Source organism: Syzygium oleosum, unplaced genomic scaffold (genome assembly GCF_021117445.2).
Source record: "Syzygium oleosum isolate NSW1041296 unplaced genomic scaffold, Sole_v2.1 Sole_v2.02, whole genome shotgun sequence".
Lineage (NCBI taxonomy): Eukaryota > Viridiplantae > Streptophyta > Magnoliopsida > Myrtales > Myrtaceae > Syzygium > Syzygium oleosum.
Genome location: NW_026607486.1, coordinates 13309502 through 13380312, shown reverse-complemented (window position 1 = coordinate 13380312; position 70811 = coordinate 13309502). Strand labels below are relative to the sequence as shown.

The 70811-nt window shown below is 40.1% G+C and overlaps 6 protein-coding genes and 1 long non-coding RNA gene across 17 annotated transcripts in view; 1 reads left to right on the top strand and 6 right to left on the bottom strand.

The window, feature by feature from the left end:
• Positions 1 to 441: 441 nt before the first annotated feature.
• Positions 442 to 3303, bottom strand: LOC115681796 (receptor-like protein EIX2). The gene has a single exon (XM_056308095.1). It carries the CDS (start codon positions 3301 to 3303, stop codon positions 442 to 444), a length of 2862 nt encoding a protein of 953 aa, XP_056164070.1.
• A 10945-nt stretch (positions 3304 to 14248) lies between these two features.
• On the bottom strand, positions 14249 to 17865 carry LOC115681914 (ethylene-responsive transcription factor ERF113-like). Its single transcript, XM_030606021.2, has 2 exons — positions 17277 to 17865; positions 14249 to 15011 (listed from the first exon to the last, which is right to left on the bottom strand). Exons 1-2 carry the CDS (start codon positions 17407 to 17409, stop codon positions 14473 to 14475), a joined length of 672 nt encoding a protein of 223 aa, XP_030461881.1. The 5' UTR covers positions 17410 to 17865; the 3' UTR covers positions 14249 to 14472.
• Positions 17866 to 26310: 8445 nt separating this feature from the next.
• Positions 26311 to 32969, bottom strand: LOC115681777 (uncharacterized). 2 transcript variants are annotated; one of them, XM_030605848.2, is made up of 6 exons: positions 32820 to 32969; positions 30339 to 30843; positions 28656 to 28772; positions 28170 to 28576; positions 26949 to 27149; positions 26311 to 26659 (listed from the first exon to the last, which is right to left on the bottom strand). In XM_030605848.2, coding segments are annotated over exons 2-6 (1215 nt in total). In that variant the 5' UTR covers positions 30828 to 30843; positions 32820 to 32969; the 3' UTR covers positions 26311 to 26658. The 2 variants fall into 2 exon arrangements, with proteins under 2 accessions (XP_030461708.2, XP_056160224.1); XM_056304249.1 differs by lacking the exon at positions 26311 to 26659 and having other exon boundaries at positions 27011 to 27587.
• Positions 32970 to 34657: 1688 nt separating this feature from the next.
• Positions 34658 to 39591, bottom strand: LOC130137446 (uncharacterized). Its single transcript, XM_056308752.1, has 6 exons — positions 39344 to 39591; positions 39098 to 39189; positions 38918 to 39010; positions 36952 to 37064; positions 36408 to 36533; positions 34658 to 35369 (listed from the first exon to the last, which is right to left on the bottom strand). Exons 1-6 carry the CDS (start codon positions 39589 to 39591, stop codon positions 35367 to 35369), a joined length of 675 nt encoding a protein of 224 aa, XP_056164727.1. The 3' UTR covers positions 34658 to 35366.
• A 2370-nt stretch (positions 39592 to 41961) lies between these two features.
• Positions 41962 to 53797, bottom strand: LOC115681850 (protein MEI2-like 4). 9 transcript variants are annotated; one of them, XM_056308133.1, is made up of 15 exons: positions 53778 to 53797; positions 50671 to 50829; positions 50469 to 50514; positions 47512 to 47847; positions 46892 to 47310; positions 46587 to 46745; positions 46325 to 46441; positions 46090 to 46238; positions 45665 to 45759; positions 45184 to 45591; positions 44028 to 44679; positions 43359 to 43443; positions 43133 to 43201; positions 42860 to 43039; positions 41962 to 42676 (listed from the first exon to the last, which is right to left on the bottom strand). In XM_056308133.1, the coding sequence occupies exons 2-15, from the start codon at positions 50746 to 50748 to the stop codon at positions 42515 to 42517; spliced, it is 2955 nt and encodes a 984-aa protein (XP_056164108.1). In that variant the 5' UTR covers positions 50749 to 50829; positions 53778 to 53797; the 3' UTR covers positions 41962 to 42514. The 9 variants fall into 9 exon arrangements, with proteins under 9 accessions (XP_056164108.1, XP_030461801.1, XP_056164109.1 ...); XM_030605941.2 differs by lacking the exon at positions 53778 to 53797 and adding an exon at positions 51656 to 51815; XM_056308134.1 differs by lacking the exon at positions 53778 to 53797 and adding an exon at positions 51656 to 51815 and having other exon boundaries at positions 45184 to 45588.
• Positions 48347 to 50462, bottom strand: LOC130137337 (uncharacterized). Its single transcript, XR_008815800.1, has 2 exons — positions 48914 to 50462; positions 48347 to 48879 (listed from the first exon to the last, which is right to left on the bottom strand). It is a non-coding gene; the product is annotated as an uncharacterized LOC130137337 (long non-coding RNA).
• Positions 53798 to 68953: 15156 nt separating the features above from the next.
• Positions 68954 to 70811, top strand: part of LOC115681782 (ADP-ribosylation factor GTPase-activating protein AGD3-like) — a 14121-nt gene continuing 12263 nt past the window's right edge. For both annotated transcript variants that reach the window (XM_030605856.2, XM_056309044.1), the window contains exon 1: positions 68954 to 69678. In XM_030605856.2, the coding sequence (XP_030461716.1) occupies positions 69634 to 69678 (45 nt within the window). In that variant the 5' untranslated portion in view covers positions 68954 to 69633. The remainder of the gene's footprint in view (positions 69679 to 70811) is intronic.

Sequence of the window (70811 nt, the reverse complement as noted above, 5' to 3'; positions counted from 1 at the left end):
AGTTGCATCGTTAAAAGATTCGCAAGTCACTCGACGATATTATCAATGATACTTATTGCTCTGTTTCCTAAATCAAAGTGTCATTAAATGTGACAGCGCATAATGTGTTACACTTAATACACTCGCAAACCTTAAACCATGTGGATTTCAAATGGAGTTCATCAAATAAAAGGAGAATGTATCTTCCATAGTAGTCCTCAACATAATCATCCTTCCACGTACTAAACAAAAACGAGAGGAAAAAGATAAGCTGAATACTAAAACCACATTTTGTTTATCCATCCGATAACACAAAGCACTTCTTGAAAGTTGGGCAAGTTTCTCCGGCTCTCGATTTTTCGGTCACAGATGCCAAATATAATCAATAATGGCTTCAATCCAGATAAGATGCAAGAAATTGGTTAGCAGGAAAGGGGCCAGTTTTACCTGCTGAACAAGCTCCTACTCGCGTCGTACAAATGTTCTCTTGAACCAAAGCATGGCGATCATCATTGTCATTAAGAATTTCTCGATGGCCCTGTCCATCGCTCGAAAGTAAGAGACCCTCCAAGATCGCTTGAAGTGCAAGGTGCCACATAATCCCAAAAATCCCATCGTAAACCCAGGTCCCAATCCTGCATAGAACCAATTGTGGTTGTCCAAATCGCATTCGCTCGGCTTACCTTCACTGGAATTAGCACCGTCACGCCCATCACTACCGGATGGCTCATCTCCGGGACAAATCTTCGGAAGAGGAGCTCCACAAAGTCCGTCGTTGCCGCGATAAACAGATTCATCGTCCACAGTGTGTAGATGGTTGCCGGACGGAATAGGGCCGGAGAGTCTATTGAAGGACAGATTTAGATGACTAAGGAAATCCATGTTGGATATGCCCGGAGGGATGGTACCTGACAGTTTATTTCTGGAAAGATCAAGAGATTCCAAATTTTTTAAGTCACCGACATTTGAGGGGATCTGTCCACTCATATTATTTTGAGAGAGGTTCAGATTTTTAAGTTCGACGAGCCTAGTGAACTCTTCTGGTATCTGCCCATCCAACATGTTCGCCGAAAGATCGATTGAGCAGAAGTATACAAGCGTATCACTATACATTTGGCGAGTTCCCTTTGTGTCAACCATGACATTGACGACAATAGGCATCGGCCAACCCCCAAAATGACGGGCATAATCAACCATAGACAAGAACCCGTCGATACAATTGGGAATGGGTCCAGAAATATTATTCTGTGCTAGGCTCAAGAATTGGAGATTGTGAAGTTGGCAAAATTGTGGAGGAATGCCTCCAACAAGGTGATTTTTCTCCAAATTGATCACTGTGAGTGATTGAGAATGTTTCCCAAATGGAGGTAACCTACCTGTGAATTCATTGTCGCTGAGATCTAGGAACACTATAGGTAGATTTGACAAGCAGCTTGGGATTACTCCACTAAAGCCATTCCTCTGTAGGCTAAGCAGCGATAATTGCTGGATATGGCACAAAGATTTCGGAATCTGACCATTTAACTTGTTATCTCCAAACATATATGCCACTGTCGGCGATGCTCCCCAACATCGAGGAAGTCTCCCAGACAGTTGGTTCATTGAGAGATTAATTACAGACAACTTATTCAACTTACACAAAGAATTTGGAATGCCACCAGTGATATTATTACCTCGAAGTATCAATACTGTTAACCGTGGCATCTTGTCTCCAATATCTTGGGGAAGTTGGCCTCCAAGCATGTTACTTGCAATATTCACAAATTCAATGTTAGAGGAGAAGTCGAAGAGCCAATCAGGAATGCTATCTGAGATGCTCACGTTTGACATCGTCATCCAGGTAATGTTCCTCTGTGTTTGAAGCCATTTTGGAAATTCGGGTCCCACTTTACAATCTGACAAATCTATCCCGCGAACTTGGAATGGTGGAACCCATGTAGAGCTCACATTTAATACGAGCTCGTTGGACGAAATGTCTAAGCCAGTCAAGCTTTTGAGATATTCAAAGTGAAGTTCGCTTATAACTCCATGCAAAAAATTGTGCTCAAGATAGAGCAGCTTTAGATTCGATAGTCGCCCAATACTCTCTGGAATGGTCCCGCTTACTTTGTTATAGCTCAGATCCAACTCTCTTAGAGATGCAAGCTCCACCAAATTGGCAGGAATAGAACCAGAAATCAAGTTTGATGAAAGATCAAGGCGCTCTAGTTCCTTGAATTCTCCGAATTGATTTGGTAGGTCACCACTAAAATCATTGAAGGAAACATCAAAGATCTTCCACTTACTTTGTACGCAACCGAGGGGACCACCTAAAATGCCGGAGATATTCCCACTGAAGTAGTTCATGCTTAATCGTACCACTTGCAATTTGCAAAGACTGCTAAAGTTTTTTGGAAATCCACCTTGTAGTGAATCTTGAGACATATCAAAGAAGGCAAGCCTTTGATTATTCTCAATGATTGCCAAGGGAAAAGGGCTTTCAGAAAGAAGGGTGGAAGACAAATCAATATGTTCTAGCTTGCTCAAGTTATAGATCCATGGCGGGATAGAAGAATTTATATAATTATAACTTATATCAAGGAATCTAAGGGAGGTGAAATTGGCCTGCAAAGAGCTAGAAATATCATGCAAATGACAATTGCTCAATCCTAAAGATTGCAAAGATGAAAGCATGTTAATGGAACCGAACCAATCTTTGGCGTTCGAAAGGCCAACACCGGACATGTGCAAGTATTTCAAGGAAGATAATTTCGACACCCAATCAAGGTCGTTCGAGGTTAAATAATCCAAAAGGGAGTCAGTACTAAGATCCAAGTACTGTAACTTGGAAAGGTTATTGAGCTGCTTAGGAATATCTCCATCGAAGCCTGCATTTGAGAGGTTAAGATACTCCAGTTTCTGAAGAGTAGCAAAGAACATTGGGATTTTTTGGGTTGAAAAGTTGTTGAGACTGAGGTCTAGATACTTCAGATACTTCAGTTCAGTTAAAGAAGGAACTATGTTACCTCCCAGCCTGCACATATCCGAAGGTATGAAGATGTCAATATAGATATCTTTAGTACATGGATTATGAAGATCGAGCTTCAAGACATGACCGGTCTTCTTGTTGCATTCGACTCCTGCCCACTCGCAACATTCCTCTCCTGTCCACGACGATAAGAGTCTCGAAGGATCGGTGAGACCATGCTTGAACTTCAGAAGAGCTTCCCTCTCTACACCAATACAACTTACATTGGTCGAAATTTTGGAATGACCGAATTCCATTACTTGAATGACAAAGATTGCCCACAAAACTGTAGAGACAAAGCCATCATGAGACGCCATAGGTTCTTTAGGAGCAGAGAACAAGTATTGCTTTAATCATGTAGATAATGGTCTTTGATTCGCCAAGAAAAGAGTCACTATAAAATATTGTTCGAGGTCATTTTCTGACCACTGTCCATCATAACTTCCTATGGACGAGGGATGCTGACACTAATCTAGAATCGCAAGACAAAACGCGCATGTCTTTATGGTTTTGACTATTCAAGCACGCAAGCTTTGAATCCCTAGGGAGACTATATCGACAAGGAAGTGCATGGAGGAAGAGGTTACACATTGCCTTCTCGTGTAAAAAGCAAATGCAATATCTTCTGCGGTCTACCTATATAACTATATAACTGATGAGGAAATTTCTAAACTAAATCTTCCTTTTAAACTACAAAACATTAATTTCTTTCTCCAAAATAATCACGTCAGTGGTAGTTTGCGAATAAAAGGTTGAAATCAATTTATTTATGATTTGATTCCTATTAATTTTTTGAGAGAATATAACTTTTGAGATTATATAAATCAACTCGCAAGGGTTCAATTTGACTGGTCTAGCACTTGGTTTAGATGCAATAAATCTCGTGCTCAAGACATGACCGGTCTTCTCGCAACATTCGACTCCTTCCCACTCGCAACATTCCTCTCCCGTCCACGACAATAAGCGTCTCGAAGGATCAGTGAATGACAAAGATTGCCCACAAGACTGTCGAGACATAGCCATCGTGAGATGCCATAGGTTCTTTAGGACCGAGAACAAGTATTGCTTCAATCATGTAGATAATGGTCTTTGATTCGCCAAGAAAAGAGTCACTATAAAATATTGTTCGAGGTCATTTTCTGATCACTGTCCATCATAACTTCCTATGGACGAGGGATGCTGACACTAATCTAGAATCGCAAGACAAAACGCGCATGTCTTTATGGTTTTGACTATTCAAGCACGCAAGCTTTGAATCCCTAGGGAGACTATATCGACAAGGAAGTGCATGGAGGAAGAGGTTACACATTGCCTTCTCATGTAAAAAGCAAATGCAATATCTTCCGCGGTCTACCTATATAACTATATAACCGATGAGGAAATTTCTAAACTAAATCTTCCTTTTAAACTACAAAACATTAATTTCTTTCTCCAAAATAGTCACGTTATGTCACGTCACCTGTAATTTGTGGTAGTTTGCAAATAAAAGGTTGAAATCAATTTATTTATGATTTGATTCCTATTAATTTTTTGAGAGAATATAGCTTTTGAGATTATATAAATCAACTTGCAAGGGTTCAATTTGACTGGACTAGCACTTGGTTTAGATGCAATAAATCTCGTGCTCAAATTACAACATCTCCTGCTCAGAGTAACCATGGAAGCCATGTCTACTTCTCTAGAAGTAAAGTTACAACCAATGCAGGTGAACAGAGAAAGGAAATTATTTGAGCCACGGTCTTTCCTATTGCAATCTATAGAAATTTGTTATCACAAAATGACTAGCATTATGAAAACTAAAGGGGTTAGTAATCTTCCATTTTTTTCCTTCAAATAAATAAAAGTAACCCTCCTTTTATTTAAGCAATTTCTAGATTACTAATCTATACTACTATAAATGCAAAGGAGAAACCGGTGACAACCTTTAGGTAGTTAGGTCTCTGCGTTTGTTGTTCGAAGGTTTTTCATTTTTAAGAAGAAAATTTCTCCATTTGAATGACCAGCACACTCGTGTTAAAAAAAGCAAAAGTTTTTTTACACGAAGAGGAAGGAAAATCTTTGCAAAATTCAACACTTTGAGGAAATTGATTCAAATGGTTATTGCATTAAGTGACAGTTTGAAATTTACGTTTTTGTTCGCTATTGTTTGTGTAAAAACTGTCGCAGATGCCAAATATGAACGACTTTATTGTTCCAGAATGTATCCTAATTTTTTTCGCCAGATTACATGGGAAGAACCTCTAGATATTTCATCTACTGGATCTCTTATATGCCTTTTGCAACTACATAGCTAATCTCATATCTACGTTCAATTTTTCCGCAATTGAAATGGCAATGAGAGGCTTTTTGGTATTGGTAAGTGTCAAAAAATTATTGGTGAAAAAAATGATCTGTGACTTTTTTTTCCAATTAACGTGGTGGTAATTTGCATAACTTGCTAAAAGTCTCGAATTTGCTAACTCTTATATGAAATTTACAACCTAAATTAGAGTAATTTACCAACTTTTGTTAAATTAAATTACCAAGTTGTTTTGTTACGAACTTTCATCTGAGTTACCAACAATTAACTGTCCGTTTCTTATTTACTAAATTTTCTATTGAGTTACTAAATTTTATTTGGGAAAAATGACACTAAAAGTACCATAACTTTTCTACGGAACTCACTTCAGTAGAAAAACTTTTTGAGTGATCACTTGAGTGTCATTTTTGTATTAAAAAAAAACGATCACTACAATGCCATCGCTCATTTGCGTGGCCTGAAAATTTGACGTGGCATTATTTTATTCTATATCCATCTACATGGCTCGCTGGAGAAACCCAATCGGTAAAAACCACAAAGAAAAGACGTTTTGTTTTACATGAAACGCTAAATCCAAAATATTGCTAAACCCAAATCAAATGAAGAAGAATCAAAGCCAATGTAGACAAGCAATAATCAAACACCAATCCAGAGAAAAATAAAACGATTTCTCGGCCACTTATTACGGTTCGATTGTCCCTCGTTGTTCTTTGCGATAGAAAAACCCCCTTTCATCGTAGATCTCATTCCATGAGCACAAACCGAGGGTTTAGAGATGGATGAATGAAATAGCGATCAAACCCATTCATGAGTAAAAACAAAGCAACAAAAGGTGAAACAAAAATCACCAACACTTCCGGTGAATCTAAAAACAAATGCGAAAGACACAAATGGGGCAAAATCGCTTATCTTCTTCAAAAAAACCCTAACCCTAATTGCTCAAATTGGAGCCAAATTGCCATCTAAAATTCGCAGTGGAGAGTAGGAATAGAAGAATTGGCTCATAACCATGTGAGGCGAAACAAATCAAACAGGCTATGTCGTTGATTTTTTTTTAAAATGACAATGCGATTCCTCTTGATTTGTTCCATGAACTCGCCTCCAACTTCTCTCCACAACACATCGTTGAGGAGGTTGCTGAGCAATTTGCAGTAATCGTCAGAGTCCTAGAACGCGCTCCTCGGCCATGTCATCAGCAGTGCACCAGCAAGAGTAGTAGAGAGAAGCACCAAGAACAAAAATAAATGCGCGTATTGCGATCGCACAAAAAGCGAAAGAGGAAGGAAGGAGAGAAAGATGAAAGGTCGTCGTTTTATACCATTTGCCACGTCGTTTCTTTTATTTTTCACTTTGGACTTGAATTTGTTTAAAATAGCCACGTCAGACTCAAAAAATTATTTAAAAAGTCACGTAGGATGAATTACCGGAATTTGTCGCCGAAGGCACTAAAGTGATCTTTTTTTCTCCAATTTGGCTTTTAAGTAATCCGGCAAAAAGTTTTGGTACCAAAGTGAGCGTTATACGAAAGTAATGGCATTTTATATTGTCTTTTTCCCCTTTTATTTGCCTTAGTTAGCTATTCCTTAAATTTACTAACTCTTTTAAGAGATTATCAACCTAGGTTAGCATGACTCAACAACAATTTTAGTTTGTTGTCGTCAATCCTCATTTCAACTAGTTTAGAGATTACACTAAGTCATTAAATTACCATCTTTGAAGTACGACGATTATTTTTTGTTTTTTTTTTAAATTTTCAACTTTTTATGTTATTTATAAACATTTATTTGTCTTTCATAGCAATGCCTTAAATTTACCAATTCAATTATATTTTCGTGATAAGTTTTAGAACTTCTGATGCACTTATATATATAACTCCTTTCACAATACCTTTCTCAAATCATTCACAAATACTAAAAGATAGTAATTTCCCCATCCAGATTTTATATAATAAACATGCTTTAATAACTCATACGATACTCAAATATTTATCACTTTCAAGACATGAGGTTACAAATTCATAAAATAGATAGCACCACTCACTTGGGAATGTCCTAAATCCAAACAATGAAGCTGAATTGACGTCAAATCGAAGTAAAATACAGTGACAACTATGAATCAGTTAAATTATGCTTAAACGCTAACAAAACAACTCATAGGCGGCAATAAATTGCTTACTCGAAGCGATTATTCCAGCCTAAATGCAACACGAAACTCGCACAGGAAACCCTAAAATTTCGCTCTGACAAACTATAGCTCCAAATCGACTCCAGTCAAGACCAACAGCTCTACTACGCCATATTCCATTATATCCATGAAATCTCATAGTTCAACAATCCTTAAATCGGACTTCACTGCTCAAATTTCACGAAATTCCAAAATTGTGCCCTAAATCCAAAAACTTCACCGATTGGACGAACAAAGAGCACGAACTCATGAAGTATATCTATGGAGAGTAAAGATTTTCTTTCAGAGAATATCGTTAGAGATATTATCAGATATTAGGGATACTATTTAATATTCAGCTATTCTGTAAGATAGCTAATTTCCTTTCATATGTATATTGTTCGAGTATAAATACCCTCCTCTAATAACTTGCAAAGTAAAGTCAATTGAGTAAAAATGTAGTCTTTACTAATTCTCTCTCCCTCTCTTTTGAAAATCCTAAAATATTTACATGGTATATGAGCCACCAAGAGAGAATGCTATCTTTAGTCGTCTTATCTTCAGTAACTTCCCGATTTTGTCAATATTCAACAATTTAACTGCAAGCAACATCGACGAGCGAAGTCACCGTCAAATATCTAGGTAGCTGTGAGCATAGGAGTCAAGCACACCTTCATTGAGCAGCCAAAGATGAGAATAGTGGGTGATGTCATCAAGTATTTAGGTAGTTGTGAGCGCTGAAGTCGAGCACACCTTCATCAAGTAGCCAAAGATAAGCATTGTGGGGTGATTAGGTTTAGTTTGCCACAATTCAAGTTGGGTTCTACTCTGACCCCAAAAAAAAAAAGTTGGATTCCACACTATTTTATCAAGGTTGCATGATAAAGATATGTCAACTTTTTAAGCATACATTGCTTTAGCGCTTGTCAAATCCGATTTGTTTAGTGTAAGGTCCAGCTTACATGGCGTTTGATCACAGACTTTCGAAGAAAGTTGCACCAGTCATAGGCAAGCTGAATGCTCCAGCTTGAGTGGGAGTGATGAAGTATATATATAGAGAGTAGAGATTTTCTTTTAGAGAATATCATTAGAAATATTATTAGATATTAGGCATATTATTTAATAATTCATGATTCTCTAAAATAGCTAATTTTATAAATACCATCCTCTAATAACTTGAAAAGTAAAGTCAATTGAGTAAAGATGTGGCCTTTACTAATTCTTTCGCTCTCTCTCTTGAAGATCCTAAAATATTTACACAAGCACTTACCTAGCGTTGCGATATGTGATTGATATGACTTGGCGAGGCATTTGTGACAAGTACGCGCCGAAACCCCTCCTCTTTTCCCTTTTCTTTTTTCTTCCTTTCTTTCTCTTTTCTTTCATTTCTTCTTTCTCGGTCGCGCATCCCTCTCGGTCAGTCCTTTTCCCTTAGTCCTTTGCCCTTTTTAAAGAGCTGAACGTCCGTTTTGTTTTTGTTTTTGTTTTTGTTTTCTTTGTTGTTTATTGTAGGCCCCACCTTGACTAAGTCGAAGTATTGCAGGAGAAGTTTCCATCTCAGCACCAATGCAGCTTACATTTTGTCAAGGCTTTGGAATGACTGAGCTCCAAGGCTTGAATGACGAAGAGCGCAAACAAAAGTCTACGCATAAAGCCACTGTAGATGTAGGACGCCATCGTAGTTAAAATGAACGCCATTTCCTCTGTTCGCTGCTATTTAGAAAATTGCAAAAAAAAAGAAAAGATTATGTTTGCCGCAAGTGTGTTTGTCCTTTAAATATGTGGCAATCACAGTGCAATGTTGGACTTTTCCTGAAGAGTAATCAAGAACATAGGTGCAATTATCTTCTAGACTAAACAAGAACGAATTGGCATCGGTTCTCTGTTTCTGTTTCCACCGCAATCAGAAGCCACTAACTGTTGTCGTTCTTCGTTGATTGCTCGAGTGATCAATCAATAAAGAATAGATTTAAATGGTTGAGAGATGGAATATTCAAAGATGTGAATTGATTTAGGAAATAAAATTTAAATGGTTGTCAGATGAGGGAAAGTTGAATTCAATTTTCGAAGGTAAAATGTTTATGGGATAAGTTGGTCGTCGATTGTCTATATTACGGTTTTATCGATTTCGTTATGACATGTTATCATGAAACATGTTAACGACAATCATGGACCTTGCAAGGAATTTCATGGAAGTTTTTTTGAGCAGAACATGCTATAGGATCGATTCATCATCATTCTCGAAGTATTATCTCTTTACATTTTTGTTAATGGACAATCTTTCTTACGTGATAGATTAATTATTTCATATTTATGGTTAATATTTAGACTAGACTGTATTATGAGGGTAGTTTGTCTCTTGAAATCTATTAATAAATGTCGAAAAGCGGTAAAAACACCTCAAAGCCAAATAACGATTTCGTCCATGTCTATTGTTCTTATAATCACCTTTCAAATTCCTTAGTTTCTTGAAAAATTAAAGGAGATATGTAATACTTCTTTTCAGTATTCATTTGAATCCATTTTCGATTATGAGGTTACATTTTTCGATCAAGTATACTCGAAAAACATGCTTCATGCGATATTTGACATCTCACGACGACGGAACTTCCATGAATTCCCCTCTATCGACACTGTGTTTTACGAAACTCAATCCCCGACCCCCTTGATTATAGAACTCGGCAAGGATCGTTGTCAATCGGGAAATTGAGGTTGCAACATCCCAAGTAGTACATGAATTAGGAGAGGTTGTAGAGAGCAATACAAAAATGTCAACAGCTGAGGGCTTTTCCTAGGGGCTTGGCCCAAAATGGAATCGAGCGTGATCACTACAAAATAATGTCAAGTAGCTGCACCGGTTGAAAGTATTCTGGGTCTCGTGGGTTAGAGAGATATCGACAAGAAGGTCAGTGCATGACCGGAGAGATTGGGACATTGTGAGCCTAGGATGGATTGAGAAAGTGATTGATTGTCAAGTGAAACATAATTGTAACGCGCCCCCCATATGATCGTCCACTTGACTACACATTTTCAAGACTTGGCCGATATAGATGGGAAAATTGTCCAAAAAGTCCTAAACTTATTGCATTTTTGCCAATTTAATCGTAAACATTTTAATTGTACCAATTGAGTCATAAATCTTTTCACGTTTTGCTAATCGAGTTTATTCAGTCAATTTTGATCGGAAATCGCTAACATGGACGTCGGCCATCTTACGTGGCACGGTCGCTACTCCTGCAGATAATTTTTAATAATATTTTTTTCGAACTTTTTTTAAAATAATTTATTTTATTTTTTATTTTTCCTTTTTTCTTTTCTTTTTCTTCTTCACTTTTTTTTTAAAGAGAAGAAAATAAAATAAATAAATAAATAATTCGAAAAATATTTAAAAATTAAAGAAATATCTACGTCAGCGCCGACCGTACCACATAGGACGATCAGCGTCCACGTCAGCGATTTACTGTCAAAATTGGCCAGATGAACTCAATTGGCAAAACGTGAAAAGTTTAGGATTCAATTGACAAAATTTAAATGTTTACGACTGAATTGGCAAAAGTACAATAAATTTAGAACTTTTTAAATAATTTTTTCCTATCTATAGATAGAGTTGGAATGCTTGAAGAGGTGAAAGTACTCATTTTGCTAGCTTGCAAATATAGATCTATCAATACGGTATCGATAGCAATGATATCATCGATCCAACCAAATATTTTAGCTTCTTGGGGTTTTCCAAATATATGCCGACAAAGATGATGATTGGATATATTTTGACTTCACTTGAGAATTTGGGTGTGACAGCCCTTGGACAATGGTCAATAGATCTCTTCTCCGTTGTTGTTGCAACTCGTGATAACCATTGGAGAACCTTCTCGCATTGCACCCTCTCATTGCAGTTTCTCTACGGATGGTCATGTGACCAACAGATTATGCTCACAATTACGACTCTCTCAACTACTCTTATACGTGACCATCAACAGTAAAAATCCATGGTTTACTCTATTTTTGCTGATGGGTCTTTTTGGTGGGTATTTCTGAAGTACTTATAAACCATATTTCAAAGGGAAATGTTTCAGTTTTGAATACCAATTACGCGCGTCTTCATTGGAATGCATGTATACCTAATTTACAAGATAATGAACGAGCAAATAGATGATCTGTGTGGATAAAATACCGGGAAAAGTACCAAAAAAGTCATAAACCTTTTGCATTGATACAAATTTAGTCCTAAACTTTTCAATTAGACCAATTAATTTAGTCCTAAACCTTTTCGCATTGATACCAATTCAGTCCATCCGGCCAATTTAGGCCTGAAATCGCTGACATAGACACCGGTGGTCCTACGTGGCATCGTCGGTATTAACGTGGACAATTTTTATAATTTTTTAATTTTTTTAATATTTTTTTTCTTTTTTTCTCTTTTCTTTTCTTGCCCTCACCCAAACCAGCCGAGAGCGTCGCGGCCCTCGCTCGTGGCGGGCGAGGGCGTTGCGGCCCTCGCTCGTGGCCGGCGAGGGCGTCGCCGCCCCTCGCTCGTGGCCGGCGAGGGCGCGGGGGCCCTCGCTCAGACCAGGCAAGGGTCACCGACCCTCCTGTGGCCGGCGACCTCGCCGACCACCAGTTTCTAAATAAATAAAAAAAGAAAGAAAATAAAAGAGAAAAAAAGAAAAAAAAAATCTGCAAAAATTATTTAAAATTACAAAAATTGTCCACGTCAGCGCCTATGGTACCACATAGGACCGCCGACGTCTATGTCAGCGATTTTCGACCTAAATTGGTCAGATGGACTGAATTGGTATAAATGCGAAAAAGTTCAGGAATAAATTGATCCAATTGAAAAATTTATGACTGAATTGGTACCAATGGAATAAGCTTCGGACTTTTCTGGTACTTTTCCTATAAAAAATCAATATAGACCTTGTGGAGTTGGTTAAGTGGTTACCAAGCAGATTTTTTTTTTGTCAGAGTTACGAAGCAAATTCAAATGTGGATTATGCGTTCAACACAAATTCGATCTTCCACGTCACCAATTACAATAATTCAATGTTTGATCTATCTACCCAGGTTATAACTCACATCTTATTTGGCCTATAAGGTTAATGGAGAATTTTATAGGTCCGGGATATATCTATCTAAAGTGGGCTTTTAGAAAAATAGATGATGTTGTAACACAAATCTGCACACCACATATTGCAAGCATCATACTATAGTTTAGCTTAAGATCGGGATACGCTGGAAGAATGAAGCTGCATATCTCTCTCTCTCTCTCTCTCATACTATAGTTTAGCTTAAGATCGGGATACGCTGGAAGAATGAAGCTGCATATCTCTCTCTCTCTCTCTCTCTCTCTCTCTCTCTCTCTCTCTCTCTCTCTCTCTCGGAAAGTGAGCCTACTCATGATAGCTGCATGCAAAAAGATTTTGAGTTTCAGTGGGCTTGGAACGACCTTACGTGGCCCACTTGAACTTACTTTCTGGTGCAAGTGGGGGGTGAGGCCCACGACACTTTGGGTGCATGCGTACATGCAAAAGACAGAGTGATGATTGTAGCTTCCGACAACAGAGCATTTTCGAAGCAAGTGACATGCTATATCCTCAACGTTAGAGATGTCGACTTTATTCACTTAGCCCGATAGACTTTATTCAAACGTGTTATACAAAGGAGTTTTCCACAAATCACTTATTGCATTCCCCGGTGCAAACTATATCGAAAGTATAGCATCGAGCATGGTGTCATACGTCACAAGTCTAATAAAACTTGACCATGAGAAATTTGTTTTATGCGATATATTTCTCCATCCTCTCCCTCCATCGGTCGTTTAGTGTCTTGTCAATATGAAGTTTTAGTTCATATAATTACCACTAATTGTCAAATTTATTATTAATGTATACAACTATTGGAAGCACCTTAATAAAATAGAGATTCCTCTTCCGTTTCTCATGTTATGCACTACTGGAGGCTGTAAAATCTTAGCTTGGGCGTGGTTGATTTGGTATGTGTCCGACATTAATCTTATCAGAAAGATGAATTCGAAGTCAAAATATGATCAAATATGTAGTGGGGGTAGCCACGCTGATTGTCCCTCTCCACCATTTTATTGATAAAAAAAAAAAAAGGCTGCAGACATAACATGCGCCTATCATTCCGATAGAAATTTGTTTTCATTCATCATGCAACTCTATATGTTAGTTTAGGCCTAAATCTAACTTTGTAAAGGGCCCAAGCGCCCAAGCACTGACAAGGGTGGTCAACCCTCGATATCGAATGCAAGGTGGTGGCGTCGCCCCTTCCAGCCCCAGTCACCCCACACGGTCAACCAGAGCTCTCTCTCTCTCTCTCTCTCTCTCTCTCTCTCTCTCTCTCTCTTTCAATGGTCTTTTCTTCTCTTGGATTTTTTGTTTTTTTCTTTTCTTTAATTTTTGGGCTTTTTTCTGATAAGGTAATCACTTGCCACCTCGTCTCCCAAAAAATATTTAGGTTAACACTTTCTGCCACTCAAATTGGACGAAGCTAACGAAAGTTTATAATAACTCTAAGTATATAATACTTTAGAACTCAATTTCATTAATTAAAAGTTTTAGGACTTTGATAGTATTTTCGCGACAAGTATATCTAAGGTCTCCCAACGGGGGAGGGACTCCAAAAGCAGCTATTGGTAGAGAGAGCGCTGCGGCTGAGCGAGGCTAAAATGACAGATGGAGGAGGGGGGAGAGGTTTATTAATGAGTTTATATTTGTGATCGTCACAGTGTTCCCCCAAAATTTTAAAAAGAGCCAGCAATCGGAGGCCGCGCCCGATTAGGATGGAGAAAAACGCAACACTGCATGCTAATTTTGATCCTTGCGAAAACATTACTCCAATGGCTGGCAATCTTTCCCGCTCCTTCCTCGCAAGAAAACACAAACAATTAACGCCCCAAATGAAGCGTAGCACAACACGCTTGGATCTGTGCGTCATTCCAACAATACCAGACCAAAATATTTCCAAAGAGAATGTTCGAAAGACACACACAAAAGCAATTTCCTCTTCATTTGCTTCGGTAACCACGCTTGTATTCGTCAACTCCCTGAAAATCAGAACTAGATGATCTAGCCATCTCGTCTTGTCGAGACGACGGCGTCGAAGACTGGGAACCAAAGTGTTCTCCACCGAACAGGCTCGAAGTAATGATGGGGAAGTCCGCGTCGCTACTGGAGAGAAGCTGCGCGTACTGGATCAGGTCCGGGTATGCCACATGCGACGATGCCGTCGTAGTCGCTGGAGGATTAAACGGCATGACGTTGGTGTTTTGTTCAGACAATGACGATAGATTGCTCGGAGGGGCCACGTTCCCAACGATGCTAGTACTAGTGTTGCCTTGAACTCGTTCAGGGAAGTTGAGCTTAGCCTTGGTGCCTTTGAATCTGAGGGCCGCGTTGTCGTAGGCGAGGGCCGCCGCTTCAGCCGTGTCGAACGTGCCGAGCCACACCCGAGCTGCTTTGTTCGGGTCCCGTATCTCAGCAGCCCATTTGCCCCACGGCCTTTGCCTCACTCCTCTATAGTGTCTTCTCATCATCCTGCTATTCTCTTCACAAACATAAGGGAAATCAAACAATGGAGGCCTGTTAATAAGGTTAAGAGCAAGACGTGAGAAAGTTTGATGGAAAAACATACAAAAGGAGCATTTGGAGGCTCAGTTTCGGGCCCCTACTTATATTGCATTGTCCTCTCTCGAGGAATCACTATTTATCATGAGTCATACTTCTCCTATCTATCTTTGACGAGTTTTCATAACATTTTTGGATGTACATAATTGTTCGATTATAAATAAAAGCTTTACTAAAAAGAAAATTGCTACGACAAGGGATTGGTTTGATGCTTTTTAATTTATGAATTTTTTTGTTTAGAGTTAAGTTTACATGGAGGTTATGTGAGCCACTGACCAAAAGAGGGAAAATAAAAGTTTTCTTTAAAATTGGGCGAGAAAAACATGAGTCATTTGTCATCTTCTTACACTAATTGACAAAGACATCTGCATCGAAAGCAAATGGATCAAATAAATTTGACGATTCTTGTAATTTTTCTATGGAACATGGGGTAGAGAATGATGACAAGTGTACATTTGAAAGTACTGGAAGATTGTTAATTTAAAAAATCCTTATACGGAACGGAAATGGAAAACGATTGATTTTTAAGATTTGTGGGGTGGAGAATGATGACAAGTGTACATTGAAAGAACTGAAAACTGTTATTTTAAAATCCTTATAAAAATACTTTCGAGAATTGTGGGGGCATAGATCATAGAATGTCGAAGAAGCATGGTCCTTCTTCCAATACCCTACAAGCTCATAATCCGATCGATGTAAACATTATCTTTCTATTTGCTAGCTCATAGAAAAGAATTGAGAAACAGTATTCAAACACATAGACATAAGAGCATGGTAACAGAATTGGAGACCCAAGTTCGAATTTAAGGGAGAGTGAAAAAATATTACAAATTAACATGAGGCCATCTAAACCAAGAGGACACAGACCCACAATTTCTTTTGAAATTCCAAACAACACTGGTCATTAATTATTGTAGACATGTAATTTTTTAAAATACTAGAGAGATAGATGGAAATTTAAATTCAACTTTTTATCCTTTACCATTTGAGATTTAACTAACGAATTGTCGAATACCTCGTGTCCTTTGAAAGCCATACATATGGACATTACGAGTCATTTAGAAACTTGTCAAATATTTTCATAATTTGTGAAGCTAGAAAATTTTCTTTTTTCTGATTTGGCAGGGAGATCAACAAGTGCTTTTCATGCTTAGAGAAAAAGTCCAGGTAAATTATCGTACATGATGTGATAACACAAGACATATAAAGTACATTGGATTTTTTTTTATCTTTTATATAACCTTAATAACCAAAATGTCTGTGATTGATTTGATCCACTAGGATGTATTTTACCCTAGAGTAATGCAATACTATGGTCATGCATTGGAAGGAAGATAAATTGCGCTGTCGATAGCACATTCAAACTTCAACGACAATTCAGGGTTAAACCAGCAAGTGCGTCACCCAATCAAGTGCAGCCACAAGTTGGGTGAATGAGTTTAGGTCAAAGACGGAACATTAAAGAAGCTCCTTCACAGAAGAAAACGACTTGCAGAAGCAACTGAAGTCTCATCTGTCAGGTAAAAGATATTGGTTCACAATACTGAAACCACGTAGCAAACATGAAAAGGCAGCCAAAATTGTCCTACCAGAAATTTTTTTTGTGTAGATCAAGAATGAGAAGATGTGAACGAAAGAAAAGAGTGGAAAGCGAGCAAGTTCTTTACGGAAAGTAACGAGATGCCTTGCACTTGGACAACACGGATCTTATCTTGTATGTAGTCCCAATCACATGTGCAGACGGATATTTTAATTCATTCACCAAAATCCACACTTATCCTCCTTTGTTTTCATTTTCTTTTAAATCCCTCTTGCGAGTTCAAATTACACATCAAAAAACCATGATGTAAAGGGCTATGTTTGACTAAAATCTTGCATCACATATTGATTAAGAGATCTCAACAAGAATAGGAACAAAAAGAAAAGACAAGACAAGAGATAGAGTCGCTTTAACTCTTGCTTGGTGCACTTGCAGATGCTAAAAGAAGCATATCTAGAAGTCTCTCTTCCGATTTTGGGGAAAGTAAAAACACAGCTTTGCCTAGTATCAAACCCCAAGATCCACAATAAAAGATCCCCAAACGAAAAGTCTTTAAAAAATCATGGAAGTAGAAGTATAAATACTTAAGAAACACGAGGGTTTTTTCAGGATCGTGCAAAAGCAAGAACACAGTAGTACACTTACCCTGATTTTGAGCTGGTTGAGGTGAGTCGAAGACGAGAGTTGTGGTGGTGGATTCAACAGATGAATTATCTGAGCCGGGACGATTTGTGGTGGTGGCGGTGGTGTCCATGACTTGAGTGAGAGCAGTGACCATGGCCGAGACGTCGGTCTCGGACCAGGATGAGGAGTAACTGCACAGCTCTTCGTCTTCTTCTTCTTCTTCTTCTTCTTTGGCCTTCTCTTGCACCGGTGCTTCAGGAGGAAGTGACCTCTTTCCATGCCTCCGATGATGATCCACCTTTCAAACAGTTGTGTTCTTCAGATTAGCAAATGGCTTCTTGAGATGCTTTCTTCTTTGTGTGTGTGTGTGTGTGAGAGAGAGAGAGAGAGAGAGAGAGAGAGAGAGAGATTGTGAAGAGAGACTGCTAAATGACTAATATTTTGTCTCTCACTTTCTGGCTAGGGTTTTGAGGAGGATGAACAAAAAAGGAGTTAAGAGACATGGCGTAAACGAGATGATACATCTCGATCTGAATTCTGAAACTTCACTTTTTTTTTTCTGCTTCTTTTTTTTTTTTGTACGTTCAACGGTTAAAAGAATTATTCGGAGAGCAAGCGGTGGGAAAGTTAGGTCCTAGAAAGTGAGAAATAGGGTTTGAATTGAAACTTCATTTTTTTTTTTGTTTTAATGCTAAAAGAACGTTTGAGAGTATAATTTTGCAAAGAACTTTGGCACATCATGATTTAAGCTAAGAATTTTTAAGTTCCGTATCCTGTCCCCACAATTCTCTCTCTATTCCACTGATGTCGATGGATGACTTAATAATTATACAATAGTTATCAGAGAATCGGATTCTCTCAATTTAAACGGTAAATCTGATCGAATTTGAAAAGAATAATTAATCCATTTGAGTGATTTTATTTATTTAATGTCGAACACGTTACAATCTTTATTCTTTTGTTGCTAGTAATTAATACCTTCAGACTTTAAAAATGTAAGAATATAAACCCGTATAGTCATGTTAAAAATTTCTGCTGTTATAAGTTATTCTTAAGTTGATACACAAAGAGTGCATCCTCAATACTTCGTTGTTGATTTCCTCCAATATCTTGTACAATAAATGCTGATTTCGCTAGAGTGTTTGGGCGGACTTGCATTTTCATGCGGACATAAATGCAGACATTAGTCCACCTTTTCGAGCGACGATTTTAAGTGTGCACTCCCCTACATTTAATTTGGCTTGGAGCATTAAAAATTTTACTCATAAAACGACATATATTAGTGTTTTAATAGGATCGAACTATGAAGCCCTTGTCGACTAGTGGAATCTCCCTCGTATCACAAGATCAAGGGCAAGGATTTGATTGAACCTTGAATTTGGAAGCGGGACGGGTAAAAAATCTTCCACAGAAAATCAGGTCGTTATAACACTCTTCAAAAAATAAAATGGAGTCAGACAAATAGCCAATTCATGGGTACAAAATAAGATGATAATAAAATAGAGAGTTGTTTCTCAAAAGGACAAGACTTTTAACAATTCATGGCATTTAAAAATGCAAAATATTAAAATTTCGAATATCATGGTCAAAAATCAATTTTCCATGACCCAATTGGTAAGGTTCATTTCGTTTCCCACCATTCAACTCCAAGTGCATTCTTCACACAATTTATCTTCGGTTCGCACGTGAGGGAGAATCTCGATTTCACCTGCCTCACAAACCTTGGTTATGGTATCATGACTTTATATACGGTGTAGTCTCCCTTACCTGTTAGTTTAAGTTTCGAGGCGCTACAAGACAAATTAGCCGAATGCATGACTAGTATTGATCAGCACTAATCGAAACTGACAAAGCTGACTAACCGATTTATTTACATCATTCAAAGTTTTATGAGCTTGATAACATAAAATATGGTAGACCCCATGAAACGAGCCATCGGAAGTCAAAGTGATTCATTCAATACGACCAATTAAAGGCATCACATTTCAACTGGGAAATATATAATTACTCCAAAGGCACCGTTTGTCATCGAGGGCATAAGTCAGGCAGCTACAACTTAATATATATCAGATTACTGGATCAAAATGCTCGTGATGTAGATAACCTCACAAGAGGTCGATGAATTGATCGTATTTTTCATGACCTTAGACTTTATATAACAACAGTATGATAACGCCAAGTAGGATTTGCAAGATGAATATCTCTTTTGTTTTCATATGGAAGGATGCAATAAACGGGAGAATATCTATTTAATAATCAAAAGATCTCGAGTAACCCATCTTGATAGGCCTATTCATAAGTGACTAAGAGATATCATCTTATTAATTTCGTGGAGACGTTTTAATTGACCCAAAGATGCTTTAAAACGAAAATCAAGCCATGTAAAGACAAATATACACCTACTCCGAGAACACTTGTTTATTATATTTATATATATGTTATATTCATGTTCATTGTACGAAGGTCACATATAATTTAATATATGAACTTATTCCATGCAGAGATCCCGATCAGTCATCGAGTCTACATGAAGAAAGCATCTCCTCAAGCAAAGATTCGCGATTTGTTTGTCAGAAATTGAGCACACTTCACATGAATTCTAGACGTTCCCCGTCACGATATACATCTCGATGAGATGTCCATTCCCTATTGCTAATATATGGTAAGTAATATCTTTTTAACATTCTATTTTGAGCATCGGGATATGACCATCACTTTAGTCTTTAGTTAGTTTTGAGGGATGATTGCAATGAAGAAAAAAAAACTGAGTTTTGCACCCACATATCAAACATTGTTATCAGATATTAAAATTTATAATTTGCACCTCATTCAACTTAACACATTTGGAAAAATTATCCAATCAATTCTAAATATACGGATGCCAACTCAATTTAAACTTTCTAATTTTATCAATTTTATCCTAAATCTTTTGCACAAAATGCCAATATGGTCCTTCTAGCCAATTTTCACAGAAAATCACTGAATTGGCATCCGTACAATAGATTTGAAACTAATTGAACAATTTCTCTTAACACATTTACCTCCATACAACACCAGACCCTCCACCTCTATCATAGGAAATAGAAGGGCAAGTTACAATTGATAAGTTGGCTTGGGACGAAGGTAGTTTGGGAAGAAAAAATGGGGAGTTCAAATAAGTGGGAATGGGAGGGTACAACTTGTAATGCAAATTGAAATAGCAAAACTCATGGTGTAAATTGTAAGTTTTCAAAAGTCACGACGGTGTTTGATAAATGAGTGCAAAACTCATATTGCTTTATGCAATTATCCCTTATTGTAATTAGAAGGGTCGGGATGCATGCTCCTTCAATCAAGCATGGAAAAAAGAACGCCAAGAAAAGAAAATCATTACGTGCGAGATCAAATTGTGATGCAAAGTTATTTCCATACCTCCTACTAGGTTTCTAATCAAATTAGTTGGTTGGGGCATAAGTGATCTCCAATCAATCATTTTTATCTTCTTTTACCTTTTCTAGAGTTTGACCATATAGGATTTGTCCAATCCAAAAGTTCTTCAATATTCTACTTCGTGATACGGTCAACTTGTATTCAGTTATATCTTACAAGAACACCAAATTTGATACAATTATTATGTCTCAAATTATATTTGGTCTACAAAACTTAGCCTCGAAGTGCCTCATAACCTTGTGATTGTGCTAAGCGTGATGTATTGTTATACTTGCTGACCAAGAACAGTTTGCACACGGTTAGTGAGATTTAAATAGATAAACTCCAATTCCTGAGCAAAAAATTTCTTTGCACTCCAACAAACTGTGCCAACTCTAGGACTGTGAATCCTCTATTGATTGTGACATAAAGAAATATGGGAACATAAGTAGGTTACGCGAAACCATTGCTTTCAAGAAAGTATGGAGGAGAGTGAAAATATAAGCAATAAAATCATCGTTGAAGAATTGAAAGGGGCGTTCTTCACTTGTGGGAGGGATGTCCATTTTTCAATTGGACATTTAAAGAATGATAATTCCCTTCCTATACGAAGCCAAAAAAAAGGACATGGAACATAGGGAATGAATGTTTGAGCCGGATTTTCTCCTTAATGGCTAAATTATTTCCTCCAATTGAGCAAGCCATCCACCCGTAAAGTTTATAAAAAAAAAAAAGCCGAAATTTTTTTTCTTATTTTATGACAAGGAAGCCCACTTTAAATTAGCAATAAGTTTCAATTCATAAAGTGTGTCACTAACCTCATGAATCAATATATTAAACGAGAACTGAAACTAGAGTGAATGGCTCGAGATATGAAGTTGTTTGCACTTAGACTCTGTTTGTTTCACAGAAAATCAATAATTTGAAAAATATTTACCTAAAATTGATTGTTCTTATTGCTTACAAAAATAAATGAATGAAAAAGAATTTTATCGTTCACGAAAATGTTCAGGCTAAGTTGTTATCGATAATGAAAACATTTTTCATTGATTAATTATTTCAACCGGCGCAAGCGACAATTTTTTAGATAATATTTTTTTAAATCATTCATTTTCCACGAAACAATCGAAATCTTAATTTTATGGGAAATTGAATTTGTGTCATGCACCCAATCAAACACAAAATCCATTCCTTTATTCATCTGTGTATCCTACCCTGGATCGTAAATCAGTAGTAGACATGGTCATTTTCACTGCAAACGTATTCATTTCATCTTTGATAAAACGCTCCTAAATCCTAACTTATAGGAAGTTGTGTGGCTAACGAAAAAGAAAAGTCTGATTCGACTTTTTTTCTGTTAGTTATCATGATGTCACTGTACAATCATTATCAAAAGTAAACATGGCCATGACTTCCTTTATAAATTATAAGCATGGTCATATTTCTCGAAAACGTATTTAGTCCGTCATAATTCACAAAATCGTCTGTTATTTTACAATAGAACGATCACTCTCGCCACAGTGACGTACCTAAGAGGAAAAAAACACGATATTTTGGACTTCCTTCTGAGCGTTATAACAAGGGTCGCCTACCTTCTACGGAGAATTCGGTTCGGTCATCACTCCCCCGCACCACTAGTGATCAGAAAATTCGAGGTCACCGAGCCCGTTATCGTGCAGTCAGGAAAGCATGTGTTCGAACGGAATCGGATGAGTGAATTTTGTCCGGTTGGCTGAACCTGGCTGAATACCTTCCGAAATGAAGAAAGAGGGAGAACATCTTCTAACACTTCCCAACTTCATCGCGACTTGACGATTTGCCGATGCGGTCGGAACAAAATTCTAAAAATGTCGGCAAAAGTTGACATTCATGCACTGAGTTTGCACCGAATTCTCTCTCTCTCTCTCTCTCTATCTAGCGTGGGTTTTTGTCCAAATCCCCGAAATTATGCGGGATTCGGATCGGTTTGACTACGACCGTGGCCCCGCCTTAATTCTGCGATTCGGTCTGCGAACGGCTGGACATGCGCTTCAATCTCTGATTCCTTCCACGTGATCGTATTTGACCGATCTTGTCTTCGTCCCCACCAGACAAGAAAAATTCGAGTTCATTAACGGTTGGGAAAATTTCAAATTAGTACGTAAAGTGAGGTCGTTTTCTAAAAAAGGAGTTCAAAGTGGACATAATATCAAATAAAAGTATGAAGTACCCAATCAATCTCAAATAGGGGCCCGAAGTGCTCAATTAGTCTTAAGTAAGTGCCTAAGTTCGCCGGCCGATTAAATGCTCACGGGCCGGCAAGCACGTCACTGTTCCGGCGATCGGAACAACGGAAATTTCGTCTTTTACTTTTTTTATTTTTTTTTTGCTTCTTTTTTCCTTTTTCTTTTCATTTTCCTTTTCTTCTTCTTTTTTTTTACTCTTTTCCCTCCGCCGGCCATAGCCGGGGCCGGCGGAGGTTGCCGGCCTCTGGCAGAGGCTACCCTCACCGGCGTTGGGCAAGGGCCGCCCTCGCCTGGGCTGGGCGGGCGAGGGCGACCCTCGCCCGACCCTAGGTTGCCCTCGTCGGCATCGAACAAGGGTCGCCCTCGCCTGGGCTGGGCGGGCGAGAGCGACCCTCGCCCGACGCCGGCGAGGGCAACCTCCACCCTAGGCCGACAACCTCCGCCATCCCCGGCTATGGCCGGCTGAGGGAAAAGAAGAAAAAAAAAAAGAAGAAGAAAAGGAAAAGGAAAAGAAAAAAAGAAATAAAAAAAATTTAAAAAAGTAAAAGACGAAATTGCCCTTATTCCAATCGCCGGAACAGTGACGTGCTTGTCAGCCCTCAAGCATTTGACCGGCCGACGAACCTAGGCCCTTACTTGAAACTAATTAGGCACTTCAGGCCCCTATTTAAGACTGATTGGGCACTTCAGGCCCTTATTTGGCACTATATCCACTTTGGATCCCTTTTTGAGAAAATGACCCCACTTTGGGTACTGATTTGAAATTTTCCCTTAACAATTCAATCAAGCGAAAAAAACTTGATAAAATATTGGAGTTCACATGGTTGATCTATTTGCTTCAGTGCGTTTTGTTCAGTTTTTTGGAAAAACACCCTTTGAGAAATGCAAAGGACTTTAGGTAAAATGGTTTTTTCAAAGGCAAATAATGTGTGGTAGAGTGTAATTTAAAAACATATTGGGAAGCAACTTTGACTTAAATGTCTTTTGGAAAAAACTATACTTGTAAAGTACTTTTGCTAGTCGACCAAAAAAAAAAGCACTTTTGCTAGTTTTGAAAATTAAAAAAAAAAACCTTAAACCTTTGCCAATGGGCCTCAAGCCGCCAACGAGCCAGATCTGGAAAGATCTGGCACTGGCTAGCGACCTCAAGTGAGGTTGGCCAGCGCCAAATCTAGCTTGCCAACAGCTGGCTAAGGCAATGTCGCGTAAGACGAGGACATTTCCGAAATTATGAAAGTTTAGTGAGAGTAAAATTGAAAAACAAAAAAAAGTTATTAGCATTCCGGAATTACTCAAAGCCCAAAACACATCCGGACATGCCTTGCGCTGAAGAACTAAAGTCTTTTGAAAATGCAATTGCATCTCCCCGATACTTTCCAAAAAATAATTGTGAAAGGTTACTTGCATTTTCTTTTGGCAAAGTGTTGCAAAAAACGCACCGTCCCCAAGAAGATTTGGTTGCGAACAAGAGCACGTTTTGCGATTTACGTCTTGTCTGTTCAGAAAATTATGAACCCACATGCATGAGCATGTGCCTAGGACAGGGGCTTGTGTCTATGGACAGACCGCACGTGCATGACCCACACCCACGACTTGTGTTAAGGAGAACGTTTGGCTTTTGATGTAACTCCTTATGTTGTGTTGTAGTTCCTGTGCTCTGCCATTCTATGCCAATCTGTATTTTGAGGTCGCAATTAGTGTTTGATACGAACTATTTCCCGCCTCTTCAGAGTAGCGTGTCGTTAGCAGGATCTAGATTCTCTCGATTTAGAACAAATCGATGATCTATTCGAGATCGTCGCGTATCATCATGGATACGTAAACAGTGGTGATATCTAGACGAGGTAAGTCGAGTAAAGTACTTCATGAGTGCTGTTGTTATGTGGATTTGGTAATGTAATCTCGATTTGAAGGTACGTTTGGTTCCTTCATGTTACATAACGAGCTGTCTGGACATCATGCATTTCAGACATGGACAAGCTGGTAATAAGGAGCTACATGAAGGCCAAGAAACAAGCCTGACTTGACCGGTCCCAAACTCGTCTTGACTAACAAGGACAACGATAACCGACCAAAGCAACAAGTATGTCTTGCAACGAGGAATCAACTCGCAAAGATAGATATAAATGAGTTATAAAAAGAAAGCAAAATGTCAAGTATGCGACCCGTTTTGTTCGATGCATACTTACAAATCCAACACATCGCTTGATATATCAATTCCATAAATACCCATTTATTATATCCTCAAGAAAGAAACAGGGTGGAGGGAGCGTATTCATGTGCAACTCCAAACGTTGGGGCAATGCCAAGCATGAGAACCGTTGAATGACCATCTTGAAATAATGATGTTCAATGATGATAAACGGAGGAAATATGCTCCAATTGCGAATTAATTTGTCTGTTTCCTCAATTTATTACCCCCCACGACAAAATGAAAAAAATAATAAACAAATAAAAACAAGCTTGTCGTTTTTCTTTGAGAGGAAGACGAGGTGCAATTATTAGAAGACTCTTAGGTACCACGCTCTCCTAAGACTTGCGCGCACTTGAGGTCGGACTTGAACGCGCGGGGTTCCTGCGAGGTGTCGGCGACTTTTGAACCCCTTTCATGGAGGACCACCGCAGATGGCATTTCAATATGACTCGATTCTGTTCGAAACAAAATTGGCCAGACAGCAACCCTGTTCATCCCCAACACCATAAACCAAAGCCGGGAGCGAGGTGTAACGAACGCGGTTTTATTGTCGCGAAGCTCGGGACACGACACAACATGATACGTTTGAACCAACATGTCGACACGTCCTAAAAACATGTCTGCATCGAAGCGACTCTTTGACATGCTAAACATTGATTCTGATACTTTTAAAATAAAGTCAATACCACGAAAAACTCCAAACTGGTACACCTATGACAATTTTACCTCAAACTATTTTTTTTATCACAAAAAATCCCAAACCGGTACACCTGTGACAAATTTACCCAAAACTAATATTTTGACCACTAAAAACCCTAAACTAGAACATCTGTGACAAATTTATCTTTCGTTAGTTTCCGTTAAATTAAATTAATATCACAAAAAATCACAAACTAGTACACCTGTGACAAATGGATGGTAAAACATAAAACTGGTACATCAGTTAACTATCGCATATCATTTAACAAAGCAATTTAACAGTAAAATTTAACGGAAACAAACTGAAGGTAAATTTATTACAAGTGTACCAATTTAAAATTTTTTTATGGTCAAAAAATTAATTTGGGGTAAAATTATCATAAGTGTACCAGTTCGAGGGTTTTCGTGATATTAACCCTTTAAAATAAGATCACGTGAATGAAGAACACTAGTTCATCGCATGCTAAAGCGAATCGTCAGTGCTACACTTAAATCCTCATGTGACTTGAATCGTAATCTTTGAGGCGAATTATCGAACTGTAGTCTAACTGCAATATGTATTCACTTTCTGCCTGCAAAAGGTCATTGTAAACTCCGGTCATTAGGTACTTTTGAACCAGTGGTTGCACTCTGCTATTAGTCCGAGAGTAGCAGAGGAGGTAAGCAAATCCTCTAGAAACAATATGTACATTAATTTCTCAAAAAGAAGTAAGCCACGGAGCGAAAACATGACTAGATACGAGAATACTTGATTCGTGACAGAAACCTCATCAAAGATCAAGTCTGTCCTGAGAGAGAATCGCCAGCAAATTACGGAACCAGTTTGGAATCCCGATGAAGCTCCAAATTCTCGCATTCAGAACCTGCCTGCCTGCACTCTGCATAGTACACAGAGAACAACTGGTTTCAGCAATTTTGGTCCAGTTATGGACGACCTACCTCCCAATACATCTATATTCAAAAGGTCTTTCTCCATATGAGTTTAAGATGATTTACCAACTATTATAGGGATCACATATTCTAAGTATCAATGGTGTGAGACATTAAATATATCAGAATGGACTCATTGATCATCGAGAATTACATTCTTTCGAGAGGAACACGGGGACCATGTGACGAAAAATTTAAAAGCTGACTATCGCCACAACAAAGGCCAAAGGGCAATACCATGCTAAAGAAGAAGGATCTCCACTTCGATGCCCAACTGAAAGATTTGCCTCACGCAAAGCAACGGTTTCACGTATTAATCTTTCAGGAAGAACAGTAACTGCTTGGGCAGGGCCATCATGAGCCATATTATAATGTGGTTGGTAGGATAATTGCCAATCCTTGTATGCATAAGAAGATGGCTGCGACGGTATGACGAAGCTAAAGAAAAATGACAATACTATCAGAATCCAGAAGCTTCAAAATAAACATAAGATGTAACGAAAGTTCATCGCCAAACACTTATCCTAGGTACTTCCCTCTTTGATAGTTTGTCTCTTCCATGAACAGGTTCTTCAATGAACTAAATCTGAGTTTCCACTGTGCAAAAAGTTATTAAAAGCAAAATACAAACGGAAAGAAGGAACTTACATAAAAGGAAAGGTTTAGTAATTACCAAATTGCTGCGTGTACCTAGGTATCAATGTTTATTCTTTTCTTTTCTTTTTTTTTAATAAATAGCTTTCTTGGTAATGCAGAAACTGCATTAAAAAATTGGATTACCTCTCACGTCATCCCCTGGATACCTCTTATTTAGACCGAGTCCTACTGTTGGGCCATAAGGCAGTATACACAAAAGTAATAACAGCAGTAACTATTCTAAAGAGAAACAACCCTTCATTAACTAAGTTAGACAAAGGTGACATAAAGAATATCTTGAAAAAAAGTTGATCAACGTGAATCTGCTCACAAGAAAGCACTGGTCAGCCTACGCAACATGACAAAATGTCAGAAGACCTATCACTAGCATAAGCGAAATACCAAAAATGGAATTTTATATAATCTCCAGAAAAACAAGAAACCGTCAAAGATCATCCCACGGTGAAAGCTCCTATTGGCAAGAGATAACCCCATAAGATCCCCCACTAGCACAGCTGCAGACACATAGCAATGCATTTTTCTTCACTATCCAGCAATTCAAACTAGCCTGCCTTTGGTTCTCAGTCCACATTGCCATGTGCTTGCTATTTCCAACTAATTCACTTTTCAGATAAGACCTATCTCATCTGATGTGAGGACCTCAACACTAGAAAACTCTTAATAATCATGGGTCTTCAACAGTGAACCAATTAGTACTACAAGGAAGTAATTAATTCGTGACATTAATACATTAGATCTGCCATTGGCCAAGCTAGTTCCTTTATGCAAACACTAGTTTTGGAGTATATAAATGTGTAATACCTTCTATATGGATCATGCACAGAATATAGTGGTTCTTCAGGGAAGTATGGCTCATGAACTTCTGCAGAAATTTGTGAGCCTCCTTCAGGAGGTAGAGCAACTTGCCGAACATAGTAATGAGACTCCATAACCGGTTCTATCTGTCCCATATGAGTTTCCGATCCATATTGCTCATACTGCACTTGTAGGATGGGGCCTTCATATTGCTGCCTAGGAATGGCCAGGGAACTGGGGTGCTGCCTCCAAGGTAGATACAAGTCTCCTCGAGGAGGAAACCCTGACATTGGCTCCAAATGTTTCTCCAGAGCATAAGCTGGTCGAGCACACCGCATCGTATCATAGGGGAAGGCAACAGAAGAAGGTTGTATCACATCTAATGGTCTAAACAATGATACTAGAGACCTCACCTACAGCAAAGATTAAGCCTATCAGAATTTTTTCAGCCCAGATATTCCTATTGTTGCCAATAAAGTGAATGACATCTACCTGCTTTCTGTTGAGCTCCTGTCGAAACTTAGAACGGCTCACATAATTATCCTCAATTGCTTTCTTGAAAACACTCTCAGGAATAGGTAAACACTCTTTGAAGATCCTAAACCTCACCTACATTGTGGAAAGGAGTAAGAAAACCATCAATATAAAAACTTTCTGAAGGCACTAGGAACATAAGATATCCATCAAACAAAAATATTGCTGAAAGTGATTCCAAAAGTAAGATAAATTAGCTGGAAACCAAAATCATTGAAGGATATATCATCTCCAACTAGGAGTTGGCGTAACATGAATTTTTCAACCACATCACTGAAGTTTAGTAATCAAATGCTAGTATCACTACAAAATCTAATACGACCACCACTGGCTGGCAACACTCATATTGACCACTGGCACTCATGGTGTTGAAAATTTGAGTCAAATTCAGTTCAACCTCTGCCGTCGGTGAACCAACGCATCTTGAGCCACCTCCATTAGAGGCCAGTCATCACACAACTATGCATCCCTACAGATCCATACCAGTTGCCATTAACACTAACTGTGAGTTACATGTCCATGGTCCAGATCAGCCACAGCCAACAATGGTCGCAGAGCTCAGCTTAATCAAAAAAATCATTGACAAAAGCCACCACCAGCATTTATATTTCAGGCTTCGTTATTTTGGTTTTCTACTTTGTACTTTGTACTTCTTGTGGTGAGGTCTCCACTCATTCGATTAAGAGGTAGTAAATCAACACATCATTCTTTTTCATAGTCTAAAGACATTATACATTGTTATGGCAAGACCAATGCAAAGATCATCCACGTCATCACTTGACACCAAAGAGACCATTATTTACTTTTGAAAATTATATTCTTCAATATTAAATAAAAGAAGAACCTCAAAATGATAAATAAAAACATATAAAAGCAAACAGCAGAATCAATCCAAGGGCATGCTAAACATGAGATACCTTTAGCCACCACCCAACTCTAGGAATGGCAACAGGTTCAGTTAAAACGAGTTCCCAACTAGCGCAAATCCTATAGTAGGACAACAATGAGGCATCAACAATGAGATACCTTACAAGCCTTGGCAACATAGTCAGTGATTACTCCAAACCCGACTATCATACTAATAAAGTACCTTCATTATAATACAATAGATTATTCAGATAATTATTTTATCTATCTTTGTATTGTATACCAATTTCTTCAAAATACTCAAAAGGAGCAACTAGACCATCTGTGCAGTATCAAGTTCTCAAGTGCTCAACACAGAGACAGGATTGGGACAAGTTCAGGTCATAATCAGGACTAATTGGATTTGGAATGGGCTCAGCAATTCCTAACTCACTTCACTCCAACCAATATCCCACTGCCCAACTCCCAAAAAACCACGAAAAACTAGCAATAAATAAAGAAAAAAAAGGAAACTGTCTAACTTCACCACTATTTTATGAATAAGCATGTGAGACAAAAGCTCCCAGAGGATAAGAGCCAGACGTGGTACTGGAGTCCAGCAAGCCAAAAGAGTGCATTTCTTCAATAAACACCAGAGACAAAATCACTTTCAATCAAAGAAGAGCCAAGTTGCATGCTTAAATCATCAACCAAAACTCCAGCACTACATTCAACGCAATGCTAACTCCACCCTCAAGATGCAATAAATAGATTATCTCGAAAGTTCCTTGATACCTGGGAACGAAATTTCCGGTCAAATGCCATGGGCTCTATGTCCAAGTCTCCCTCGGATGTCGCCTCGTATACTCCATAGAGAAGTTTTAAGTCAAAATCAAACAAGAATAGTTTTGCACCAGGCTTGACTTTCTTCACTACTTCCAATTTTCCCATAGGCAGCCCAAAAACACGATATCGATAACATTCCGGCTTCGTTTTCCCACTACACATAAATATAAACCCCGCATCCCACTCACTATCCTTTTCCACTTTCTTCTCCTCATGTGTCAGAGATGGGGTTGGTTCAACGGTAGGACCACCCTCCAACGCTATGACACTGGCCATTGCTGGACGAACCTCCAAAACACCAATGGTATTAGGAGGAGGACCACCACCAGGTGCAGAAGTCACTATCATCTTGGAATGTGTCTTGAAAGTGCCCTTCCCTATCTTTCCAGTTGCCTTCCTCAAAGATGGGCCTGAGTACTTATTCTTCTTGCCTTTCATCTTTGCCGTGGAGAAACTGCAGCAACCATAAAGTGGATAATATTTGCAAGTTTCACACCCAAACCAATCTATAAACTCGAAAGACATTTAATTTTGTAGCGCTCTTTAAGGTCGTAACTGAAGGTAATCATGGACGTTGTAAACATAATCTCTTCATCAATTTCATACTTCCTTAAAATTTTGACACATCCATCAAAATTCAAATACATAGAACCAAGGTGCTCATAAAGGAATCTTGTAACTTACAATGACAGAAATTGAACTAGATTGAGCTGCAACTTCTGTAAAAGCATTCAATAGACATTTCACATGCATAATCAAATTGACACATTCCCCTAGGAGTCAAAGGATGTACTACTTGTGAAATAAAGTGTTTAGTAGCCTCAAAGTAAAGGCCAATAGGAGAGCAAGATTCCTTGTTTAGAGGATTAAAAAATAAACTTTGACCACATGTTAAAGGTAAATGGAGTTTTAAAAAATAGGTTTCCGCGAAATGATTTGCTTACTTTTATCTAATTACCAAATACCCACCCAAAGATCATGCCTACATCCAATATTAACATGTTTTCAAGAAATGACCATATATTCAGTCAGGATCAAATCAAGAGGTCAACTGTAGTCAACCAAGGATACAACTACAACACAAACAATTCCTAATCACAATTGGACTACTGGAATTTGAGTGGACCTGGGTGGCTGGCATGAACCAAATACAGCATAAGTGGACCTATTCTTCTATAATCCAGCACGATACTCGTCTGAAATCTTTTCACAGTCCTTGTTGGTGACAACCTGCTTCCATTGCAACGCTTCTCGTGGTCTCATTGTTTAATCACAGCATTAAGGTATCTTCCAAGACCTTCATTTCTTTATTTCTGTTAATTGCCTCCAGATCATGTCCATAAAATGTTATCATTGTAGTGCTCATCTAAGAAGCTTATACTGGTGAAGAAGAAAAGAAAAACAGAAGCTAGTCATATCGTTCATCCAAGGCCTTTTATTTTAGCCTCTAGGTCCAAGAACCTCAAGATCATAAGTCGTGTACAAATAAGGTCACCTATTTTCCAATGAAGTCGGCCATCAAGCCCCTGGGTTTATAGAAAATCTAATTATAACTTCTTGAGATATATGCTAACAATGGTCGAGAGCGAACGGTATGCAGGTATGTCAAAACACGTGTTGAAAGCTCGAGGTACAGTTGAAATTGGCGTAAATTTAGAAAGTTTCACACAATAAGTACTTAACATAGCTCCTCACAACTGGACTTCCCGATACTTATCAGAAGAGATAGATTCAACTTTTTGCCTTCCGGTTCAAGGATCGTCGGGAGATTCTTCACATCGCCACCAGTTGTCAAACCAAATATCGCAAGCAAGACGAACAAAACATAGCAGAAGAATAGGACTCTATTCAGCCATCCTCAGAGCCAGCCTAACATAACTTAGAGCCGGATTCTCACGCTTCACGTCACCGGAACGAAGAATCAAACCGAATACTCTCAAAAAGGCGTCCGCTCAAACACGCACGGACTCGATTAGCAGAGAGAAATGATCCTAGTAGGTAAACACGAAATACGTCATTCCGAACAGCAAAGAGCTCGTCGCCCGGACTCATCAAAGGCATCACATTGCCCAAATCCACACCGAGAAACCTCGCAGAGCATGGAAAAACCTCAAAGCTAATGGCCGACGACACGGAACTCGACGTACAAAGCAAAAGCACGCACATCCATTTCGTCGCGGCTCCGAAGAACAATGCCAAGTCACGACCTTGCGCTTCGCTCCGAAATCGGCACGGCAACCGAAAAACCGGAAGGAAAAGAAAAACACACAAAGAAGAAAAGAAAAGGATCGACCGCGCCTACAGCGGAAGACGCGGCGGAAAAAGCATCGGATTCAGAAGCGGTCGCCGTCGCCGTCGCCGATCAAACCGCATGCAGAAAGGCCGCGAGAGAGGCGCGATCAGAAGCAGAGAGGCGCAAGAGAAACGTACCAGCAAGGCTGCAACGACGGAGCTTCTCGAGACGCGAAAATGGCGGAACGACAATCGAAGCGAAGTGAAGAAGGGGACCCTGTCGATCTGAAGGCGCCGAGTGACCACGGACGGAGAAGTTGGCGGATTAAATGGAACGAGCGGAACGGTTCTCTCAGTCGTTCGTCCGTTTGGACGTGGTAAGCCGGGTCGAGGGCCAAGCGGGCCGGGATCACGGGTAACTTTATTTCTGAACTTTTAATTTATCCAATATGATTCATTAACTTTAATCTGATATGCAACGTGATCATTAAATTTTTGAATTTTTCAATATGGTCCTTGGATTTTTGTTACACGTACAATATAGACCTTGAACTATATGAAAATGTTTTATGTTATCCTTCCATTAATTCAAGATCAAAGACAACATTAAACATTCTCATATAGTCTAAGGACTAAATTGAAAATATGTCAAAAGTTCACAGACCGCATTGAACAAATTAAAAGTTCATGGACCGGATTACATGTCGGCCAAAGTTCAAGGACCTTTTTAGTCTCATTTTTCCTATTTGGAATTAGCCGGAAATTAAATAAAAAAAATAAAAAGGATAAATCCAATAGAATTATGAAAACTTGCAACGAAATGCAATCTAATATGTAGGATCCATTTATTTAAAGGAAAATGTTTTTTTTAAAAATCATTTTCCGACTTTTCGGTATTTGGAGGACAAACAACTACTGATACGATTTTTGAAATTTCAAAGATCAAACATGATATTGTAGAATAATTAACATGAAATTACTTTAAAAATTGGAAATTTCTCACTGAGAAATGAAGTTTGAGGATCTTGACCTTGATAGGGTTCAGCCTTTGATCCGGATAGAAATACGAGGCCCGTAGGCGATTGAGATCGTTTACCAATTTACTTTTGAATTAATATCACGAAAAATCTCAAACCGGTACATGTCTATCAGTTTTGAGTTTTTTGTGGTCAAAAGATTAGTTTGAAGTAAATTTATCATAGATATATCAGTTTAGGGTTTTTCATGTTATTAACATTTTTCTTTTTCAACATGTTTCTTGTCATTTTTCCGCAACCCACTCTTAAAACCACTTTCCGACCAAAAAAAAACTTTTAAAACCACATTTGATTTTTCTGTTTCTTTGATTTTTTAAATGTTAATTTTAGCTTCTCTCGTGGTAGATAAAGGTAAAATTTAAAAAAAAAAACACTCTTCTCCTTTGGAAGAGCTTCCCTCTACCCATCTGGGTAGCTTAGCAAATGGAAACCCTAACTACCAAACTTCACCTTTCCCTTTTCAGACTCAGTCACCATTAATCACCAACAGCTCCCCCGTAAGAGCCTCTCTGTAGTTAAGCAGATGGAAACCTTTACTACCCCACGTTTTCCTTCCCGTTTCAGACTCAGCCACCTTGAATCACAAACAGCCTCCCCATAACCTAATGCTTCGTTCACTAACCATCCACTCAAAACCCATTTACTCGTTACAGATCTATAGCTTTGAACGCTTCAGCAGAACCCTCAAATCGCTCTCTGGAGCGGGAACTCTCCTGTGAAGGTAAGGTTTTCTTGCGTCATCTGGTGCGGGAAACTACAGAAGCACCGGTGTCCAACCACCTCCATGGAGTCGGAAGAAGATGCAGACTAGAGGCTGGCCATGCTGTGTAAAAGATTAGGAAGATTGTGGTCAGATAAAGTCACAAAGAACGTCCAGAGTACTCTAGCATCAGCGAAAGGAAAGGAAGGTAATTTAACGTTGATAGGACAACTCCTCAAGAACCCAAAAATCAACTTTCAAGCTCTCCAAAACACTAAGGAGAGCATGGCGAGTGGAAAATGTAGACTTTACTCCGTTAGAACAGGGTATTTTCGCTATAACCTTTGATTCTCCAGCTGTGAAGAAAAGAGTAATGGACCAAGGTTCATGGTCTTTCATGAATAACCTGTTGATTTTGAAACAATGGACACCAAATACCACAGCTTTATGTTATAACTTCGACTCGTGTGACTTCTGGGTGCATATTTTGAGGCTTCCTTTTGAGTGGCTTTCTGTGGAAGTAGTTCGTGAAGTAGCTGGTATCATAGGACAAGTGCAAGAAGTAAAAATTGAGACGCGAGGAATGGTGTCTTATGGAAGGGCGCGAGTGAATTTGGACCTCAAATTACCCCTGCAGTCAGGTATGCTTGCTGATAATGAAGGAAAGAAAATCTGGCTGGATTTTAAATATGAGAGGCTCCCATACTTTTGCTTCTCTTGTGGAAAAATAGGACATTATGCATCTAACTGCGAGGAGGTGCCATTTAGTGTAGAGGATGTGAACACGGATGAGGACAGACTTTTCGGCTCATGGCTAAAGGCTAAGGTCAGTAACAGCAGCCTTTTTCCGGAAGCTATTCCATGGTAAAGACTTACTTGATAATATGGAAGAGGAAAGCATTCCGGAGACACCAATCCACCCTGGACAATTAGTTATTTACGAGGAGAGCAGCTCCGGCCCCATCCAGCAATTTCGGATGAATAAGGAGGACAGCACAAAGAACATACTTACTGATAAGAGCAATTCAGCAAGTCAGAGTAAGCAACTGGGAAAATTCCATGTTAAATTGGCTGGAGATCAGGCACTCCCCAAGGGACCGGTTTTAACTATGGTACCACTTAGTGCTAACAAAAAGAAACAAAGTGGGCAGAAAACTCCAATGCGTAAGAAGATTAGAAGGTTTAGCCCATATGACACTCAAGGAGATAAATCGTTACTAATATATGAAGACCAATTGCTTGAAATGCCAATCCGGGTAGTGGAAGGCATAGGAAAATGGGCTATGGTGGCTAGCCCTAATAAGCCACTGGGGTTAAAATGAAGATTATAAGTTGGAACTGTCAGGGGTTGGGCACACCCATGACAGTCCAAGCTTTGGGAGCCATTATGGCTCAAGAAAGGCACGACGTACTATTTCTAATGGAAACAAAAAACCGAGAGGAAAAGATCAACTGGGTGAGGAGGAAGTTGAAGTTTGATGAGTGTTTTGTGGTCAACCCAATTGGAATAAGGGGTGGCCTAGCAATTTTGTGAAATGTTCCGGCTGCTTTATCAATCTTACATGCGTCAGATGCAGTAATAGATACTAAATGCGAAGAGGAAAATTGTAAAACAAGAATGAGAGTCACATTTGTTCATGCTCCATCAATACACCAGGATAAAATCAAGATGTGGGATGAGATATATAGAATCAGCCAGAGAAACAGGCAGCCTTGGGTGTGCTTGGGGGACTTCAATGAAGTTCTGTATCATTGGGAAAAGGTAGGCAAAAGATTGGCTGAGCATTATAGACTACACGCTTTTAGAGAGTTCCTGCACAGATGCGAACTAATGGACCTTGAAAGCAAGGGCTGTGCATTCACTTGGTCCAACAATCGTGAAGTAGAAGAGCTGGTGAAAGAAAGACTGGATAGAGCAGTAAGCAATCTAAGATGGAGACTACAATTCCCTGAGGCAGAAGTATACGCTTTACCGGCTATTGGGTCTGACCATAGTCCGATTCTATTGTCTATTAGTCAAGCACAAAAGAGGAGAAAGAAGAACTTCACCTTCGAAGCATTTTGGCTAGAAGATGAGGAATGCAGAGGAGTTATTAATAAGGCATGGAATTCTTCGATGTCAGCAACTGAGGGCCTCTCGAGCAGGATGACCAATACTGCTGCTGCCTTACAAAGCTAGAGCAAGAAGAAGTTCTCAAATGGGCAGTCAAGAATAAAGCTTTTAATGGAACAAATCCAGTACATAACAAATAGGCAAACTGCTGAGGAGGAAAAAGAACAACTACAAAAGTTGAGGAATGATGTTCAACGGCTATGGAGTCAGGAGGAAATGTACTGGGCAATGCGTTCGAGGATAAATTGGCTCAAGTGGGGGGATCAAAACACAATGTTCTTTCACGCTTCTACTATTCAGCGGAGACAACGAAACAAAATTTCTATGTTGAAAGATGCCGCAGGGAATTGGACCCGAGATCAAGAACAACTAAAGAGGATGACTAATAATTTCTTTAGAGAACTATATACCTCAGTTGGACATCGACAATTTGACCCAATTCTTCAGCATTGCTCTTGTAGTGTGAAGGAGGAAACTAACCTTAGGCTGCTTGTAGAAGTAACGATGGATGAGGTTAAACAAGCAACTTTCCAGCTTGGAATCTCCAAGGCCCCGGGTCCGGATGGATTGAATGGCCAGTTCTTTCAACACTACTGGGAAGATACAAAACAGGAAGTATTTTCAGAGGTCAGAAACTTCTCCCAAACTGGACTGTTGAATCCCCAATTAAATAGAACGCTTATATCCTTGGTGCCAAAAGTTAAAAACCCAAAGAAGCTGGAAGAGTTTAGGCCTATAAGCTTGTGCAATTTCGCTTATAAGATCATCTCAAAAGTGCTAGCAAATAGGTTGAAACCATGGCTCCCGGAGTTAATTGAAGTTGAACAGAGTGCCTTTGTAGGAGAACGGCAAATCCAAGGCAATATCCTTGTAGTCCAGGAAGTTTTGCACCAGCTAAGGGTTCGAAGGAGAAAACAAAAATTTCAGGCGGTCTTAAAGCTAGACATGCAAAAGGCATACGATCGGATCGAATGGGACTTTCTGAAGGCCTGTATGCTAAAAATGGGGTTCAATGAAAGATGGGTAAACCTAATAATGCAATGTGTTACAACAACCTCACTGAGTATCAAGGTGAATGGGGAACAATTGAATTACTTCCAGCCTACTAGAGGAATAAGGCAGGGGGACCCTTTATCCCCATACCTATTCATACTGGTTGCAAACTTCCTATCAATGTTGATGAAAAAGGCTGTGCAAGATGGCACTATAAAGGGGATCAAATTGAACAGACATTGTCCTGTACTATCTCATCTACTATTTGCAGATGATTCAATTTTCTTCCTAGATGAGACGTTACAAGAATGCCAGAACCTTGCTGGCATAATTCACCGGTATTGCTACGCTTCAGGACAAGCAGTGAACTTGAACAAGTCAGGTATATTCTTCAGCATAGACAGCCCGAGTGAATTAAGAAGGAACATGGCTAAAGAACTAAGAGTCCCGGAGATTGATAAGACAGGGAAGTACTTGGGTATTCCCTCTGATTGGGGAACATCCAAAAGGCAAATGTTTGCTTGGATTCTGGCAAGGGTAAATATGAAGCTTGAAGGGTGGAAAGAGAACACGATGTCTAAAGCAGGGAAAGAAATTCTGTTAAAATCTGTTGTCCAAGCATTACCTCAATATGCCATGTCAATTTTCAAGATCCCACTTTCAGTTTGTCGGGCTATTGAGCAAAAAATAACAGCTTTCTGGTGGAAGAACCAAACAGCAACAAAAGGAGTACATTGGAGGAAGGCCGCAGTGCTAAAACAGAGAAAAGACAGGGGAGGCCTAGGGTTTAGGGACTTAATAGCTTTCAACAAAGCCATGCTTGGAAAACAGGCTTGGCTATCAGCTAAAAACCAGACATCTCTGTCCAGTCAGGTCCTAAAAGGCTTATATTACCCAACTAAGTGCTTCTGGAAGGCAGAGAAGGGATCCGGACCATCTTGGGGATGGCAGAGCATACTTATGGGGAGAACGGCAATTGAAGACTCAGTCATGTGGTCAGTTGGTAATGGTCAAAAAATTAACATCAGGGAAGACAAGTGGCTCAAAAGGGGAACTGTAGGGGGACCGACAAATGAAGGAGACCCAGCTATGGTTTATGAACTTGTGAATCAAGAGGCAAGCACTTGGAAGGAACCGGTCCTACGAAGAATATTCGAAGAACAGGTGGTGCATGAGATCCTCACTATACATATTAGACCACAGATAAATGAAGATAAACTGATATGGACAGGTACGAGGGAAGGAGAGTACACGGTTAAGAGCAGATACAACACTCTCCGCAAAAACGAAACAACAGAAGCTCAAAGTGCCTCTTCCTCTCACCAATCCCCAACTCAACTATGGAACAGAATCTGGAAAATGAAAACCCCCCACAAAATCAGAAACTTCATCTTGTCTGTATGTCAAAACGCACTCTCGACGAAGGAAAATCTGTACAAAAGGAAAATGGTACCTGACCCAATATGCCCAATATGCCGAGCGCATGTGGAGACCTCGGAACATTTACTTCTTCTCTGTAAATGGACGAGGGAAGTCTGGGATGCTCCTGTACTAAACATCCAGATTTCTAAATTCCAAATTTCAAGAATAGATGAATGGTTGATGCACTATATTCACAGAAGCAACAGCTCACCTGGTTTAGAGATAGTCTCGGTAGTCCTCTGGGAAATCTGGAAAGCAAGAAACAGTTTCGTCTTTAGAAGGCACCTCCCGGACCCAAAGTTGCTGGTTGCTGGTTGAAAGAGGACATCAATTGCTCAGAAATTTCAGCAGGTGGAAAAACCTTGACAACGAAAGCGCAGCCGAGAACAGCGAAGGCGACGACGCCTGGACTCCTCCAGAAAGGGGCGAAACGAAAATCAATATAGATGCAGCTCACCAACCTAGATCACTCGAAGGATCAATCGCCTGTGTGTGTCGCGACTCAGCTGGAACTCTAATCGACGGATTTGCAGAGGACGTTCCTGCCTCCTCAGCCGAGCAAGCCGAATGCCTAGCAATGGTAGAAACCCTCAAATTTCTCTCCTCACGTGTGGATGAAAGACTGACTATCCAGTCAGTTTGTCTGAATCTGGTCAACACCTTGAAGTCTTCACAAGCACTGCCGTGGGAACAGCGGGTAGTCATTACTGAAGCACGTGGGTTGCTGCCTCTCTTTACTAATTTAAAACTGCAATACTGTAATAGAAATACAAACAGTATCGCGGACTGGGTAGTGAAGACCCACAGGAACAAAACACTCACTGATCACTGGTTGATTTGTCCTTCGTAGGCCCTTAGAGACTTGCTCTGTTTTGAGACTCCGAAAAGGGGTTATGGTTTTACTAGATATCAATGAAAAGTATTTGATTCTGGCCAAAAAAAAAAAGGTAAAATTTCAAAAGGGTAAAACTCATCGCTCGTGCATCTTTTTCGGATGATCTTTTTTCTTATTCAATTTAACTTTCGCAAGAAATCTCATAGCAAATAAGAAATTGCTAATAAAATAGTGGGAAAAAAGGTTATTAGAACACGTCCCGTTATTTCTCCTGTTGCAAGAACTTCGAGAGGCTAAAATTTTGAGAAAGTATAACTCATCGCCTAGGTGTCTTTTTCTTTTATTTCGCATGACTTACTAATATTTAAAATTCTAAATCATCCCCTCTCATTACTTCAAAATTTGAACTCTGGACTTCTTGCTTGAATAAACCTAGCATGCTTGTCACATTTTTTGTTTGCACACGTGGCGCTAATGTGGGTACTATGGTGCAATGTCAAAAATGTAATCCATTAAGAAAATGAAAATTGAGAGGAGAGATTTGTTGTAGCCGCAGCTACCGCCACTCACGAGCGGTTGCTTAGTGAGTGGGCCATTGGAGCCACGACTACCACTCTTGGCAGTCGCTAGGGGTGGCAATTGATCGGTTCGATTCGTGATTCAAATGAAACCCAATCCAACCCGAAAAGGCTTAAATACGAACAGTTTAGGCCGAGTCAATTACCCAAAGCATTAAGAACCAATCGGAATTTGCTTGTTTTGGTCGGTTCGGTTCGGTTTGTGTTTCGATTTTATTTATTTTCATGCCTTTCAAATTCTATTTCTACTAGCGACCTAAAAAAAAGATTTAATTTTTTTAAGAAAAATACCAAAAATAAAAAGGAAAGGAAGCATTTGCTCCGCTTTTCATCGACAAAGAAGAGAGATATGTCAGAGTTCCAATCTCTCCATACCCATGCAGGCTGAAAAATGAGGCTTTATGCTATACGGGTGAAGTGTGAGAGATGCAGATAGTTGATCCAAGCCGTCTAGAAGTGATGTCAGGGCGTTTGAGTTAAGATTCCAGGGACAGGATGATTATTATCATAGATGATATTTGAAGGAAGGGTTAGCTTCCCCGGCACAAATTGGTCAAAAGCTAGTACCGCTCTCCTGATGATGGCGGCAGGCCGAAAATAATTGTTGTACTGAAGCAATTTGTATGTCTTCACTCGAGAAATTGGATGCTTGAGCTAAATTAGGCATGATACGGCCAGTTTCAATTCATCATATTGTTCCTGGAACAATCTATCAGGGGAAGGCTGGCATGGCAGGCTCCGCACGGGCTCGTCCTCAATCAGAAGTTTTTGCCCATGACAAAATATTATCAAAGCACGTTTCCCTACTGTATGGGCGGATGATAAGAAGAGAGATAAACATCCATTGGTTTGTTAAGATCGGGAGAAGCGCTATCGAGGGAGAGCATTCGCCCATGGATGTTTTCTCTTTCGAGCAATCCAGGCGGGTAGGCAAAGGGGGACGTCCTTTCTTCTTCGTCTATTCTCCGCAATCAAAGACGAGCTATTTTGTTTGCTGAACTTTCTGCACTCTGAGGGTGCATTTTTTATGGTCAAGCAAAGAAGGAAGTCCCTCCTTCATCTTCTTCTCCTTCCATCCTCTGCCCCTCTCTCGCTCTCTCTCTCTCTCTCCCTCCCTCCGCGGCAAGCAGAGTCGATTCCATTGCCGGTCGGCAGCACGAGCTGCAGCAAATTGTAGATTTATTCTTCATTGCAATTTTGTTTTATTGTCATCCTTTTTTGCCCTTAGATCTGTTGGATTTCTCTCCAGAACTACTCATCTCCCGTTTTAGTCATACTGCTCAAGAAAACCTGATGCATTTTTCATGTTTTTTTAGTTTATACGGGTCGATTCGGTTCTTCTGTTTATTGACCTGAAACCCGACCCAAAGGTTTCGGTTCGGCTCTCTCGATATTGTAGGTCGGTCTGGCAGCCCCTTGTGGTCACAGTGCTCAAATCTCAGATCTGAAACATGAAACCTGAGTGTCCACAAGCTGGTTAAGCATAGGGGCATACGGCCACAACCACCGGTCGCAATGATGGCTCGCCAAAGGACGGTGACCACGGCCAGTGGCAACCACAGCGCTAGATCTCAAATCTCAGATCCAAAATAAGCGCACACCATGTACCATAAAAGGAACTCCACAGTAAAGAGAAATAAAAAAGAGAGATGAATAAACGAATAGAAGACAATCAACGAAGTGATTCTCATAAATATGCGAGTATATAATCCTGACACCATCACTTCAAAATTTCTAAAAGACAAAGGGGAAAAAAAAAAGCTCTCCCTGTGACCGTTTTTACCTCACAACAGGGACAGGGGGCTCTAGGAGACTAGGAATACAAGCAGGACAAAACGAAAAATGTCAAAAGAATGTATAGCGAAGAAGCCTCCATGAGCTGCAGCAGAAGTCTCTTGACTGTCATGAACCCCCCCACATTAATATAGAGATGGTCCTGCGACACTATCAAGATCATCCAAAATTTCAGAGCTCCAAAAAATGCTCCTTTGCCACCAGGAACTTTGCAAAATATCTCAGAGAAAATCGGAAAATTGCTCAGCGCTAGCTAAGCATCACTTCTCTAACTTTCAAAGAGGCCTCCGGAGGAAAAAAAAAAAGGGTTTTTAGTTTCTCCTTTTACAGTTTTATCTCTTTTCCCGAGAAGTCGAGATAATTAGGGTAAAAGAGATGAGTTACTCGGCTACGAGTTAGTACGCACAAAAAAGTGGCTTCCTCAGTCTAAATCCTTGGCAGAACTTGCAATTGCGTCTAATCCATTGGATAAATCTTCACCGTCTGCCATGCTTGGAAAGCTTCCCAGGTTGTTCTCTTCAAAGATGTTGGTGCGCATTTTCCCGGGTCTCGTTCGGACATTAACCCCCATTGGAAAAGGAACCTGTAAATCCAAGTTGTCAGGAACATGAGGCTACTTCCGGCTTTGCCATAGATATCACCTCACTTGTTTTCCATAATATCCAACTTATTTCATTTGTGGGTCAATAAACAGGTAGACATTGCTACAAAGATTCTTGCATATGAGGCTGGAGAAAATAGATTTTTGTCAAGTGACCACACATACCTGATCACCAGCATTCGGTCCCTCAGTATTGAACAGAATAGGACGACATCTTTTATCCTCATTCATCAAGCTCGAATTTTGGAAATGTGCAATGAGTGCAGCTTTTCCTTGTATACGAGCATATGCAAGAGATGCTACTTTTTCACTGTTGAATTTTTCCCATTTCTTCCCATTGAATGCCTATTGAAAGTGGAATCATGTTTGAGGTCTGATCGTCAAGCTACAATCTTTAGATGCCCCATTCAGCAGCATTTTGAACTAATTAAGACATACCTTATAGAATGAAATAATTTGGCTAGGCTCAGTCATGTTGATGAAAGCATAGCCGACGTTGCATTTGTTCTGCAGCAAACATGAAAGTCAAACAAATACAGTAATTGGATCAAAAAAATAATAATTACAGTAAATAGGAGTTTAAAGTGAAAAACCATATCGACTCCTTCCTTTCTCCTAATCCCTCAAGCCCACATTACTCACTTCAGGAAAGAAATGCACTTGCCTTAAAATCTATTGGCAGATAAATGAAGTCATAAGTTCCTCGAAGTCGTTCGTCAATTGCAGCCAAAAGCATTTTTGAAGTATACCTGTGTGTTTAACAGTAACAGCAACTTCAGACTTACTTGAGTACGTAAAGAGAAATCAGTGCTCCTATCAAAATACGTATGATTCTCTTATTGATGCTTCAAAGAGGGCAATGAGGTAAAAACTACCAAATAAGCCTTTACCAAGGAAACATATATATAAGCAATCGTAATCAATCCATCCCACGAAACCACAAATGACCAGGCACAAATACAGTCATAAATTTGAACTTTCTCCAACTCTATACTAGTAGGGCACAATTTATTGTGCCACTGCTGAGTCAAATGCAAATAGGAAGAATTCGATATGAATAGAAGATAATATCCTACCACTAGACCAGCAGATCTAACCATTTCCGTCCTTATCCACACAATAGCTTCTAGGCCATGATATATATACAAAGAGAGGAATAACAAGGATTTTTTTTCCCCTTTAGGTATCAGGCCAAAAGGAATTAGTAGGAAGAAACGCCGAGGACTGATATTTGTAAAAGCCTATGCTTGCGAAAGATACATTGCTCAATATTGAATATATGCTAAACAGAACAAAAGTTGATGAGTATTCTTTTGGATGTGGAATTACGTACTTGTTAGGAATGTTCTTAATCATCAAAGTTGTCCTGATATCTTCTCCTCGCATTATCCGGTCAATGTCGAGTTCGTAATGCTTCTTGTTGTCCACCTGATTAGAAGCACCATCATTTCTTCGATTTCTAGTACGCTCATTGGAAGGATCAAATGAAGTTACAACAGGTATCATGTGGCCTCTCCCAGAGAACATAATTCCCTGCTGATGATGTGATTGGAGTCCCACATTTCTAGGGGCAATTGGCAAGTCCACACAGTTCCTGCCAGCTTGCTGAATGATGTTATGAGGAACAAAATCCATGGAATGCTGCGAGCCACCAGAAATTCGCATATTTCCAAGAGAAACATGATGAAAACTAGAAGCCTTGGGTGATTCTCCCATATATGGTTGTTGCCGGTCCCAAATAGAAGGATTAATGGCCGGAGCAGATCCAACGCTATGATTATTCATGGGCAAAACTGTGTTGAGCATTTGAGATGGTGCTCCAGGGAGTCCATGTAGTCTTGGCAGAGGACGAGCATTACTGATTCCACCAATAAAAGATGGAGAGTTTGGCCACAAGAGGCTTGGAGGTTGAGGAGAACACGAATTACTCCATGTGGGATGATGTCCAGCAAGAGGTTGGCTCCCATGAAGAGCAGCTCCAAAGACTGAGAAAGAGAGCTCATGCAATTAAATCCAAAAGAAGACCCAAAAAAATAGTGAGTTAGCATTACAAAAGATCCTCCTACATATTTAACAGGAGAATAAATGAAACTAGCTGACCCTTAAGTTATAACTTAAAGAGGCGGTGAGTTACATACATACTTTGCATTGCACTCCATCTAAAAGGAAAACAGCCAAAATACAGATCCTTTTGTCCTCTTAACCCATGAAGCAACTTCAAAAGGATCTTCCAAAATTCAAAACTACTAAAAGAACAGTGGCAATCAAGACTCAAACGTTTGGGATTTTTAGATTTCCTGTTTGGCCAGAAACGACTTGAAAAGAGAGCCTACTTGAGAAATATTATTTAAATTACCAAATGTGCCTTTTGTTTTTTCCTGCTGACAGCCTGTTCAACATCTATTTGCAAGAAATAAATTCAATGCTTACTAGTTGCATGCAGCTCTGATAATGAGAACACACACAGCATTCTTGAGAAACATACTTACCACCTTCATTAAGTCCCAGTGAGTGTCCTTCTGAGCCGACTCTGCATAATTGCCGGTGATCCACTCTTTCAGGTGGTATCTGGTTGAAGTTGGCCCCTATGATATTAGAAGAATTACAAGGAATGCCATTTGCAAGGCCATCATGATGTTCTGGAAGAGAATGAGGATAAATGCCAGCTGCTGGTCGAATATCAAATGCCAGTTGTCCTTTGGTATAACCAGATTCAGGAATACCAGAATAATTTCCGACTGAACCGACCCTCATCAAAGAAGGCAAGCTGCTAGGAACACTAGAAGATATCCCCTGATGAAATGCAGCTTCTAGAAATGGGGATCCTACAGAGTGCATGCCCAAACTAGTTCCATTATCCACACCGCTAGATGTGATTGTCCCCAGTGGTGGTCCTGCTAATAATGCTCTGTGAGAGAACTGCCAGCTTATTAATTTAAAATAGCAAATGAAATTCCAGCATCTACACACCAGATATTCTGACAGTGGAGTTACCTGTGGGGCTGTTCTGCTGCATAAAAAGATCAATCTCATCTTGCTCCAAGTCCTGTGGCAGCTGTTGCACACTGCAGCATAAACAGAGCGATGAAAAGTCAGTAACAGATCAACAGATAAAGTTCCTCTCATTATACATCTCAAACCAAGGTTAGAACTATACTCAGCAAAGGTTAGTCAAATCAAAGTGTACATAAGTCTTTGCATAATCAGATGTGTGTATAAAATTGCAAACTTGCTTCAGAGACAGTACTTTGTCAATTTAATAACCAATATAAGTTTGGGTATCACCCTCAGCAGAAAAACTTTTTGAGTATGGTTAATCCAAGCCCCAGGCTACAGAAGAAAAGGTACAAGGATACAAGATTACTGTTAAGGTTGTCAAGCTTAAAGATTCGTACCGTCTTGCACCACCAGGACGACTTGGCTCAACTTTAATCTGCTTTCCAGCAATATCACTCCTGTTCAATGCACGAAGAGCAGCCTCTGCAGCTCTAACATCATAAAATTCAACAAACTTATGATTACTTCGGTGCGGAGTCTCACGAATCTGCAATAGAATTACATGTATGCAAGTCAATTCACTTTGTCGCAATTTCATAAGAGAGACACGGTACAACCCATACAATTTCTGACCTCTTTGACTTCTCCGTAAACACCAAATATATGGCGGAGTTCATCGTTTGAAACAGAAGAGTCAAGGTTAAATACCACAAGAGTCCCTTGGTTAATATCTTTTTCTGATGGGTTGTCCTGATAAATGGGAAAAAAACAAAACATTAGGGTCGTGCTAGATAATTTAAGCACATGACGAAGAAATTTATATTACCATAAAGTGGGATCTCCAACTAAAAAAATAAGAACTGTACATTGACAAGGACAAAACAAGACAGATAACCTTTGGAATTGAGTAATGAATGTCTAGCTTTCTACGCCTTAGAGGTTTGTTCTGGAGTGCTTTCATGGCAGTTCGGGCTGCTCTGATGTCATAGTAAGATATCATCACAAAGCCACGATGTTTGCATGCTGTATAAAGAGCGCGAATATTTCCATATTGCTGCATCATGAAGACAGTGGGTCATAAACCGGCCAACATAGGAAAAATATCTCAAAACTAATTCCATATTGCCGCGTGTTGAAGATGTGAATGGATCGTGTCCAAGAACCTGCAAATAAAGTAAAGAAAACAAAAAAGAGCACAACCTCAAAAAGAGCCCGTAGTTCGGCATCTTCAACATTGCTGTTTATGTTCCTGACAAACAGTGTCCTTGAGGGGTGTTCCCCATAGGGGTGCTCCCCTGCAATTGAAGCATTATTTCCTGATGGAGAGACTCCGCTAGTAAATTCAAACTTCTTCTGTCCTGCAGATGAACCATCATCTTCAAGATCCATTCCCCCAACACTACTAAAGAAGTCCAAGTCCTCCGCATCATCCCCAGCCTTAGGCTGCGCAAGGAAGTCAAATCCATCCGTCACTCCAGAAAGCAGGTCATCATCATCAGGGAGCAGGTTTCCTATTGTCTGCGCTTCAATTTCTTCCAAGGATTCAAGTACTTCCTCTTCTTCATAGTGGACAGTGTCAATTGAATGGCCATACACTGCACTATTTGATGTTAGTTTCACTGCACCAAGAAGATGCAAAACCAATGAGATAAACAGAAGCATCACAAGCCAACTTGAAAGAACCAGCAAGCAGTATCATAATGAACTGCAATGCAACACAAAATTAAACATCAAAGAAGTTAGAGACAGAATATAAATTAGAGTAGTTTCATAGAAGGAACTCAAACATAGTTGAGGAAATGAGAAGAGAGAGGGCCTACTTTTCCTGCTAAATAATTCCGACAATGAGCTTGAGAATAGACTGTTCTCAGACCGAGCACCCATCACATTAATTCTGTCACTTTCCATAAGATGTGGAGCTGGCTTTCCATTCAAACTAGTTTTCGATCCTGGAGCGTAGTCTGCAGTTCCCGACAAAGCCAAAGACTGAGTAAAGTGTCTGTCTCCCACACTAGCCTTTGCATCTAAGCTGGCATTAACATTCTCTTCTCGCATTGGGAAAGGCTCAAGAAGATTAGCGGACATTGTCGCTGGCAATTCCATTCGTGAGAGCTTGGACAGGGTTGAAGAAGTGAAAAACTTTCCACCTACTGTTCCTGCTGTTAAGAGAAAAAGCTCCTCTCAGAAATGTCAAAATTAATTTGTCTAGAATTAATTCCTCTGAGAATATGTCTATGAAAACCAGCAGTGACGAGGAAAATAAATCGAATCTAAGCTATACTAATATGGAACTCTTTCCTATTCAAATAATCCATAACTCCATTCATCCCTTGTGTTATAATGGCCTTGGCAACGCAAAAGGAAGAAATGAAAAATTATTCCTATCAAAAATAAGAAGGCGTCAAACCATAAATGAATGAATCCAACAATGGAATGCGCAATGTCCACCCGATGCACAATGAATGCAAATTGAGTTTCTTAAAGAGCTTCCTACTACCAATGATAACTTCATGCTGTTTGCAAAAAAATGTCTCCCAGCATGCGATTACAATGGAATGGATCAACTTATACAAATTGAAGAAAGTCACTGCTACCTTAAATTCCAAAAAACTTTATCCACCTACCAACATAACATGTAGGTCGCTTTTTCGGTAATTTGGGATTTGAATGATAAAAGCAATATCGAAGAAGTGTCAAATAAGGAAACAATAATCAGACTTTCATACAACATCATCAGCGCAAATCACTTATGTCTCACAATAAATTTCAAAAGATGACGTGTCACAGGATCCTCAAATCTAATCTGGCATACCAAAAACAAATACTGCCCCGTGTACCACTTTAGGTCCCTTATCTAGCTCCAGCTAGCGAACCAAAGCAACCTGACGCCTTTCATACAATGTTTACATTCCTATCCACAGGTTGGAGTGGTCCAAACTCAAGGATCCTTATTCGCAGCTGTAAATGTCTGTATCACAACAGACACCACACCTTACAGATGTTCAGGGAATGGAATGCCTCGTCCTGAGCATCTAAGTATAAGTTCCATTGACAGTGTTTGCAAACACTCGAAGGTTGACTAAGAGTCAGGTGAAAAATACTATTGACTCCTCCCCCCAATCAACTGACACATTCATAGTTCGTAAAACACGAATAGAACACAAAAAAGTATACACTTTTTCCCTCAACTGAACTGTTTTTCCCAGCCTTTCTTCTTGAAACATGAACTCAGTTAGGCTTGATCCATGGCAGAATTTTGCCGATCAGCCAATTTTACATAGGTTGAGGAATGCATTTATGCAGTTCATGGTTACAGAGCATAAGACCACTAAGGTAGAAAGGCAACCCATCTTGAATTGACAATCAATTCCTAACTTTGCTATCTGTCTAGACCACATTGGAGACAAAATGACCAGAAAGATATGAAATATTAGAGTTGACCCTACAGTCAACTTGTCACAGGGAGAACCACTGGACTCCAACTACCATGCAGGTTCTACGAGGATTAGACGTGTGGTATCACTGTTTGGCCTTCAGTGTGTTCATTGGCCAAACGCTATATTGCATAGATTCCCAGTTCACGACACAGCTCATATCGATACATATAAATTTGGACACATACTTCGTGCATGTTTCTTGATACTAAGATACTACAAGATATATACCGGAGTGGAGTAGACTGGAATGACACCCAAAGCCGTATCTGCCACTGGGTCCAATTATGACTTTAGAGGTTGTAGATAGGCTAAGACGATCACTCAACTGCCTTCTGATCCGGTGAAGAATCAGTGGAACAGTCAGAGGGCAAATAGTCCACTCAATCATATACTGTCACTTGCACATTTGGATTCACTTTTTCTTCTTTTGATTTCACACGGAGGCAAGGGACAAGAGAAATTCATCCTAATTGACGTAGAAACTTGGGAAATTCTATCATTTACACAATGCGTCATGCTTAGGATAGGGATCAAGCATTAGCATTCAAGAGCAATTGACCTAACACATGAAACTCTGCAAGAACAATCAGAATCCATCAAGGTGTTATTTAAAATCTAAATACAGCTGGGCCATTAATTACATTTCATCATAAACTTTTGGTAAAGTTAACAAGAAGCCTGACTAAAAAAGTCGAGCAACAAAGATTCCTTACAAACAGTTTGCCATCAATTTCGAATTTCTTTTTCCCCTACTATTCTGAGACTTGCCCTTAGGGAACTTTTAATTTTATTTGTAATTTTGTAGGCATCGATAGTAATAGAACTTGTGGTACAACCAGAGAGGACAAACTACTCTTGAGCAAAGTTCAACCAGCATCTGGAGGAGAATGCACCAGATTGCCATCTTAACACTTATATCCACAGAGTGGCACTGTAGTCTGCATGAATATAATGCAGGACAATCCTTCAAAGCAATATCGGGGCAATTTAGTGCTTCCTTGGGGCTAAAAGAAGGGGGATTACCAACCACATGAACACATATTTATATTGCAAGTATACTTTCACTTGACATGATTCAAAAGTAATAAATCTGTTCTCCGTGAAAGACATGCCACTATGAAGCAGGGAGAAGATATAGGAACTTCCTCATCACATGTTCATATTGGCAGCAGCCGTGTTGGTTCACCATGAAAAGTGTAGGAAGCAAATACAAAGGGAAAAATGCTGTAAGTACTGCTAAAAACACAGCACTTTCGGCCTCACCAACAAGAAAAGGTACAGCGCCACACGGTGATGCTATTCATAAAAGTAACAATGACTTGCTAAAATTTGTCACTGACCATTTTGGTCAGACATAGCCTCTGACTTCCAAAACCCAACCTGCCTCTGTAAAGTATGAGATGAAGAGTCAGGTAACTAGAATAGATAACAAAACAAAAGGATGAACTTTAGATATACAATTCTAGCCGAATCCTCCCATATGACCACACCGGTGCAGTTAAACCAAATAGGAGAATGAGCAAAGGCATAATTTGCCAATACCTCACTGGGGAAATGGACATCTTCAGAAATGTGGTATGCTGAGGATAAACCCTTCAGGTCCATCATTGGAGACGGCATGATCGAACCCAAAACCTGAAAACTCCCAGACTTCTCTTCTTCAACGAAGCAGCATGAAAGGACTCCTACTTGCACAGAAACCTGGAAAGAAAACCCAGACTTACCCTTCTGCTAAAAAATTACAAGCACGCACACATACTCGAGACCACCGAACAGAATACGTAAGGTCGATGAGAGCGGTGAAACCCAATAGAAAAGCTAAGGTCGGAAAACAAATCTCCAGCTCGAATCAGCAAAAGATCTTGCACATAACTATGCAATTATGACGAGGAAGACATGGAGAATCATTAGAGGACAGACAGAATAAAGACATGGAAGAATTCTCAACATAATTCGTCAAGCTAATTCCACTGACAATTATGCTGGAATTAATTGGAGAGCCCCGCATCAAAATCGACTTTTGCAGAGCAAGACCGCAGAGCAAACACCCAAAGCAACTAGCAGAAACGGCAACAACCACGAAAAACAAAAAAGCAAAAGAAGAAAAAAAAAAACAAACACTTCGAAACCGGCACAATCAGCTCAAATTCGAAAGCCGCACACCAAAATCAGCACTCAATTCCACCGAATTCAGCTACCGAACCCGAACGAGCATAAAAAAAACCGAACTTTCGAGCTCGGCGCAGGACCAGTCACGCGAAGGGAGCACGGGACAGGCCAACGGAGGCGAAATGCGACGCTCGACAAGCAACCGCGACTTAAAAAACTCCTACCTTTCTCCCGCAGCAGCGAAGGCAATTACCGAGAGAGAGAAGGGCAGAGAGAGAGAGGGGGAGAAATTTAAACAGCGAAGCGGGTGGAGAGAGAGAGAGAGAGAGAGAGAGAGGGAGGGAGGGATGGAATGAATTACGGCATAAGGCAAGGGGGCCGAGAGACCGAAACAGCAAGGGATCGCCTCCGCACCTACCTGTGCCTTGCAAGATCCTCCTCCTCCTCCCTCCTCCAAAAGAAAAGCCTCAATAAACTTCGATTCCTCTTCTTCCCTGCATTGCACGTCACCTCCCTCCCCGGGATTTCAAAATCCTCGAACCGGCGTCGTCGTCGTCGCCGTCGTCGTCGTCGTCTCCTCCTCCTTCCTCCTTCTTCTCCCCTCTCCTCTCTCTGGACCACCCTCGCCGCGGCGGTCGGAGCGCCGCGGAGACCTCCTCCGGCGAAGTTCCGGCTTCTCGCCAACAGAGAGAAGGACAGAGACAGAGAGAGAGAGAGAGAATCGTCGCTGTTCGCTTGCTCTTTTTTTTTTTTTTTTTGGTTGCGGGCGTGCGTGTGCGGGGGAGAGAGTGAAGACGGAGAAACGATTTGACGGTTGTTGAGGAGCGCGACAGGAGAGAGAGAGAGAGAGAGAGGAACACGGAGCGAGGTGGTCGCCGTTAACCGCGCGCGCTAACGGCGTCAATGCGCGTCGTCGTCGTCGTCGTCAGTTGTTGTAGCTGCTGCTGCTGCCGCCGCTCGATGATTAGCGGACCTTTAATCTATCTGTCCAAAAAAGCCAAGTCGGTTAATTAATAATGACTTCTTTCGTTTTTGCCTTTTTTTCTTCGCATTTTCGCTTTCTTGGGGGGGGGGGGGGTGGAGATTACTAAATCGCCCTTCCCGAAAATGATTGGAATTTGAGCCTGTTGCGTGACTTCTCTCGTCAGTTTGCCTATGTTTTTCCTTTTACGGGAGAAAGATCATTTTTCTGATTTCCCGTTTGAATAAAATCAGTTAATTGAAGATATATTTTTTATTTAAGTTCGGGGAAATCGCTTTTTTTTTGTTATAAATGATTTTACGCGAGAGGATTTCTCTCTCTTGTTTTCATTTTCTTTGGACAACAAATGGGCCAAAGGTTTGGGATTGCCACGTGGAGCGCTCTGGTTGGTCGGTACCACGGGGGAGTCTTTGGTGTGCTGTGGCGGAGAAGGAAAAGGAAGAGAGAAGAGAAAAAGGGGAAGAGAACGGCAGGTGGATTCGTTGAGGTTTGTTGTCGCCTTGCGAGAGCGCGTGTGGACGCGCGTGCGGCGACGGAAATGGTTTGGCACTCGCACGGCGCGAGTTGAATGATAGGGCACGCTGCTCGAGTCCCACCGAGTTCTCGCGGGATGTGGGGTCCAAAGGGGGAGGCCTCTCCCAAGACGCTCCCCCCTCCACGTGCCGGTATGGTTGGCGGAATTTTACGTGAATCGAGTGAATCATAATCATTGATTTTGGAAGTCTCAAATTCCGAGTTCTCGCCTTTTTTTTCTTATCTATCCTACACTAACTTTGAACTCACTCTCAAACTTTTATCCTATCTCTTATAAGGCGTGAAAGTCGAGATCCACGTCTGAAACTACACGTCTTCACACCTAGTCCCCTGAGAATGCGGGGAATCGAACTCCCCACCTCCCCCTTCTCAAGTGAAAGGGTGGCCCCCCAGTGGTTAGTCCTCGCCCATTTAACGGTTATGATTCTTGGCAGAATCTATCTAGACTCGGCTAAATGATGGATTTTGACTTAATTTTATTCGTTGATCGTGTAGATCTCATGGGATTTGATTCTAGTAATCACACTCGATCTATGGACTTTGGTTCGAGCAAAACCTTCCCCACAAATAGCGAGCGGTGTCATGCCCGATCGCATTTCTACAAGGATCTGACTACTCCGATCCACGTATCGCGATGTTAGGACATGGTCAAGCCGTGATCGATAGCTGCTTTTAACTCTTGCACAATGGAGTTGGGTCTCGAAACCTAATTAGATCCAGATAGCGGTTTGCGAAGTGAATCGGTTGCAACTAACCCTTAAACCTTTGGATCTCTTTTAACTATCGAGATATCATGAGAAAAAGTCACGATCGGTTTCTCTATCTTCAGTAAACCTAAACCGAATAACATGCCATCCAACATATTCTCATTCATGAGCGAAACGATCCAAGGTGCACGCTGTCAAACGAGCTCACCTAAGAATCCACGCTAGCCCAAAAGATCAACCTCCAAAACTCACCAACACTCGACCAAACACCATGTTAGGCAGATTGAATATAAGAGAGAGAGAGAGAGAGTTCTAACCTAACTCAAACTCGAGCCGACGCCGGTACCGTACGCCCGAAGCTGTGAAATCGAAGCAGATGGCTGGAGAATCCCAGGTCCCGGTGATTGTCAAAAGGCGCAACCGTAATTGATATAGAGAGGAATTGGAAAAGGGGTTGGTGTATGAATTGAGCTTTAATGGTGGTGGGTCTTCTGTGGGAACCCGTGTTCTGAACAGGCTTTCCTAGTTTGCCATTTCAACACTGGCCTTTCATGCCAAAAATGCTTTGACATACCATAACAGCACATCCTTATCCTTCCATTTGATACTTCGTATGTTTTCGTTTGGTGACAAGCAATCCCCAATCATGGCCAGCCAATCTTTGAAATAGATGTCAATTAATGCCTTCCGAGACCTCGACACTTACTGGGTATAATCATCCAGTTTTCAAAGTATTGTACCACGAGAAAAAATTGAAAAGATTATGCGTTTCGTACCTTTTTTTATCTAGTTACTTAACAAATGACCATATTTGAAAACTCGCAAAAGGAAAATATCTCAATTTAGACCCGCCAAAAGAAGGAGAGTGAAAGAAACGTTCCACTATCGACAACGACTTTGTCCCAGCATACCATTTGTCCACACTACATGCAATAACTCGAATCTAAAAGCACATGAAAACATTATCCTCTCTATAGGAGGGAAAACAGAAAGAACATAAAGAAAAATGACAACGAGAACACGAAAAAGATTTCATTTTGTTATGAAAAAATGACACAAACAGTTCCTGAACTTTGACCCAATATGCAATTTGATCGCCGAATTTTTAATTTGTTAAATGTAATCCCTGAAATTTAACCCAATGTACAATGTGGTCCATAAACTTTTAATTTGTTCAATGTAGTCCCTGAATAGAGTATATATTCAATTTAGTCACTGTTCATGAATTATATTGAATATATTAAAAGTTCCGGAATCAAATTACATATTAAATTAAAATTTAAGAATTGTTTACGTGATTATCCTTTTTGTTATCAAAAAAGATGACAATGACAAGTGGTGAAGTGCTCAAGTGGCAAGTCAGGTGAAAAAACAGGGGCGTTTATGGATAATGCCAAAGAAAGGCCGAAAGCAAAAAGTAACCTCCCTCTTTTTCTTTAATGTACTTTTTTTTTTTTGTAGATTCTTTAAGGTTAAATGACAAAAACAGTCATGAACTTTGACTCAATATGTAATTTGATCCCTGAACTTTTAATTTGTTTAATGAGTTCCTAAACTTTAATCTAATATTCATAAACTTTAATCTAATGTTCAATGTGGCCCGTGAACTTTCAATTTATTTAATGTGATCCCTAAATTTTTTGTACATGTTCAACATAGTCCCTGAACTTTGTAAAAATATCCAATGTAGTCATTCTATTAATTCAAGTTCATGGACTATATTGTACGTTTTCATATAGTTCAAGAATTAAATTGAATATGTACCAAAAGTTTAGGGACTGCATTGAACAAATTGAAAGTTCAGGGACCACATTGAACATTAGGCTAAAGTTCAGGGACTACATTGAACAAATTAAAAGTTCGGGTATCAAATTGCACATTGAGCTAAAGTTCATGAACTGTTTGTGTCATTATCCCATTCTTTAATGTACTTTGAAACGGAGATTAGGCATTTAGTTTTTGGAGCGGCCGAGTGTTGAAATGACACTTGGGCCATCCAAATATGACTTCATGAGATACATGATTGGATCATGATTGATTTGTCTTCCATTTTGTTATGCGATTTCACATTATCCTCTCCCACATGGGTCACCGACAAAATGAAAGATTTCATAAAAATTGGTTAGATCGAATTCACATACGATGATCAACAATGCCAAAAATGTACCAAATCTACATGAATCGAATGCACCGAAGAAGTTCTCCAACGGTTGGATGTGGCCGAGTAGCCAATTCGAGCTCTGAGTTTCAAGATTGCGGGATCTGAACTCGAAGAACTTCGGAATGGTTTTACCAAATACCAAATTTTTGGTTTTTGGTCGATTTATTTTTGGGGTCAAAAGCTGCTCTTTAAACTTTTGCCGAACTCATTCATAGTAAGGGGCCGGCCTGACCAATGTAATATTTCAAAGCTTCGCTAAAAACTGAACCGAGCATTTACTTAGCTATATGACCAAAGGAAACCTGTGCATAAGTAATTGATTAGATGAATGAGCATTGATTTTTTTTTTTTTGCCCAATAGCGTCAAGGTTTTAATGGGAATGTCTTCCTTTTGCAATTTTTCATACTTGAGAGTGTCAATTGTGGCAAGAGAATTTAGACAATTAAATACAGAGTAGATGGATGATCGCAAAATCATGGACAAGCCTTTTTCCTTATTTATGATTCGGGTAATGTAACATTGCATCTTGAAGTTTCAAAATGTCGATCATATTCCTTATCACCGAGCTGTTGAAGGGTAGATCATGTATGACAATGTGTGCAAAATTGCCCAACTAATCGTTCCACTCTATTATTTCCATCCGCACCGCGTATATTCGATCTTTTTTTTTTTTCCATTTTTTGTCTACGGATCTGTAGAGTCATTCGTAAAGTCGAGGAACACGTTAGTTGGCCGTGTTCTGCACCTAATCCACGCTATTGAATCTCGTATAATTTTTTGACCAAAAAAAAAATCTCGTATAATTTTTAAATCAAGCCAAGATGATTTTTCTAATTCTCTTCCTCAGCCCAATATTTATTAGTGAGACAATGACAGATGGCAGCAGTAGCCCTTCACGTACGTTAGGAAACATGGGGGGACTTGTCCAGAGTACAAAGGATCGAGCTATGTCAGCTGAGAGAATTATTATGGCACTAATTAAACAATAATCAATTTAAAAAATTACCCCAAAGGCCAAAAAAAGGGAATAAAAAATAAAAAAAGCAAAGAGCAGATTGAATGATTGGAGAGACAAAACACGTGGATGTAATCATAGGCTGATGGCTCCTACATTAAATTCATCAGCCACCCTATAAGATTCTATTTATAACCCTATCTATTTAAGTCTCATATACTCTTTATTTAAAAAATATAATAATTAAAAAAGGAAGAAAGGATTGTGATTAAGAAATAATTGCTTCCAAAATGAAAATGGTTGATTTGATCGAGTGCACTGCACTCCATTGTCATTAGCCACCCTATAAGATTCTATTTATAACCCCTATATATTTAACTCTTTTCAACTCTTTACTTAAAAAAATAATTAAAAAGAGGAAGAAATAATTGTAATTAATAAATAATTGCTTCCAAAATGAAAATGGTTGATTTTTGATCGAGTGCACTGCACTTCATTTGTCGGGGGTAACGTAAGTCCATCTAGCTCCTTCAATCTGGCCAAAGGATTCTTTGAATATCTGGCTTGAGTAAATCTTATGCGTTAGGGACCACGGAGACAGCGATTTGCTCTTAATTTTTCCAGAAATATGGAAAAGAAAAAAAAAGGTTAGTTTTGATCCATTAGTGTATTGGACAAATTATTTCGAAAATTTCAATTACATGGGCATTTTGATATTCTAGAGAGTTCATTCATCGTGCCTATAGATTTACTAAATAACTGAGTTTTACTTGCAACAAATGGGTTATTTTTACTAAGGCTCCGATCGTTTTGCGGAAAATGTAACGTCCATGAAAATATTTTTCAGGAAGTCATTTTCCAAGTAAAAAGATAATTCCGATATTTGGCTGAAACCTGAAAATGAACCGAAAAATATTTTTCGCCGTTTAGTATGGAAAATTTGATTTGATTTTCTTAAATGGACATACACTATTCGGGTACTAATGACTTACGTATGGGCACCCAAGGAATGGGGTAAGGGCACTAGAGTCTCGGGTCCAGCCTTGATGGGCCCCGACCCGGGCACCGAGGATCGAGACACGGACACCTGGGTCTCGGGCCCGGCCTTGATGACCTAAGGCATCAGCGTCGGGGCACTAGGGTCGGCCTCAATGAACTCGAGTGTGTGCACCAAAATCCTCGACCCAGCCTCGATGGACCCGGGCATTGACCTCAATAGACCCTAACTCGGGCATTAGGGATATGAGCCCAAGTGCCAAGAACCCGAGCATGGCCTTTGTAGGCTCCGGCACAACCTTTGTGGACCCATGGCTGGGTGTTGGGGATCTGAGTTCGGGTACCACGATCTCGCGCTCGGCCTTTGTGGACTCGAGCTCAAGTGCCGCGGGCCCGAGCTCGTCCTTGATGGACTCGAGTGCAAGTGCCAAGGACTTGGGCACCGACCCAGCCTTGATGGATGACCTAATCCTGGGTGCCTGGAAAGCAGCGTTGGAGTTTCTGTGCTCAAGCATAGATTTTCGAGTCAAGCTTTGATACCTAGTCATATTTTGAAAAATGATTTCTAATTTTTTAAAGATGATATCATTTTCCTTTATTTACGCATAGGTTTTCCGTTGACCGGGAAAATATTTTCCGTTGACTCATTTTCCTAATCGAACCAAACACCGGAAAATAAAGAAAATAATTTTTCGGAAAATGTTATCCGCAAAACAAAAAGAGCCAAAAAATTAGGTCGTTTTTACCAAAATCTCGATCATTTTCACAGATTCGATCCTAAAACGGCAGAGGATTGCGTTATTGAAAATGACACGGACCGGGTGCTCAAATCTACAACCATGCTTCTTTTGGTTATGGAATTTGCACTTCGGGAAAAGTAGCTGATCTGTGTGTTTGGACATTTGCATATAAACAGTTATCTAAATTAGGTGCATGACGAGATGAAGCGCTCTCAAAGTAATAGCGACGTGGAACGGTCCTGTGACCGCTTTAGTAGCTCGCTCATTTAAGCCGAGCAAGAAAATTTATGGAGACTCGTTTCACCGGAAAAGCGACATATCTCTTAAATGTAGGTTGAATTGAATCGATAAAAGTTGTGAAGGGTTATTTGTTGATTTAAAGCAGAAAAGTACGATGGTTGGAAATTAAAATGCGGGAAAGATAAATTTACTGGAATTTAAAGATAAAAGATAAATTTGTAAAGAATGTTAACAATTTTGAGAATGTAAGCATAACTAACTAGTAGTTATGTGCTTGCATCGATCCACTGTCCTCCATACGTTGGCATGCCACTACTCATTGATTGCACCGTCCCGACACTTGGCCACAATTTAAGATATCTCGACGTCGACAACTTCGTTTATCAACTTCTCTCGGGTGATGGAGATGACACCTTTCGACGACTCACGCCATGTTGTCGACAAGTTCATGTAGTTGACCCATGACCCACGACATCTGTTATGACCAAACTTTATTCTTATCGACCAAGTTTGCTACCTGTTGATTTCAGGAGTCGGTCATTTTCCAGTGTCGACGAGACTTGAGTTTACGCCTCGCAGAAACGCGAGGTCGCGTGATCAACTTTTGCGGGCGCCCATATCTTGTGATGAAATCTCGATAAACTCGGAACAAAAAGGAAATATAACCTAACACGGACGCTTTGGCCCAAATCAGGAAGGTAAACATGTCTGGTGCATGAGAGCCAAACTCAATTACCTAACCAGAACACCCAAAACAAATTGCAATATCAAGGGCAACGGCATGGGTGCTCCATGATCTTTCTGTGATTGTAAATTGGTCGGTATGTATCGTAGTCGATTGCCTAAAACGCGACGTCTAAGATAAGATTATAGGTACGACAGAAGATACTAAAGAAAGCCATCATTAAATTCGAAAGTATCTCATGTCATATGCTAAAAATCGCATTACTAGTATGACCTTGTAACACTGTAACGGTGAAATAGAGAAGAGCTCACCTTTGACTTTTATCTTTTCTTTTCCATCCATAACATTTGTGGTTAAGGTATGACCGTTACACTGTTAAACGGTCATTACATGTTTCTAAAGCCACTCCTCCTATTCAATCCATAGCATTGGTGGTTGGCGAAACCAAATCACTGATATTAAATCTACTAGTAATTTATTAAAAAAAAATCAAAACAAGTTCGCTATTCTGCTACCATGATTCAATTTTCTCGTTATTTTGTGGAATAATTACGAGAGGAAAATATAAAATTTTCTAGAATAATTTTCTTTTAAATATTATCGTTGTTTTTCCTCTCAGCACGTGACACCAAATGAAGTCATGATATAATTTCCCCCCCTTTTGACTAAGTACCAATCCTTAACCAAGCAAACCCTAATCCAAACATAGCCAATTAATTTCGCAATCGTGTAAAGGTGAAACGTGTTTGTTGCTTCTTTCTTTGGCCCCTTTTTTAAAGATTTTTGCGTTCTTACGGAATCTCGTGCTCGGGTAAATGCGAATATTCTCGTACGATTCCCAGCTTTGATGCTGAGCCCCATTCCCCGATTCTTCCTAATGCATGTCCCTCGATGGCGACACCACTTAAGATGTGGCTTTGCGTATTTCAAATTTCATAGCAACCACACAAACAAAATGAAGTGGGAAATGAAGGGTTAATATCGGTACGTTCACGGTATATTCATCGCAAATTAATTTTCATCACGACACATATACCCCAAATTAAAGTTCGTCTTACGAAACTCCCGTACCGGTACCCTAGACCCGAAAATGCATACATAAACTTTCCACGCTGGACCTGTCATTTTTCACGGGAGATTCGTCTTACAGTTGTCTACTACGTGTGTTGAACGCGTGTATTGTAATGTGGGTTAATGTGTCACGGCATATAGGTTTGGGATTTATTGCAAGACAAAAATTATTTTGGGGTAGAGGTTTAGGATTTTTAACGGTATCGATCCAAAGAAAAGGGAGGTGGCTTCAAGGTATGGTGTAGCATTTTCAAACCCCTTTTCTTTCGAAAAAGTTTCAATCGGGGACGCTCGTGAAAATTTTCTTCAAACCATGTCATGGGCTTTCACCATATGGCCCGTGTTAATATACCAAACTACTGGATTATTTTGGCCCTAATGGGCCAGTAACCTTGGAATAGGCTTAACAGACTCTGATTAAAAAGGCCTATGAAAAATATATAGCCATCGTGGGCCGGGCTGAACTAACCCGGGATCCGACCGAAATTTAGTTTAGAAAAAAAAAAGGATAAATGACACAAATGATCTCTAAACTTCGACCCAACTTGCAACGTGATATCTGAACTTTAAATTTATTCAATATGGTCCTTAAACTTTAAGCCAATGTGCAATGTCGTCCTTGAATTTTAATTTGTTCAATGTGGTCCATAGACTTTTGGTACATATTCAATTTAGTTCTTAGATCGTATGAAAATGTTCAATATTGTCATTCCATTAATTTAAGTTCATGAACAACATTAAACATTTTCATACAGTCCAGGCATTAAATTGAATATGTACAAAAAGTCCATAAACCACATTGGATAAATTAAAAGTTCAGGGACAACATTGTACATTGGGTTAAAGTTCAAATATCACATTGAACAAATTTAAAGTTCAGGGACTATATTGAACATTAAACCAAAGTTTAGGAGCCAGTTATGTCATTATTATGAAAGGCAGTGTTTACCGTTTCCATAGAAAATGAGGATCCGTTGTTTCTGTCAATGCCCCTGTCGCCGGATCATGACAAGTGTGTTATATTTGATCCGATCTGATCCAAGGAAAGCCCTTCGACAAACCCCCATCTCTTTCTTCTAGGTTGCCATTACCGTCATCGACGACCTACATTGCACCGTAATCTAGAGTCTCTGTCGATGCCCCTGTCACCAAACCACGACATGCATGTTTTGTTAAATGTTCGATCCGATTCGAAAAAAAACCCTTCGACGAACCCCAATCTCTTTATTCTTAATCACCCACCACTGTCGACCACGACCAACATCGCACCACTGCTGCCGCCTTCTTCAAAGCTTGAGATGCGTCGATCAGTAGTTGCGTTGAGCTTCATATATTTCATAGTTAACGAGCATATTTTAGTAGGACCATTGAACTTAGGGAAAGCACAAATAAAAAACGTAGACCACGTTATACTCATGATGAAGTAGTTTTAACATTTTTAACTTATTTCTCTCCGTCTCTCTCTTTTGCTTTTGGCGAGGTCTTTCAGTCAAATTTTAAATTAAGTACTTATCTGCACTCACGTCTCTATAAATCTAACGTAATCTCTTCAAAGTCCGTGATGGGGATGGCATGCGATATTTTTGAGATCCGATTGTCCATCCTATCTTTAGCATTATCATATTCTTAATGGCACCCTATGGCGGCGGCGCGGCAGTATTAGGCGATGAAGCACCGATCAAATTTAAATTAAATACTTATACGTACTCACGTCTTTATAAACGTCTCTATTTTAATCTCAATGAGTCCGAATACAAAAGACAATATTCAGGACATAGTAAGGTCCAAAGGGTTTCGAGGGGATCGGACAACCAATTGGGAGGCAAGGACCTATTCCTTTGGACTTTGGTGATCCAGTTCACGACCTTGTTGCGTAGCGAGCCAATTTCATATTCGTGAAGCCCGTAAGCAATTCTTTAGCCTTGGTGATAAGTGTGTTTGCTTCCCAAGTGAAGTGATCAGCTCCTTGAAGTGTGTCCTTATCGAGACTAAATGATCCGACTCAACTAGAAGACTTCCTTCAGTTCGTGTGGCCAGAAATTTTAGGGTTTCGACCATGGCCATTGTTTCCGTCTGCGCATTTGATCTCGAATAGACAAGATGCATCACATGTCGATACTTCCACTAACATTCCAAATGTTGTATCGCACATTTTCATGTTAAATCCCAAATAAGTATAGTCGGGGGTTCCGATAAGTAAGTCATGAAAAGGTAACTGAATTGGAGCAGTAGAAATCAAATATCTTTGGTCTTACAAATTACAACATATGGTTGTTGGTACAGGGGCAGATCTATGATCGCTCGAGGGACCCATCCCGAATGTAACTTGTAACTTCTTTTATTTTATTTCGTAATTCTATGTAAAATGTGATAACAACCAAAAGTTTAAAAACTTTGCGATCAATGTATTTATTCTCTTCATGTCATATGGTCATTAAGGGGCCGTTTGGCAAATTGTTAAATAGTGAAAATTTCTGTTCTTTTGTTTCCAGAATCAAATTGGGAACAGAAATCTGTTTGTTAAATTTTTTATGCCCGAGCACAAATTTGCAAAAAATTGTTCCCAGAATCAATTTTGGAACAGAATCAAGAAGCAACAAAAAGTAGCTTCTTGATTCTGGGACAATTTTTTCATTTCTGATTCTTCTTGATTTTCTTCTTTTTTCTTGGTTTGTTCTTCTTCTTCTTCCCTCGACGCCCTCGTCGGCCCTGGCCTGTGGCCGATCGCCGACGCCGATGCCGACGACCGGCCATGGCCAAAGAAGGAAAGGAAAAAAAAGAAAGAACTATTAAAAAATTCAAAATATTATTAAAAAATTAATAATAATAAAAATTTGTGTAGTTATCAAACGCATTTCTGTTCTTTTTCTATTTTAAGAATAGAAATTTTGGGCAGTTACCAAACGCTTTTAAATGCTTAGAAATTGTTCCCGCGCACGAAATAAAAAATAATCATTTCTAAGTAGAATCAGTTTTCGAATACAAAATCGTTGCCATGCGTATCTAAGGAGTTGAGAATATGATTATGGAGGATCCTTACAAACGCACCTTATTTTGGTGCAAATGGTAACGTTCCTTTCATTGGCTCATTGTGGAGCAGATCTTTATTAACTGCATACTTAGAGCTGATGTGACTTTTTTGTTCGTGCTTCCATCGCTATCTTCACTAACCAGTACCAAAATCTCCAACAAGAGTGCAGAGTAGTCAAAGAGAGAAAAGGTACGTATTTTTGCAACTTGCAAGTGAAGTTGGTAGTTCACTTATCTCAAATCCGATAGGAGCCCGTGAATTTCTCGGTCAAGACCTTCGACAAGAGTGTATGGGTCCTCCATAAGTTTGCGTTTAAGTCGGTTTTTGTCGCCATCGAAATCAACCGAAGAATTTGTCGGTAGCAAATCGGGCGGGAAGCCATCTAGAGATGCGAAAATCCTCCTCAATGTCAACGCGCGTGCGACATATTTACCTATGTGAATTCTAACTCGATGCCTAAGAATCGATATAATAATGGAACCCAAAGTTCGAGGGAAGATAAAAGAATTACCTGCCGGACTCACTGGAGATGTGATGGAGCCACTCTAAAGCGAAGATTTGCTATAGTGGGATTGTGAATGGATTCCAGGTTTGGCTGATTAAGCGGGACAGATTAGTTGGGGGAGTGACAGATGAAAAAGCCAAGAAGAGAGAAAAAGCAAAGAGATTGTTCTGCTTTAGTTTCATCCTACCCAAGAGGTGTCCCTGTCTTGTCGGACTCCTTGGTTCCCTTCTCTTTTTCCCCCCTTTCCTTCGCATCTCTCTCCATCTCGTTCCATTTTTTATTCCCTTTCACTGTTTGGTCAGTTTTGCCGGTTGGGTCCCTCCAGCTTGGGGCTCGTTCACATCCCTGTCATGTTTGAAAATGATTGTTGGTGACCATGGAGATAGGCTTGCTTCTCAAGTAAAAGAAGTCTGAATTCGCCGGAATTGAAAAGCTCGAAGGAAGAAAGAGCGGCTCGTGACAAGTATATTGTATTGTCTCCGTTGATGTCTCGATGGATCTCAACCGTCGATACATTCGGCCTAAAGTGTCGCAAGTACCTTTATTCATGTGAACTACTCATTTGAATGGATGGGATATCAAATGGAGAAGCACATATGAATAGAGAATGTAGTCTTCAAATCCTTTTTTTTTCCCGGCCCTTTTTTCCCTTTTGTTAATCACTACTGTAGGGTAGCGGCTATAGTTCAAACCGACCATTCTGTAACAGGTGTGAGATTCGGATGACGCCCAAAAAAAAGTCGCTAATAATGAATGCCCCTCGCTCACTGTTTTCACTTATCAAAAAAGAAAAGTTGGTACCGTGGAATTTGGGCTCGCCCCTCTTATCAACAGCCTACAAGGCTGTGGCAGAGTAAGTCCTAAAGGGAGTTCAATCACTTTGCCAAATCATGGTGGAAAAATTGGGCAGGCTCTTTGATTGATGCTTTTACTTTTAGATTTGCTCCAAAAGTGAAGGTGTTTCACTGAGCAACTTGTTAAAATGAACAGAGAATAAAAGTAATGCAAGTAGTCAAAAAAGAGTAAACACATGGGCCATAGTCCTCATCATAAAGTCCCTCCTCCTCTCATCTCCCTCTTTCTTTCTCTTTTCTTTCATTTTCTTTACACTTTTCATGCCATTAAATTTGATCATTTTTTTTTCTAAACTATTCCTTTTTAGCCCCATGGAGGCCATAGCTTCTCCCATTATAATAATCCAATGACAGCTTTGCTGAGGACCCCCAAATGCAGAAAAGGAAAACTCAATAGACAAACATTTCATCTAAGTGTGTGGCTGACATAATTCTGATGAGACCAATGTCATGTAACCAATTATGCAGGGTGGTCATTGCAGATCCCCAAATCTTAGTGATTCTCAGTGAACTTGTCATTTCCATCAGTCAAGAGTCGCAAAGAACAAATTTCTGCTGTGAAAACCAGGTTGTGGGTTTTGAATTCTGTGATGTACTTTTGGCTTTTCCTCTTCCCTTTCGACCCCGGACTTGCATTGAAGTAGGCCCATCAAGGCTCCTTACCAAAACTCGTGGAGGATGATTGACGGGACCTGCAAAAATGATCTCTAAGAATTAAAATTCAGGTGGGTGTTAACTGTTGATACCCTAAAAAATTATTGGCTCTTATAAATCGATGAGTATAACAAGCTCAATCGGCAAGAATGATGTTGGGTCATACAAGAAGTTGTCGGTCAACAAGATGAGCTTGTCGGCAATAAAGAAAATCGACATCACACGGTGCAAGTGAGTTATAAACAAAGCCCTCGTTGGGACTTGAGAGAAGTTGATCAACAAAATCATCGACAACAAATTATCCCAAATTTTTTTGAAGTGTTGAAAACGGTGAAATTAATGAGCCTCGACCTGCCATCATATGAAGGATAGTGGATTTTTTTTGGTCACGAGCACATAATTGCTGATTCGTTAAGCCAACAGTCTCAAAATGCGTTTGATTCAGTTTTTCCAATGGACTTTGGCCTTCTAAAGTCTCTTAGGATGGTAAATTTTTTGGACCACTTTAGGAAACTACTGGTATTGGTAATGTTGAAAACCCAATGCAAAATAGGATTTTTGGAATACTATTGTGGGGTTTAGTGACTTATTCATCTTCTTCCTCGTACACCCTATATGCTTGCTGGTTGCTGATGTCGCTTAGGTCAAGGTTGCCAATCGCCGATGTCAAGATTGTGTCATCAAGGTTAGTCTGAGCCCAAGGTTGAGGTTGAGGATTAAGGGACCTAGATTTGGCCCTTTTATGATGGTCACCCTTTCTCGGCGGCCCTCGCTTAAGTCGTGCCAACCGTCGAAGGGCCCAATTTGGGTCGCTCCAAGGTCGTGCGACCTTGGCGGTTCATTGTCTTATGTCGCATGATTCCGGTAGCCCAGCATAACCTTGTCATTGGGCTGGTGCCTTTCTTTAGGTTCACCTAAGCTTCGTCAGAGTTGTTTTCTCGTTGATATGTGCTTCCATTTTCATTCCTTTTCTTTTTCTTTTAAAAAAACTAAAGTCCTTTACAAGTTTTGGGGAAAATAATGTTTACACAGGCATTATTTGCATTTTGCGATTTCTCTTTGATCTAAAGTCCTTTGCATTTATGCAAAGGCATTTTGCAAAAGCTGAACCGAACACACTCACCATTACTAAATAATAAGAGGACAAGTTATTTCTTGAAATTCCGTGCAACTGCACATACACGATCAGGAAGTTACTGGCGGATTCACAATCAACGGCTGCTTCTGCATAATCATCAGTAGAGGGTTATATTATCCACTCTGGTTCGCTCGATCAATCACGGAACTCATTGCTCATCGCAATCCATCATTATCTTTAATTTCCAATAAATTTACCTTTCTCGCATTTTAATTTCCAACCGTTTTACTTTCCCCGACAGAAACGCCTCGTGAAAGCGTACGTGGTGGTCATTGAAAAAATTTAAAAATAAAAAAAAAGAATGGAGCAAGGTTCTGTTATTTTCCCCCAAATTTTAAAAATAATTCCAGGTGGCCAGCGGGGGAACCCCAACGTTGGACCGTGGGCCCCGCCCTGCTCCGGAGCAGGCATTACGTACAGGGCAGTCATTGTTTTCAAGGCCCCACCCGAAATTTTTTTTTGATAAGAATAAATAAAATACCAAATGGTTTTTTAAAAAAAAACCATTAGAAAAACCCGAAATGAACAGAGCGTGCTTTTTGCAGTCGGATATTTCTCATTCTTTCCATCTCGTTCGCTGATTAATTAAATTAATCACGTAATTAATCATTAAGGTCTAGCCGAGGAAGTGGCGTCGTTTTCACATGTCCCGGGTGCGGAGCAAAAGCATTTCCTTCCCCGGGCCCCACCGCGCCACAACGTGAAGGGTCTCGCGCGTGCGTGACAGAAGCATCTCTCCACCACCCTCCGGCCCCACCATCCATCCCCCCCCCCCATCCCCACGCGCTCCCCTCTTCCGCCGTCTCTCACGCGCGTCGCGATACAAACGAATTTAACTAATTAATATATATCGTGTAGATCCATTTAATTATGCGTATCTGAGAGTGCCATAAATGGATTTGATAAGATCGATGCATAGATGTCGTCCCGTTCATGACGAGTGTGTAAATTAGTGATTTAGGGGATGTTTTCATCGGTCCGCATGCATTTGATCGCTGGATTGTAACATATCGATTGGAATTATGACGAGAGGGAGATTCTTCCGGCTGCGATTGATGGAAAACATGGCCATCGGTTTTCAATGCACCTATCGTGCTTGTACATTGCACCATCGGCGCTTCTAGAAAATTAAACCTTCGTTATGCAGTGTGTTTTGATGGGTGTCTCAGGGGAATTCGTCAACAAGTTATTCGAGCTCGACTGAATTTCTTCGAGTCGAAATAACTCGAGCACTTAAGTTAGATGAGCTCGAACTTTGAGATACTTGATGCTAGTATCTCACCGATTTCACTATGTACTTTCAATTTTGTATATTTTGATCTTATATATATATACACACACGGGCAATCAATAGTATTTTAAAAAATCATTTTGCTTGGAAAATTCTAAGCTATATTCAATTCAAGCTTAAATCAAATTTTACTTACGAGTTGAGTTCAACTTAGATTGAATGGATAGTCGATCTCAATTGAGTTGAGTTCATACTTGAAAAGTTAAGTTTCTGTTAAGCATCTACTTTTGTATAAAGAATCGAGTCAAGCTCAAGCATTCAATTGTGTTGAGTAGAGGTATGCAAAATGGACCGCTTGAACCGGGAATCGCTCAAAGCGGACCGAACCAATCAGTTGGGTCCGGTTACCGTGAGTGTCGGTACGGTTTTCGATTCCAAAGAGTAAAATCAGTGTCCGGGTGGTCTGATTCCCTGTTCCAAGGGGGAATCGGACTAACTGCATAAATTTTTATTGGTGATTATGTATAGTCGGCATGGGGAATACAATTTCAATTTTAGAACACATGTGTAGTCGGCATGGAGAACGCAATTTGTCATTGCATATGCTTGTTTTTGTGATTATATATAATCGGCATAGGGAACGCAATTTTAATTTCAAAACACATGACATTAAGTAGTAGGAAAAGAAAAAGTGACCGGTTTTATTGGACCGGAATGGATCCCGATTCCCAATTTTGGGGACTAAGAACCGATCATCCCGAGTCGTATCCGGCCGGATTTATATTTTACCCATCACCACCATTCACCGGAAGCGAGATCACGCGCGCTTCCCGGGACGGTGCTCTCTACCCCCCTCCCCTCTCTCTCCTTTCGCGATCCGACGACCACCTCCCTGTAAAGCGTACTCCTGTCAGGGACTCTCCAGTCGTTTATTGCTCCAAACGGTCCCTTAATTTAAGAAAAAAAAAAAGAGGAAGGGAGAAAAAAAAAAACGACGGCGTCCCGGTCACGCCCCGCGGAGCCAAAACGACGCAGTTCCGGGGGGTGGGGTGGGCGGACGGATCCGCGTAGCAAAAACGATTCCCCCCGGTCCCCTCCCCACCCTCCGTCCTCTCGCGTTAATTTGGCTTTTCCCACATAAAAGCCAAAAAAAAAAAAAAAATGAAGAAGGAAAAAACGTACAAAAAAAAAAAAAGAAGCAGCGAGGCAAATTCGCCTTTTGTCCATGTCCGCACCCGTCTCTCTCTCTCTCTCTCTCTCCTGCGTCTCTCTCGTCCTGAACGTTTTTGGCTTCCGGCGTTTTCCCACCCCCAGGTTGATGATGACGACGACGACGAAGCGCGACGGAACGGCGTGATCGATCCGCGCGGTTCCCGAGGACGCCATTGCCGCCGGATCAATCTCCGCACGCTTTTCTCCCCGCTCCCGCTTCCGCTCCCCCTCCCCCCGTCCCGTGCCTCGTCCTCCGTCTAGGGTTTTCTGCTGCTGCCGCCGCTCGGCGTCGCTTCCCGTTTCTTCTTCTTCGCCCGCCCGCCTGCGCCTTTCCTGATCCCTAGGGTTGTGCGGCGGAGGACCTGGCGAGAGAGAGAGAGGGGTGGAGGAGCTGGAGGAGTCGGGGGGGCGCTCGGGGTTTGCGTTTGTGGGATTCGCATTGGCCCGGGGGGGAAATCCGCGGGGTTGGGTTCGCATTGTGGTCGTTTCGGAGAGCGGGGTGGTCTGCGTGTCTGAGCTGGTTTTGAGCTGAGAGGTGATTGGGGATGGAATCCGGATGCGAATGCGAGATCTTGGTCGCGATCGGTGGTTCCGAGATCGTGTCGGCTTGAGTCGCCGACGGGGACGGTGTTTTCGTTTGAGGCAATGCTGAATTGAGGCCTTGTTCTTGGATTAGAAGGAAAAAGCCTTGACTCGAAAATGCATTTCGCCAAGCTCGATGACTCGCCTATGTTCCGGAAGCAGGTCTCTCTCTGTCTCTGTCTCTGTCTCTCCCGGGGAGCGTTCCTTTTGTGTGTGAATCTTTCCTCTCTTGTTATTCTCGTGATTCCTTTGAATTTCTGTAAATGGGGGGTGGTAAGACGCTAACTTTTTCTTCATCGCTCTGCAATTGAGCTGATTTGGGTGAAAATCTATATGCCATGAAACTACCTCCGCTCATCACCTGCTATTCTGACCTGCCGATCTTATATTTCTTCTTTGCTTTTTTTTTTTTAGGTCTGTTTCTTTTTTTCTTTTTCTTGTTCGCTGACATTATCAGTTCACGTTGTTAAAAGAGATTATACCCACTTGAAGTCGATTTTAGTAAAATTGTCAAAGATAGGAAATGAATCAAGTGTTCGTTTGGAGGGGTTCCTGTGAATTATTTGGTGAAAAGTACTTCTGAGTATAGTGCAGAAACCCTCTGTCCTCGAAGTATAGAAGTTCTTTTGTAGCGCTCAAGTCGTAAAGAAAATGAAATAATTTGTTAGATTGATAAATTAGTAGATCTTGCTTTTGCCTTTATTTTGGAGTTGGAGAGAACCGAAGGGAAATTGACATTGTATGAGGATGGATTGCTTATCAGAACAGCTTCTGAAATCAGTGGGGGAAGAAAGCATCTTTGTGGGTTTTGTCGTACATTTCCTGATGGATCTTGACTGGCACTTATGCTATTCAGGGGACTGTGCAATCATCCGACCTATGGTTTTTCCTCATGATAATTGCTAGGGGGATATTAGTTAGCTTTGAGCTGAAACTTAGAAGAGCATTCCACGTACTTCTTTTGGAGGTCAATTGTCCAATTAGTCTTTTTCTCCTGGACTGTATTCTTGTTGGAGTGATCTTTCACAATATGAAACAGTACTTGCACATAAAAAGATAAAAGACCATTACAGTCTGTTAATTTTTCTCTGTGGCTCTAAATTATTACTTTGGATTTGCTTTTATTATCCTTTCATCCAATAAACGCAGGGGAACATTAATAGATAGCTATCATTTTATATTAATCGTTTGAGGGCACAGAAACCAATTGGGATGTACTGACCACCATTGATGAATGGAGTCGAGTAACACGATAATTGACAATTTTGTCGAGTGCATATCTTGCATAGGTTCTT

Bases quoted from the DNA above. Each gene is read 5' to 3' on its own strand.
- LOC130137446 (XM_056308752.1), bottom strand. From the start codon at position 39,591: ATGACTACCCGCTGTTCCCACGGCAGTGCTTGTGAAGACTTCAAGGTG. The intron at 39,190-39,343 runs GTGAGCTGCATC...ACCAGCAACCAG, and splicing joins CCTTCGAGTGATCTAGGTTG to CAACTTTGGGTCCGGGAGGT. The intron at 39,011-39,097 runs GTGAGCTGTTGC...TGTTTAGTACAG, and splicing joins CGAGACTATCTCTAAACCAG to GAGCATCCCAGACTTCCCTC.
- LOC115681914 (XM_030606021.2), bottom strand. From the start codon at position 17,409: ATGGTCACTGCTCTCACTCAAGTCATGGACACCACCGCCACCACCACA. The intron at 15,012-17,276 runs GTAAGTGTACTA...ATGTTTGTGAAG, and splicing joins TCAACCAGCTCAAAATCAGG to AGAATAGCAGGATGATGAGA.
- LOC115681850 (XM_056308133.1), bottom strand. From the start codon at position 50,748: ATGCCGTCTCCAATGATGGACCTGAAGGGTTTATCCTCAGCATACCAC. The intron at 43,202-43,358 runs GCAAGTGCATTT...TGTTTGCTGCAG, and splicing joins ATCTGCCAATAGATTTTAAG to AACAAATGCAACGTCGGCTA. The intron at 42,677-42,859 runs GTATGTGTGGTC...TTGGATTTACAG, and splicing joins GACCGAATGCTGGTGATCAG to GTTCCTTTTCCAATGGGGGT.
- LOC115681777 (XM_030605848.2), bottom strand. From the start codon at position 30,827: ATGAAAGGCAAGAAGAATAAGTACTCAGGCCCATCTTTGAGGAAGGCA. The intron at 28,577-28,655 runs GTAGATGTCATT...TCTTTGCTGTAG, and splicing joins AGGAGCTCAACAGAAAGCAG to GTGAGGTCTCTAGTATCATT. The intron at 27,150-28,169 runs GTATTACACATT...ATTTTTCTTTAG, and splicing joins GTGCATGATCCATATAGAAG to CTTCGTCATACCGTCGCAGC.
- LOC115681796 (XM_056308095.1), bottom strand. From the start codon at position 3,303: ATGGCGTCTCATGATGGCTTTGTCTCTACAGTTTTGTGGGCAATCTTT.